The following is a 71,508-nucleotide window of genomic DNA, read 5'->3' on the forward strand; positions in this document are numbered from 1 at the left end:
TCACCATACTTATCATGTATACAGGTGCCTGGCTTGTATAAGCATTTGAGTTTGTAACGCCAGGTCTAAACTATGGCTGGACACTTGGTGTACACTAGCTGATAGTTATTTATCTTTATATTTATCATGTCTTTCAGAAAAGTTCCACATATCATACCTATTTGGGATCCCCATAATGCCTAGCACAATACCTAAACATAGAAGAATACTTAGTGTAAGGTACATGCTGATGTTGATAATGAAAACTTAGTCTGCCTTTTCTTAGCTAACCCATCACCCAACAGAACTACAGTGCAGTATGAGGAAATTAAACCACCTAAGAAAGCATTGACAGTAGAGAGGTAGTACTAGGAAGGTTGGCTTGAGAGATAGCAGCTAGATTAAGAAGTTTGAAATTTATCCGTTGTGGTTAGTAGGTATTTGTGACTCTCACCCAAAGCTTCTTGCTGGAAGAATCTGTTGGCCCCTCTTTCCTCACTCATGTAGGACAGCTGAGGCCGAAGGGCAGAAAGAAAAAGAGAAAGGATGATGGATAGTGGTAATGGACACTGAGTTGGAGTATGGACTGTCTATTTGTATGGCAGTTACTTTTTCACTCTATTTTCTAATGTGAAAAGGTACAAACTGAGGCTACTCCCAACCTGTGGGACCCACAGAGTTGACTAGAGTTTCAGGGAGAAGGATAGGTCAGGATTTGAATCCAGATCATATGACTCCACAGTCAGTCAACATGAAGAGAGGAGGATTTACCATGAAGTAAATGGAGCTTAGCCTTCAGGGCCCCTTACTTATAGAAGCCTTCTCTGATGCTCTGGGCAGGACTACAATAGTAATATGTTCATTATAAAATTTGCAAAAGTAAGGTATTTTAATAGCAAATGCTTAAAAGCCATGTGTTTTCTTGTTTGTTTTGTTTTTGTTCTTTCACACAGACTCACTCCAATAACTTCCCCTGTTGGGCATTTTTGAGATCTGGCTAAGAGAAAGATGAGTTGGGGTACAATTATTTTGGGTTCTATCTTTACGATTTACAGTCATTTTCCTTAGAGTTGCTATTGCTAGACATGCAAGTATAAACATGGCTTTCAAGAATACCCCTGTTACCTACTGGGTGGACTCATCTGGCATTATGACCCAAAGCTGTAGGGCCAGAGGTCAGGTCTTGATATAAGTGGCATGTAGATTGTGGAACTTGCTTATTAGGTCTGGTTGACATGGCAACCCCAGAGTATTATCATGTAAGGCTCTGGATCTAGGATTGTAATGTTGTGACTTCTTACTCTGGAAGAAGTTAAAAGCCCAAGTGTGAGGGGACGCAGGACCCAGTTGTGAGCTGGCTGGACTCCTTCACTGAGTTGGTATCTGGCGGAAGCAGCCCAGGAGGAAATAAAAGGTGCTGGAGTCCCGTCTGCTTTACCATCAAGTGTATCCTTCCTTAGTAGCATAACTGTGTCCTCTGGAGTTCAGTAAAATGTAGCACCTAAGCAAGTTCTGCTAAGCCTCTAACCCAGGGGGCATTTTAGGTGCCTAACTTACCAGTATAATCTGTTTAAGTATATTTTAAGACTACAAAAAAGAAAGAATATAAGCTAAATTAATGAGATTATTTCTCAGGAATGAGATTAATAGAGATCTAAACTTTCTACTCCATTTATCTGTATTATTTACATTTTTTTAAAAACACACTCATCTGTATTACTTTTATAACTGGAGGAAAAGGGTGCCAGAAGCTGGTCCATCCTTGCTGCTTGACACAGTCGCTGCAGGGAAGAAACATCTGCACAGCATATGTTTCAAGGGACCTGGCATATATGGCATACTGTTCTTAATATGTTTGCTCCCCTACTTAGTGCTTTGTTTTTTAACCAAGGTCACCTCTCTGAGAAAGGTTGTTTCCCCAGGTGGGGATTTTTCCCTGGAGTTAGGGATTAACAGGACTAAGGAAGGGAATAAATCAGTAAAACCTCTTAACTAAGTGCCAGGTGGGTAGTTAATCACTTTAACTACGAACAATCACGCTTAAACTACATAATCTTTACTTAGGATAATCTCCTTCAGTTACTTCCTTGTAGCTTAACAGAACAATAGAGTAGTGACCTTGGAATGGAGATAACAAACGCCCTAACCTTTGGAATAGAATGGATAGGATTAAATTCAAATGGTATAAATACAGATGTAACGGGACAATAAAGGGAGAACCTGAAGGCTGTCTCCGTGTCATTCCTTCTTCACTGACTCCGTCCACACCTTTGGGAACCCCTGGACCTGCTGGGGCTGGACCCCAACAAAAAGGTACAAACATTCAAATGGGAAAATACAAGCTAACGTCAATAATTGAGGAGGCCAACCAAAGCTGATGTTCTTCCTTCTCCTCCCCAAACCCTCATGAGGTTTTTAGTGACCATGAAATGTTTTTCCAATACAAGAAAAAAAAAATGTTTTTGTATTGGAAAAACCCAAAAACCTAATTTCACTTCTTGAAATAAAAATAAATGCACAAATCCTTCAACATTGTATGGGGAAAATAATTTATTTCTAGATTAGATGTCTACACAGCTGGGACTATTTACTATTCATTAAGCCAAAGTTTTTTTGGTGAGAGAAAAACTGAGCGCCTACTGTCTGGTAGACACAGCTCTCGCACCTTTCTCGCTTAGTGCCTCATTTGATTTAAAAACAAAACAAAAACCTTTAAAAAAAAAAAAAAAAAAAAAAAAAAAAAAAAAAAAGACGGTTTCAATAAATCCGTTAACTTTATAAAACGCGTTCATGGGAAAGGAATGGCCTCCTTGGCCTACCGCCTCTGCTGTCACGTGACCCCGCGGCCAGAACGCCATCTTACGTATCGCCTCATAGAGGAACTACATCTCCCAGAATCCTCGCGATTGCGTCGTGCTGGCACTTTTAACCGCCCGGTCTTAGAGCGGAGCCTGTAGCCGGGCGCCATCTTTGACGCTGGCAGTCTTGGATTTCTGCTGGTGCTGCTGCTGTGAGGACGGTGGAGGGCAGCGGCTAAGAAAGAAGAAAGACGTGGCAGCAAGCGGGAGTCGGGGAGAGTGTCCTCGGTTCGGTAAAGTTTCTGTTCTCCGGTAACTAAACCCGTTTTTTGATTCCCGGGTAGCTTGGGGCCGGGGAGGTTGGGGTGAGGGCGAGGGGAGTGGCCGCGGCCTCCCCTCGCCCCTGGGTCGCGGCCTAGTCCGGGAAGTCATAGCGGGTCCTTCGGCCCCGCCGTCACGACAGCATCCCCCTTCCCCCCCTGCGGCCGCTGCCCTCATCGGGGCGGGCGGGGAGCCCCCGGCCTCCCTCGGTTCGCTCCCAGCCCACCTCACCCCACCCCCACAGCGCCTGCTCCCTTCCCAGCCACCTCCCCCCATCCCCCACATCCGGTGTGGCGAAATTAGGAGCCTGGAGCAGCTCCTCCAAGCCCCCCTGTTCCCCGACTCCCGGAGCGAGAATTGACGTTCGATTGCTTTTTTGGGGGGGCCATAGCTTCCCTAGTTCAGCGGACCCCCACTGCTTAAGTTAACCTGAGCGCCAGGAGCTGAATTTACCTACTCTCATTCCTCTCCAGGGTCTCACTACTTTGGAGGTTTTCTCAAATTCCACATACAGAAAGCCACCGACCTTATTCCGGTATCCTACACCCCTTCCTTGTCCTAATTATACGCCCACCCCCAGCCCTCCGCATCGGAGTCAAGAGCCACAGGGACACTTCAGTTCTCCTTGTAGGATTGATGAAATCGTAATGAAGAACGCCCCCTAAACTCCCATAAGCGGTGCGGAATCCTCTGGGGGAAGGCCCGTATTATTGACATCTTACAGGCCTTGGTTCTGGACGTTGAGAAGGAGGCTGTGGACCTAGTGGTAGCGATGCTTTTTAGGGTAAATGTATGTAGGTATTGGGGGAAAGGGAGGGATCAACCGAGAAGGAATGGAAGTAGCTTAAAGCTCATTTTAGTTTTTGTTGCTCATGTAGAGTCCAACCTATGAGTTACTCATGTACAGGCCAGAAAGCTTCTGCAGTCTGAAAGTGTCTTGAAACTAAACTTGGATTAATTGAAAGTACATCTTGTGACCTTGATTTTTAATTTTACCCACAAAGCATATATATATATATATTTTTTTTGCCACCCACATTTAAAAAAATTGTATTGCTGTTCATTAGAGCTGAGAGGGGTCAACTAGCATTTGTTGTTAATGACCAGTATGTGGAGTCTGATTTAGCATTTCAGAATTGACTTTTTGGGTTGTATTGACAAATCAGTCCTAAATGATCAATGTTGAATGATGCACTATGTTTTTGTTTAAATGAAATTTCCTGAAAATAATTAATTTCAGGATTAATGGAAATTGATGTTGTTGTTGTGAAGCTTTATAAAAACACATTTCTAAAGGTGAAGGCATTTCAAGCAGATAGAGTTCTTGATGAAGCAGAAAGAACATGGGCCTGGGATTTGGAAAACCTGGCTTCTAGCTGCTACTGACCAACTTTATGACTCTGGGAAAGTGGCCTCAGTTCTTTTTTCTATAACATGAGTGGATTGGACAATTTGAATTCAGAACTCAGAAAGTCAGAAGGGATCTTAAAGCCCTCTGAGAAAGAGTTTGGGAATGTTCTCCATTGCTGTCACTTTTCCTCCAAAAATAACCTGGCTTGGAAGTCATTGGTCCAAAGGGAATTTGATTCCCCATAGAAATTGGAGAATAGGTAATGCAAGTAGAGAGGAACAGCTGTATTTCTTCTTGAGCAATAAACCCACTAACAGATTCTGGTACCAATCTTGGAGGCATAAAGAGAATGAATGTATGTACCCTAAGTGTACCAGTTTCCTCACTCGCTCCTGGTGGAAGATGCAGCACTTTTAGTAGTGCTGGAATTCTGGGATGTGTTCCTATTAATTCTAATACAGATAAAGAAGATGTGGTAGAGAGAAAGATGGTGGCAGAAGGAATGGATAAAGAGGCAAAATTGCCTGCTAAAAAGAAAAGAAAGAAGGGCTTGCGAATTAAGGGGAAAAGGCGACGAAAGAAACTGATCCTTGTGAAAAAATTTAGTAAGGATTTGGGATCTGGGAGGCCTGTTGCAGATGCCCCTGCTTTGTTAGCTTCCAGTACTCCTGAGCAGGATGAAGAAAGTCTTTTTGAGAGCAATATAGAAAAACAGATCTACCTACCTAGTACTAGAGCCAAGACCTCCATTGTATGGCACTTCTTTCATGTTGACCCCCAGTACACCTGGCGGGCTATTTGTAACCTCTGTGAAAAAAGTGTTAGTCGGGGTAAACCAGGCAGCCATCTTGGGACATCTACTCTTCAAAGACATCTGCAGGCAAGGCATTCACCTCACTGGACAAGGGCCAACAAATTTGGAGTCACTAGTGGGGAGGAGGACTTTACTTTGGATGTACCTTTATCTCCCTCTTCTGCTGGAAGCAGTGGAAGCTTTGAATATATTCCTACTGATCCATTAAACGATAATAGAATGGGTAAGAAACGGGATAAATCAGTATCTGATGCCCTGAGGGCAGAAAGGGGGAGATTTCTCATCAAAAGTAACATTGTCAAGCATGCCTTAATTCCTGGAACGAGAGCCAAGACATCTGCAGTTTGGAATTTTTTTTATACTGATCCTCAGCACATCTCAAGAGCTGTGTGTAATATATGTAAAAGAAGTGTGAGCCGTGGTAGGCCAGGTTCTCACTTAGGAACTTCAACACTTCAACGACACCTGCAGGCCACACATCCCATCCATTGGGCTGTTGCCAACAAAGACAGTGGTGCGGTTGGAAATGGATTAGATGAGGCTGAGACTGAGAGAAATCTCTTGAGTGATACTTCAAATGGAGAGAAGTCTACAGGCAGCCAAGATTTAACAGCTGAGGACCTTAGTGACTCTGATTCAGATGAACCTCCTGTGTTAGAGATTGAAAATAGGATATCTGAGAGTCCTATTCCCGTTGCAGAACAAGATACTCTGATGCTTGCGCAGGAGAGAGAAACAACATATTGTGAAAATTCAGTCTCCAGTCAAATAAGTCAGGCGATTATTCAAATGATTGTGGAAGATATGCATCCTTACAGCTACTTCTCAACCCCAGCCTTTCAGAGGTTCATGCAGATTGTGGCCCCTGATTATAGGTTACCATCTGAGACTTACTTCTTCACTAAGGCTGTACCTCAGTTATATGATTGGGTCAGAGAAAAAATTTTCTTAACTTTGGAGAATGTTCAAAGCCAAAAGATCCACCTGACTGTGGACATATGGACCCATGACCCATCCACTGACTATTTTATTGTGACTGTACACTGGGTCTCCTTGGACACTGCACCTTCTTCCAATAATGGCTGGATCCCTGATTTTAGAAAATGGGCAGTGCTTTGTGTAACAGGTTTGGCCAAAGACTGTTTGGTAACCAACATTTTACAAGAATTAAATGACCAGATTGGTCTGTGGCTTTCTCCTAATTTCCTCATTCCTAGCTTCATTGTTTCTGACAATTCCTCTAATGTGGTACATGCAATCAAAGATGGTGGTTTTACCCACGTGCCATGCTTCCTGCATTGTTTAAATATAGTCATTCAGGATTTTTTCTGTGAGCACAAAAGCATTGAGAACATGTTAGTGGCTGCTAGGAAAACCTGTCATCATTTTAGTCATTCAGTCAAGGCTCGTCAGATACTACAAGAGTTCCAAAATGATCGCCAACTTCCGTGGAAGAATTTGAAGCAGGATGAAACTGGCCATTGGATTTCTACCTTTTATATGTTAAAATGGCTCTTGGAGCATTGCTATTCAGTTCACCATAGTCTTGGTAGAGCCAGTGGAGTTGTACTCACCTCCCTTCAGTGGACCCTAATGACTTATGTTTGTGATATTCTTAAACCGTTTGAGGAGGCCATCCAGAGAGTTAGTGTGAAGACCACAGGATTGAATCAGGTGCTACCCACAGTCCATCATCTACTCCTTTCCCTGCAGAAACTCAGAGAAGATTTTCAAGTCAGAGGTATTACACAGGCCCTCAATCTGGTGGACAGTTTATCTCTGAAACTTGAAACGGACACCCTACTAAGTGCCATGCTCAAATCTAAGCCCTGTATCTTGGCTGCTTTGTTAGATCCTTGCTTTAAAAATAGTTTGGAAGACGTTTTCCCTCAAGGTGCTGATTTAGAAATGTATAAGCAGATCCTTGCAGAAGAAGTTTGTAATTATATGGAATCTTCACCAGAGGTCTGCCATATTGCAACTTCAGAAGCTTCTGGTCCCTCAGCTATAGTACAAATGGACTCATTTACTTCATCTACAAGAGAAGGCACCTCCAGTTCAGGGTCTGTTGATAGTTCAGCTGCAGATAATGTTGGCATTGGAGGCAAAAGCTTCATGTTTCCATCTGCTGTAGCAGTAGTGGATGAATATTTCAAAGAAAAGTATTCAGAAATCTCAGGAGGTGATGACCCTTTGATTTACTGGCAGAGGAAGGTGAGCGTATGGCCAGCTTTGACGCAAGTTGCCATTCAGTATCTAAGCTGCCCTATGTGTAGTTGGCAATCTGAATGTATCTTTACTGCAAATAGCCACTTTCATCCAAAGCAGACCATGAGCCTGGACTTTGACAATATAGAACAGCTAATGTTTCTGAAAATGAACTTGAAAAATGTTAAATATGATTATTCTACATTGGTTCTGAGCTGGGATCCTGAAAATGAAGTTGTTCAAAGCAATGAAAAAGAAATATTATCTTAATTTTCCTTTCTCCATTTAAAATGGGCAACTTCTTGCTTTGTACTGTATTCTAATTGCTATAGTTGTTACATATTGTTAACTAATTATTCTTTATACATGAATCTGGGGAAACCTGAAAACACAAAAAGGACTGAAAATTCCTCAGAGGTAATGTTGGCAAAGTGAAGATTAACTTTAACGATTTCACAGTACTAACTCAATGTGGCTGTCACATGAAATTTTGTTTACACAAGTTGAGAGAAAGATATTTTTTATTTAAAAAATATAGTGCAGCATTGAAAGGCCTTGTGCTATTTCTTACTGGTAAACTGAACTAGTAATTGGTTTTAAGTAAAAATCTCTCCCAACATGAAAAGTTTGATTACTTTAAAACATACTAAGCTGGTATTTCTCCCCCTCACCCCCACTTATCTATTTCTTTTAAAACTCTGAGTCGTACTTAAAGCTTGGCAAACACAAAACTTACAAAATTGTTTTATATTTGGAAATTTCTAATTGCCTCCTCATACTGGTCAGCTGAGTTTACCCTTTATAGGATTGGATCTATATATAAGGGAAACATTACAATTAGGAAAAATTACTTTTGATCTTTGAATTACCTTTTTTAACCTTTTTAAAATAGTGTAAAAACAAAGATTACATAGGTGCTTTTGCCTAATTATGGGTAAATGACATAATAAAAGTTTTACAAAATTTCAAAAGATTGAATGGGAATTAAAGTCTTAGTCCCATACATGAGCATACTTTGACAATCCTAGTATTCATTTCCCAAAGAATGTTTTTCCGATACTAAGTGATCTTAAATACTTTTTTAATATATACTGAATTCTTCATAACTACGTATTCTTAACTACGAAATTGTTTTGGCCTCAATTCTAAACTAAAAATAAGCAATCAATATTTTCATGTGTTAGGAATCATTTCCTCACTGGTAAAATGAGAATGGATCTCAGTGATTTTTAAGGTTCCTTTCCACTCTGTTTCTATGATTGATTGGGAGGCCAGAAAATGATGACTTTTAATAAAAGTCTATTAAAATTTTCAGACTGAATAACTAATGTAAGATCCCAATTTTTCCTTTTTTTCATTTTAGATTTGGGGATATTCCCTGCCCAAAAATTTCCTGGAAAATTGACTAGTATTAAGTGTGAGTAAAAGGTGTCCACTTTTTTTTTTTTAAGTTTTTATTTTAGTTTTGTCTTGGATAGTATTTGGCAAGATTTAGCCTAGAAATAATGTAGTATCTATTACATGAGAATCAAAATTGCTTTGTTACTGGGCTGGTTTCAAAATTTAAAATTCATTTCTATGTATCAAATCGTTTTTTTTGGTGGGGTTTTTTTTTTTTTTTTTTGGCCTTTTTTCTTTTAATTCTGAAATGGTAAATGTACCATTGTGGAATGAAATTTCAACTTCAAAAGTTTACCCTTTTATTAACTAGAGTAAATGGATAATTGCAACATCTTTAGTTGTAGCCATCAGTAGTAAAGAATTTGAAATTAGGCTGCATAAGCAAGCCTTTGCAGGGCCAATATTGAATTTCATGCCAGTTGACACTGGTTGCTATAAAAGAAAACAATCTTCCCTTAATAGAAGCTTTTTGTATTTTGACAGTGCCAGCTCAGTATGGCTATAGTGCTGCTCTGCCTTCTACAGCTTGGTGCACCACTCTGTAGTTACTCTATAACTATACATTTCTACCTTTTTTGGTTAAACACTCCCTGAAGATGAAAAAGATAATGATATACATGCATCCATATTGTACACATTGATATATGTGTAAAGATTCCCTTCATCTTTATTTTGCCGGCTGGGCAAAATTTTGTGTAACATACTTCATGATACTTTGGTATAAGAGTAAGTTCACTACTTTAATAATGAACCCAAATCTAAAGGCTTTTGTAGTGTATTTTAAAAGGGAAAACTTACCCAAATGTTTTATTTCTACACATTTGTGTGTATGTGTGTGTGTGTATGTGTGTATAAGCCAGTTAGTATATATGTATATTATGTACATAAAACACTTTATATTTTTACATACAAGTGTGCTTTTATTATACAGATAATAAAGATGGGGGAAGGTTTCTGTTTTTTTCTTAATAGGTGAAGAAATCTTGAAGACCAGAAATTGGATCTTATTGAATTTTGGTGTTCTTTTTATTTTTTCTCTTTCTTTTTTTCTTTTTAAATTATATTGTTCGACTATGGAAGATGGATTTTTTTAAAAAAAAAAATAATCCTTTGAATTTCAAGTTCATCTTTAAATGAACTTTTTTGTTTGTTTTTTGTTTTTGTTTTTATTTTGAGGAGATAACTAGCGATAGCTGTCTCCAGTCTGACAAAGGTTGTTCGAATGGACTTAATCTCCCAATAGTTGGGAAATGTTTTAAAAACACATCCTGTGTTTGAATTGTGGCTGAGAGGTTTCCTTGGCAATGTGAGGAGGAAATTTTTTTCTGCCTCATTATTATTAATTCATGGATTGAGTGTTGGTTCGACCTACAGGCGTGATAGATTGGAACTCAGTGAAGACACAGATGTTCCTGTTGAGAGCAACCAGCTAATGTAAGTGTGGAAATTGGTTTTTTCTCATTAAAGGGATAAACATTTTTGTAATTTAAGGCATAATTTTCCTGGATTAGTCAGAAATTAACCATCATCAAAACTTTTTTTTCTTGTAATTGTTTACAAGCTTTTGGTTAGGGAATGAAGGCACCCCCTTTCGTTTTTTTGATAATATGTGCACATTTAAAAAAGGTAAGAACATTACAGCCAAGGTGGAAACTCCCTGTAATCCATTTGTATCGGTAAATACTACTAAAATTTGGTTTTAACAATGTGATTTCATTAGAGGATTTGGAGGAGGAACTTGGAAGATTTTACCTGAAATACTTTAATTCATTGTTTCCTCATTTTAGCATTACATTTTAAAGGCGATTTCTGTGATTGAGTTGTCTTTTGGAAGATTAAATCCATTTCAAGAGGACTTGAAGCTGGTCCTCACCTTGAGGAAGCAGTGGCTTGTTTTCAAGAATCCCTTCCTGATTTCAGGACCCACCCAGCATGCCTAATCAAGGAGAAGACTGCTATTTTTTTTTCTATTCTACATGTACCAAAGTAAGAATTGAAATCTCTAAAATCAGTTCTTTCTATGATTCCCCTAATAAAATTGAAGACGTATTTTCAGTACACTAAGTTGTTTTCATGTTTTGTTTTTCTGCACTTTAATGTTTATTAATCTGCTGTCAGTTTTTTAGTAAAGGATAGCATTCCTAGGTGAATTCGTTCTTTATGTTTTCCTCTTCGTTTTATGTTCTTCATATTCTACAAAAGTGTAAAGGTTTCTTACCTATAATTAATTTGTTCAGGGTGCCTTTGGAATTAGGAGCACTTTGGCCTGTGGCTTACCACCAACTTTGATTTTGTTACCTGTGGGTTGTATTGTACTTCTAGAAACTGCTATGAGTTGAATTCACCTTCAGATTTCCTGCTGAATACTGAAGCCATCTACTAAATATGCTTTTGTAGCTTTTCTGTTTTTTATCAAAACTTCCGTGTTTTCTGTTTGGTTGTACCGCAGCTCCATTTAGATCATTCTGCTATTTTCTGTTGTTCCTTTATGACTTAATTCTATAAATGTTCATGTTTTTACAAAAACTTTTCTTTAGTCATCTTGGTGCTGTGTTTAAAATTAACAGTTTGACGAAACCGGTTTGGCTCAGTGGATAGAGCGTCGGCTTGAGGACTGAAAGGTCCCAGGTTCGATTCCGGTCAAGGGCATGTACCTTGGTTGCGGGCACATCCCCAGTGGGGAGTGTGCAGGAGGCAGCTGGTCGATGTTTCTCTCTCATCGATGTTTCTAACTCTCTATCTCTCTCCTTTCCTCTCTGTAAAAACTCAATAAAATATATTTTAAAAAAATATATAAAATAAATAAATAAATAAAATTAACAGTTTGAGCAAAGCCCTGATCTCATATAGCACTTTGCACAATAGTAGTATTTGGATAATATCATGTATAAAGTATGGAGTGAAGCATAGAATTATACTTAAATCCTTATCTATTACCTTCCTTTCTGGCCTTTTTTCAAAAACTAATCACATTAGCTGGGATGTATGAAGCAGTTGAAGATGAACAGCATAATGTGTTTTTAAAGAGTGTCTAATACTCCCGCTTGTCTTTTTTAATTCATGTCCTCTCTCAGCTTGTCTCGTTGCTGTTGTCACATAAGATGAAGCGCAGTGTCAGGAAATAGGTTGTGGGAAATTATAAATTTGTTGATCTCTGATTGTTTTTGTTGTCCCGTCTCAGGTGTCTTCTTTCTTGACTGTCTCCTTACTGTTTTCTATTTGTCTAGATGCCAGGAAACTGTTATAATGAACATTTCACTTGAGATCTGTTTCAGCTTCACATTCTTTTCTGTGTTACTCTCTTTGTTGACAGGGTGACAGCTGTCCATTCCGTCACTGTGAAGCTGCACTAGGAAATGAAACCGTTTGCACATTATGGCAAGAAGGACGCTGTTTTCGACAGGTGTGCAGGTTTCGGCACATGGAGATTGATGTAAGTTTTGAATTTGTATTATAAAAAATATAAGGGGCAGATGACGTGTTAGATGATATGTGAGTTAAATTTTTAAAAATGATCCAGTGAAATTCCTGTCATTATTATAATGCTCACTTAATATCTACATGTTTTGGAGTATGAATTGGTATAATTTTTCTGAAAGGCAGTTCGGTAAAATATCTAATGTATGAAAGTTATGTATTATATTGGGAGTATTTACATCTCTGTTTATTTTCAAACTATCTCAAACTTAAGAGAAAAATTACAATATAAAACTTTTTTTCTAAGACATTTGGGAATAAATTACTGACATTCCCTATCACTTCCAAATGTTTTCATGAGTATTTCCTACAAATAGGAAGGACATTCTCCTATATAACCATTATACAACCTTTAAAATTAGAAAATTAACATTGATATATTACCTTCACTTAATTCTCAGATCTGACTCAAGTTTTGCCATGTGCCAATAATGTTTTTTATTTCAGAAGGAGCATGTCCAGAATCAAGTATTGCATGTAGTTGTCATGACTTCGGTCACCTTCAGTCTAGAATAGTTGCTCAATCTTTGCTTGCCTTTCGTTGGCATTGACACTTTTAGTTACAGGTCAGTTATTTTGTAGACTCTCCCTCAATTAGGGTTAGTCTGATAATTCCTCATGATTAAATTCAGGGTTTGTACCTTTGGCAAGAACATCAGAGTTGATACTCTTCTCATTGTATACCATTATTAGGTGGCATACGGTGTGTTTTGTTAATCCTCACCTAAGGACAATCAAACCCACAGCCTTTCCGTGTATGGTACGATGCTCCAACCAACTGAGCCACCTGGCTCCAGGGCAGGTGGCATACAATTTTAATTATCCCATTACCAGTGATGTTAGTGATGATTTCATTAAGGTAGATCTACCAGACTGTTTTACTAAAAAAGTTTTTCTTTTTGTAATAAGCATTTTATGGAGATGTAATTTGAGAACCTGTAATAATCCCATTTCTTATCAAACTTTCCATTTTTTTCAGTGATTTATTTATGCAAATTCATGGTTTCCTATTTTATTCAATGTGTTGTACTTCATTGTTATTACATTTTATCCTCAAATAGACCTAGATTTGGCCAGTAAGAGCCCTTCAAGCTGGTTTTTGTGTCTTTTGGATGTTTCCATCATTCTTCAAATACCTCTTTGCTTTCTGGCTTAATAAGACTTTCTAGGCTCATCCTGTACTTTTCCTCCTCTAGTTTTGGAATCAACCATATCTCCAAGGAGCTTTGGTTCCTTTTAGTGAAAAGTAGTATATGGAAATGAGCTTTGAGCTGCTCCTGGAGTGTTACTGCTTCTAGGCCTACAGTGGACAGAAGGAGGAAGTACATAAATGTATATACATACACATGTTTACATCATTAGTTATTACTTCCTGCTTTTGTATGGAAAATCATGAGTTCACATAGATACCTCCAATTCACAAATAGGCTTCTACTTTTGCCTACTTGTAGCTCTCTTTTCTGAAAGTGAGAAACTTTGCTTTCATTCTCCTTAATATTACTTATTTGATCAGTCCCCTGGTTATGTAATCCAATATTGTATTCCAGTCTCTTCCTACCTCTTAGGTGTGTTAAGTCCATCTGATCCACTGTGTCCTTTAGAGTCTCTGTTTCCTTGTTAAGTTTTTGTCTGGAAGATCTATCCAGTGAAGTCAGAGGGATGTTAAAGCCCCCCAATATGACTGTAGTGTTGTCAATCTCTCCATTAAAGTCCTCTAGAAGTTTTTTTTTTTTTAATATATTTTATTGATTTTTACAGAGAGGAAGGGAGAGGGATAGAGAGTTAGAAACATCGATGAGAGAGAAACATCGACCAGCTGCCTCCTGCACACCCCCCACTGGGAATGTGCCCGCAACCAAGGTATATATGCCCTTGACTGGAATCGAACCCAGGACCCTTCAGTCCGCAGGCCGATGCCCTATCCACTGAGCCAAACTGATCAGAGCTAGAAGTTTTTTTATATATTTAGGTGCTCTTAATATTGGGTACATACATGTTTACCAGGGTTATATCTTCTTGTTGGATCGATCCATTTAGTATTATGCAGTGACCTTTGTTGTCTCTTATGATGGCCTTCATTTTAAAGTCTGTTTTGTTGTATATGAGTATTCCTATTCCAGCTTTTTTTCTTTTCCATTTGCGGGGAAAATATTTTTCCATCCCTTTACTCTCATCCTGTGTGTGTTTTTTGTTTTGAGGTGGGTCTCTTGTCGACAGCATATAGTTGGGTCATGTTTTTGTATCCATTTAGCTACCTTATGCATTTTGATTGGAGCAGTTAGTCCATTTACACAGGGTTATTATTGATAGGTACTTATTTATTGCCATTTTAATTCTGTATGGCTAGGTTTCTCTGTTTCTTCTCATTACAGCAACCCCTTTAGCATTTCTTGTAATGCTGGCTTGGTGGTGATGTACTCCTTTAGCCTTTTTTTGTCTGGGAAGCTCTTTATTTGACCATCTATTTTAAATGTTAGCCTTGCTGGATATAGTAATCTTGGTCTCAGATCCTTGCTTTCCATTACCTTGAGTACTTCATGCCATTCCCTTCTGGCCTGTAGGGTTTCTGATGAGAAATCAGGTACCAGCCCTATGGGAACTCCTTTGTAGGTAACAGTTTTCTTTTCTCTTGCTGCCTTTAAGATTCTCTCTTTGTCTTTAATTTTTGGCATTTAATTATGACGTGTATGGACATGGGTCTGTTTGGGTTCTTCTTGTTTGGGGTTCTCTGTGCCTCCTAACTTTTGTGACTTTTTCCTTTACGAGGTTGGGGAAGTTTTCTATCATTTCTTCAAACACCTTCTCTGTCCCTTTCTGCCTCTTCTGGCACACCTACTATTCTAATATTGTTACATTTCACATTGTCCCACAACTCCCTTAAGCTGTCCTCCTGTTTTTTAATTGTTTTTTCTTTTTGGTTCTCTGATTGAGTGATATTTTCAACTCTGTCTTTTAATTCACAGATTTGATCCTCAGTTTCCCCTAATCTGCTGTGTATTCCTTCCAATGTGTTCTTTATTTGTGTTATGTCATTCTTTATTTCAGACTGTTCTTTTTTCATAATTATATCTTTTTTCATGCTGTTGTGCTTTTTTTAACAGTCATTACTCTGAACTCTGTTTCAGATAAATTTCTTATCTCTGTTTTATTTATCTCTTCTTCTGGAGAATTCTCTAGTTTTTTCATTTGGGGGTTGTTTCTTTGTTTCCTCATTTTGGCTGTCTGTCTGGGTTTGTGCCTCTGTATTAGGTAGATCCTCTGTACCTCTCAATCTCTAGTGCAGGACAGTGTTAAAGTCTGTTTTTGACTAATTAGATCAGGTAAAGACTCAAAGCCTCCAGAGACTGCCTCTGCCTACAGACTGATAGGATTCGGACTTGAATTGCCCCCCACCCCCCAAGCAGTCTTCCTCAGGTGTGGTGGGTTTTTTTTCAACAGGGTGGGGCAGTTGCTTCTGCCTGGAGGCTAATTGTTATTTTTATAAGTACCCCGCGCTAACCGATTGCGCGACTGGAGCTCCGCTAATTGTTATTTTTAATCTCTCAAGTGGCTTCAGGGCAAGGTGTTTTCCAATAGGGTGTGTCAACTGTCTTCATCCCACGCAAGGCAAATGTCTGTGTGGAAAAGATGTTCCTCCACTGTGTGAGGGAATGACTCAGCACAGGAAACTGGGGGTGTCTGCCTTCTGAGCTTTAACCCCTGAGTCCCCAATCCTGGCTTCTGCTCACAAAGCTCCAGTCTACTCTGTCCTCCCTCTGCTGGAGCACAAGGTGGGTGGCTCCACAGGGATTTTTGTGCGTTGGACCTTTAAGAGGATGCCTGCGTTTTCATCTGTTACTCCCTAGCAGACAGCGCCCCCGCTGCTGTTCATAGCCAGATGGTATGTGGGCTCCTCTTTATTTTTGGTGCTTTCTGCTGGGGGACCCAGCTTGGGGATTAGATGCCAGAGTTCTCAGTGGACTCCCCCACAGCTGAGATATCAGTTGCCGTCTGTGGGTGCCCAGCCAGCCCTTTCCTGCCAGTCTCTGTGTGGTCTCCACTTTCAGTTCTTGGGTGTCAGGGTTCTCTCCTGTGAGTTTTTCGTTGATTGTTCAGGAAGTTTTTCTGTATTTCAGTTGTAATTCCAGTTTGTTCCTGGGAGCATGTCCATGCAGCATCCACTTACTCTGCCACCATTTTTAATCATCTTCAGGTGTTGACATCACACCTGAGGCTGCTTCTCCACAGGGACACCTTTCTCACCTTATGTCAATGCCAGCACCTGTACCAGGTCTCCCCCCTGCTTCACTGTGAGGACTCCTTCCTCAGCCTTTTTGGACCTCAGCATTCTATTCCATATCCTTGGGCTCTGATACTATGTTGGACAGCCCTCCCATATGAGGTGCTCACTCTCACCCTGTTTGTTCTCCAACTCTGCGCCTGGTCCCCACTCAGGAAGACCCTGCCTTTCTCCTGCTGGTTGGTCTTGGAGGCTCATTCTGGGAAGACCCTCCATAAGTACACCCTCCTTAACTTAACTACACTAGGTTCCCTTCTGCACAGAAGTCTTGCTCGCCTTCCCATGCTGCTCAGGCTCCAACACTGTGCCAGGCCATCCTCTTATGCAAATGTCATACCAACTCCTGTGGGTTCTGACATCTGTGCCAGTCCCACCTTGTCCAGTAGACTCCTCACCTCAGTCTGGCTCTAACTCCCTGCTCTGGGCCACATACCCTTCCCTTTTCAGCATGAACGCCTGCCTCTCTCAGCCTTACCTAATGACTTTGGTCTGAATTGTTTGAAGAGTGTTGTAGGAAGGAAGAGACTAAATACGCAGTTTGGATGTCTGGGCTTATGTAGCTACTCTAGTTTGGTCCCAGGTTTATAGTCTCTTAACTGTCTTCTATGCTGCCTGTCTTCCAAATAGCAGGGAATTCACTAATATTCAGAGAAAGGATACTCTCTAACTTTTGAAAAGTCATATTGTAACACTGCTGGCATAGTTTGTAAATTGGCACAACTCCTAGGAAAGATCTCTAAGTGTCAGGGTCTCTAAGAAGAACTACATTTAGAGATTCTTTAGAACAGTGGTTCTCAACCTTAGCTGCACATTAGAATCACCTGGGAATCTTTTTAAAATCCTGATTTCTGGGCCTCACCCTCCGGAAAAATCTGTTTCTTTGTTACTAATGTGGCCCCACCCCATAACAAAGAAACAGAATTTCTGGAGGATGAGGCCCAGAAATCAGGATTTTAAAAAGATTCCCAGGTGATTCTAATATGCAGCCAAGGTTGAGAACCACTGCTCTAGAAGAACTCATGGAACTCAGCATATAATTGTATTCTTGGCTAGTATTATAGTGACACAGTAAGGATATGCTGGTTGTAAGAGAAAAGGACACAGGCAGAGTCTGGAGCAAGCATGTCAAACATGCAGTCCGCCGGCCATGAGTTTGACATGCTTGGTCTGGAGGAATCCATCCATGTGTGGGCTTCTCTATGATCTCCCTCCCATCAGAGGTCACGCAGAGCGAACACTTCCTCTGGCCATAGAAATGCACCAGTATATATGTGATGTTTCTGCCTAGGGAAGCCCATGAGAGACCCAAAGTTTTTATTGGGGCAGGTTGCTTAGACACCCTCTACCACATACCAAACTCCAGACTCCCAAAAGGATGGGAGGTGTTCAGCATAAGCTGTATTTGCACAAACAGTCTCGGGCACATTCTGAGTGCCGAGTTTCCAATGCCAGCCAAGGGCCACCCTTGCAAGGCTGTCTAAGGGTAGCAGCTGTAGGGCTGCTCTGTTAACTCTTCTGCACAGAGGCTTATTTGGCTGCATCTTACAAAACTACTATTATCCCTATGGCTCCCATGTGCAAAGTGAGATGCAGATTACTTTTTGTAGCATAATTTGTATTAGTAAAATGTATGAAGCAACCTAACCTTCATTTAAAATAAAATTTTACTCTATTCATGCAGTGGTGTGCTGGGTAGCTGTAAACAAAATATTTTAAAAGGAAACTATTTAAATTGACATGGAAAGATCAGATTATATGATTAGTGAAAAGGGATCAGAATAAGGTGTGTAATATGCTACCATTTGTAAAAAAAGAGAGAGGGAAAATAATCTGTATTTATTTTTACTTGTATATGCATTTTAAAAATAGAAGTATAAAAGAGAAACTTTACAGTGGCTGTTGGGGTGGGAACAGGATTGAGAAAGGGCCATTTTACTGTAACCCCTTCTCTATGCAGTCAATTTTTATTATTCCTGGGTTTCATATTTGAAAATTTGTCTACTCGCTAAAATTTATTTGTAACCTCTGAAGTAATACTTGCTTTGATTGGCAGTGAGACATGTGCAGGTCACTAAAAATGTGAGTCTCTTGAGGCACCTCATTTCCAGCTGAGATCAAACAAAGCAATCCTCTGCTTTTCTTGTTTCAGCTCTCATAGTGTAAACAAGTGTCCTTTTTGTGGCCTATTTTAGTGCCCCCCCCCTTTTGTTGGTGATTTTCCAATTTAAAATGGCCCTAAGAATAGTGCTGCAGTATTATGTAATGTTCCTAAGCACAGGAAAGAAAGTATGTGTAATAGATAAAGCCTCATTCAACTGTGACTTACAGTGTGTTGGCCTAGAGTTCAATATTAGTGAATCAATGTGTTTTTAAAATATTTTTTTAACATTTCAGAGAGGAAGGGAGAGAAACACCAATAGTGAGAGAGAATCATTGATTGGCTGCCTCCTGCGTGCCCCACACTGGGGATCAGCCCGAACCAAGGCATGTGCCCTGTCTGGGAATCGAACCATGACCTGATTCATAGGTCGACACTCAACCACTGAGCCACGCCCGCTGGGCAACAATACATATTAAGTAAGGTGACTTTAAACACAGACACATAAAACAACATTATATATTGATCAGTTGATACAAATATTGTGACCAGAAGCTTATAGGAACCTTACTCTGTATACCTTTGGTCTATGTGCTCTATTACCTATAAAAAATTTAAAGAAATAATCATGTTGGAGAACATTACTGTGGAGAATTTGTTGCTAAATGAAAAATGTACAGGATTATATGAAATAACCTTTTTTAAAGTGTGCATCTACACATTTACATTTTTTAAGTAAAAGAATTCTATACCAAAATAAGTGATTCTCTTTAGGTAATAGTTTAACAGACATTTATTTCTATTTTCCAAGTTGTCTTTATTGTTTGTGTTTTATTTCATTTAGAAACAAAATCCAGTAAGTGTATCAAACAGATCAAATAAATGTCATGTGATTCGTGTATATGGGGGCTGCTAGTATAGAAGGCATCTAGTAATTTGAAAATTGCTTCCGGGAAAGGAGTAAAATCTTAAGCAAAGACAGACTTAGGAGCAAGGAAGATTGATTGATACTAGGTTCTGCCTTGAGGAAGGGGTTGAGTAATTATTCTTATTCTTATCTAAAACACAATGGTAGCTAATACACCTACTTTTGGATGTAACCGGAACTAAGATATTTTATCCAGAGGTAAAGGTATTCGCCGTACTTTTAGAAAATAGGGATGTTGTACATGTGGCAGTAAATTTAAGACATAAATTTTTAAAACAGTTTTTGCCAATTGCCTTTTAAAGCTATTGAGCTACTTTATATTTTCATTTTAAGTATATGGGATTGCATGATTCTTTCGCATCCCTAACAACACTGTGTTATCAGTCTGAGCAGTAGACTTTGATCTTTGCTCTTTTTTATACATGTAAGGATCTTTTTGTAATGGCCATTATTTCTATGTTTCCTTCCTCCATATTTTAAAATTTCTGAAATAATGCTGCTATTCTTTCTGGGAATTTTAAACCTTAGGCTCTTAAAATGATGAAACATCCAAAATAATCCAGGTTATTAATCAGAGGTTAGTTACTTTTCAGAATGCTTACCAGTTCCTTTTTCTTCGTTGAACTATTTGTTAAAGTATATATAGAATTTTCACAAAGTGAATATACTTACTTGACCAGCACCTAGTCCTAGATCAAGAAATAGAATATTTCCAACACTCTATCTTCCCCTTCATTGTCACTAACAAAATCCCCCAAAAACAGATAAACAAATTAATACAGGTCACACTTCATTTTTATTTGGAAACTATGTTTTTCCCTCTTGCAGAAAAAACGGAGTGAGATTCCTTGTTATTGGGAAAATCAACCAGTGGGATGTCAAAAACTAAACTGCGCTTTTCATCACAACAGAGGACGTTATGTGGATGGCCTTTTTCTACCTCCAAGCAAAAGTGAGATGTTTTTAATTTTAAAAGAATAATTACTGTATAATGAACACCTACTATGCACACTGTATAAAGTACTTTATATACTTGCCTTCTTTTCCTAGTGTGAGAGAGGTATTATTTCCACTTTACAGATGAAGGAACCCAACTTTATTAAGGTTAGGTGATTTATACAATTATAAACCAGTAAGTAGCAGAGTCACAATCCTGTTGCCAAAAGCCATGTGCCTCATAAGTGCTTGGCGTTACAGTTTAGATTACTAGAGCTTACTTCATTCCCATTTTCTTATCAGACCCATAGAGGTTTTGACTTTTTTTCTCTCTCTAGTCCTCACCCAAGGTCATGCTTAGAGAAAGAGGAGGAAGGGGGGTGGAGAGAAAAAGAGAAACATGGATGTGAGAGAGAAACAGATTGGTTGCCTCCCGCACGTGTCCTGACCAGGGAACGAACCCGAAACCCAGGTGTGTGCCCTGACTGGGAATTGGACCAACAACACCTCGTTGCTTGGGACATGCTCCAACCAACTGACCTATTATGGCTGGGCAGTGGTTTTTGAAAGAAACTTGATTCTCTCAGAGTGTTTGGCAGATCTCTTCCTCCACCTGTTTTATAAAATAAGGTTTATTGGAATGAAGCCATCCCCATTCATTTTCATATTGTCTATGGCCAAATTTTGTGCTACTGCTTTAGAGTTGAGTAGTTGAAAGAGAGAGATCTGTAGAGCCTATAATATTTGCTATCCAGCTTTTTACAGAACTACGTGCCCTGTCTGGTTTGGCTCAGTAAATAGAGTGTCAGCCCGCAGACTGAAGGGTCCCAGGTTCAATTCCAGTCAAGGGCACGTGCCCGGCTTGCGGGCCCCATCTCCAGTGGGGGTGTGTAGAAGGCAGCCAATCAATGATTCTCTTATCAGTGATGTTTCTATCTCTCTCCCTTCCTCTCTGAAATCAATAAAATATATATTTAAAAAATAATAATAAAATAAATAAAACTATGCCCTACCAAAAGCTAGTATTTATTTTCAGAGTTTCTTATAAAGTGATTTCCTAGTGGAATGATCAGCCATTTGATTTTCACCTTTATTTAAAGGAAGGAAAGTTACAATATTAAAATTACACGTCTAGAATTTATAGTCACTATGCATCAAGCCTTCTGCATAATCTATATTTTGATGCCCACTTTGAATGTACTTTCATACAGTAAAAAGCTAACTAAAAGCCAAGTTTTCCCTCCTTGGAAATTTAGAACCTAATTGGGAAAATGGAGATGTTAAATAAAAACACATTAAGTGCTCATATGGAAAATGCACCAAACTTTTGGTGAGGGTGTTCTGATGACGTGGGATTATATCTTTGGTTTTTAATTGATGACTAATTTTGCATATCTAGCTGTGTTGCCCACTGTGCCTGAGTCACCAGAGGAGGAAGTGAAGGCTTCCCAGCTCACAGTTCAACAAAACAAATTGTCTGTCCAGTCCAATCCCTCCCCTCAACTGCGAAGTGTGATGAAAGTAGAAAGTTCAGAAAATGTTCCTAGCCCCACACATCCACCAGTTGTGATCAATGCTGCAGATGATGATGAAGACGATGATGGTATGTTTTAGCTCTTTATGGCAAATAAGTGGTCAAGATCACTTAATGAATTAGAATTAAAGCTCTAGGCCTGTTTTTAACTGAAAATTTGCCTTAAATGTTAATATAGATCAGTTTTCTGAGGAAGGTGATGAAACCAAAACACCAACCCTGCAACCAACTCCTGAAGTTCATAATGGATTACGAGGGGCTTCTGCCCGGAAACCCGGGGTCAATTTAAAACAAGGTAAGAGGAGGCTGTATCGATGCTGGCTCCCACTCTTAAATCTTACAACACTATTGAATGTCCAAACTATTTTAAATACTTTTGAAATTTAATTCATGTTCTGATGAACAAAAATAGATCCAGAGACATAGAAGCATGGAACAGAATGATGAATTTAGAGGGAAGGTGGAAGTAGGGGTGAGGGGGTGGGGAGATTAACCTGAGAACTTATATGCATATATACGACAGAGACAGTAGTGTGGTGAAGGCCTGGGTGGGGTGGGTGCAGGGTAGATGGGGTCAATGGGAAAAAAAGGGAGGACATCTGTAATACTTTCAACAATAAATATAAACTTCAAACATACTTCCTCTTAGTTAGAAAACATCTGAGCACCTGCTATCTATGGATCTACAAGGCTAATATGCTGAGTGTCTGACTGTCTGACCGGTCGCTATGACGCTCACTGACCACCAGGGGCAGCCACTCAATGCAGGAGCTGCTGTGACGCACACTGGCCATTTACAGAGAAACAGCATCACAGACCTGGTGCCCACAAAGCAACACTTGGCTTCCCCCAAGTGAGACACAGGCCCTGCCACCTCCCCAGAGCAACACCCCACCAAATCGCAGCCAACACTGCCAAGACCCCCTGGCACAAAATGAGGCCCACAGTCCAGGCCAGCCCAGAAATGGTGGCTGTGGGCGCCGGGTAATGACGTCACGTAGCAACGCCCAGCTTCCTCTCCCTAGTGACTAGCCTCCTTCAGTTTCTTCAGCCCAGGAACGTGACTTGCTTTATAGCCGAGTGGAAACATTTTACACTTTAACCAAATGTTTGTGAAGCGTTTTCCTGTGCCTCATCTCATTTGATCCTCACAGACATCCTGGAGTAGATAGATAGGAGACTCAGTGGAATCCTCTTTTCATTTGCTGGAAAACGGAGATTTAGAAAGCTTAGAAACTCTTCCCGACTGAAAAGTAAGAAATGGTAGACCTTGAAGATGACTTCAGGTTTTCACACCGCACAGAATAGAGTCAAACACTGCTGCAGTTAAATATTTTACCCTTTGTTCTCACTGCGTGATCTACAATAATAATCTGCTTCGTGTTAATTATTTACTGCTGTGTTGGCTGACAGTTACCTGAAAGAGAAGTTGGGGTGCTTCACTGGGCTGGAAAAAGTTTAGCTAAATCAGAAAGCAGGTGTAATTAAGCAAGTTTATTCTATATACATAAAAGGCTAAATTGACTTGCACATGCACAATACATATAAAGCTCTTGCTGGCACCAATCGCATGCGTGTGTTTCAATCTGTCATTGTCAATTGTGAATTTGGTTGACACTTCTGTTATAGAGAAAGGGCAGACAGCGATATTAAAATATTTCCTCTAATTAATTTCCTTTCGATGTGCACAAACTTGTGCACTGGACCTCTAGTGTACAAATAAAATGCAAAGGTGAAAAAGGTGATAGGACCTCGTGTGATTTCTCTTTGCTTTTCCCAGGTGAATGTTTGAATTTTGGAATAAAAACTCTTGAGGAAATTAAGTCAAAGAAAATGAAGGAAAAGTCCAAGAAGCAAGGTGGTAAGTTACCAGTTTTGACTAGATCATTGAATGTTGCTAGAGAAGAATAATTAGGACACTTCCAGTGGTAAAGACCCTTGGCAACAGCCAAAATGAATTTGACTCTGTGGCTGGTTTGAAGTTAAAACACAGACTTACTTAAATCACTTAGTTTTAATTCATTGCAATTGTGTTTCAGTTCCTAACTATTCACAGCTAAGCACCAGAACTAAAGAGCTCAAAAGAACTTGTTTATCTTGAGAAATGAAGTGTATTAAAAGAAGAAATACTTTATTTTGTAGTTGATGAATTTTCACAAGCTGCTAGGACTTTCTTCTGGAGCTTGATTGATTTATACATTTCCAACCCTAAAAATTATTGTGTCATATTAATATTTAGAGAGAATCAAGTGGTTGGTTCTAGTACCCTTTTGGTAAAACTTTTTCTGTAGGAACCTTGGAGTTGTGTTTTGCATGTAATTGAATATAGATGAAAAAGATTGAATTGACACACCTGACAGCTAGTGTGCTTCTGAGATTAACTTTAGAATAATGTTAGCCTTGTTAGTCAATAAAAGTAGATTGAGCCCTGACTGGTTTGGCTCAGTGGATAGAGCGTCAGCCTGCGGACTGAAGGGTCCCAGGTTCGATTCTAGTCAAGGGCATGTACCTTGGTTGCAGGCACATCCCCAGTAAGGGGTGTGCAGGAGGCAGCTGATTGGTGTTTTTCTCTCATCGATGTTTCTAACTCTCTATCCTTCTCCCTTCCTCTCTGTAAAAAAATCAATAGGATATACTTTAAAAAAAAAAGTAGATTGAGTGCTTAAGTCACTCAAAACAGTTTTGTTTTATTTACATATTGTGTCCAAGGAAGATAAGAAATAGGGATTATCTCCCCTTCTCCCACCACGACCCTGTAGGCAAACAGAACAGAGAAACTGATTGGCTTGTAGTCCAGCGTTCTGTGTTGGACTTACCTGGTCACAGATCAAATTTCTTGACTTGTGATAGCTTTATTTTTCACAAATTATTTACTATTCTTTGACTTGCTTTATTCAGAAGGTTCTTCGGGAGTTTCCAGTCTTCTACTCCAGCCTCAGCCCATTCCAGGTCCTGAAAAAGAGAATGTCCGGACTGTGGTGAGGACAGTAACTCTCTCCAACAAACAAGGTGAGACATAGTTAGGCTGTAGACATAAATAACTGGGCGAGCAAAATCCTTGTGTGCATTTTATTTTACCTTTGGTGGATTTGCAGGTGGAGCTAAGAATGTTGATTGGGCCCTGGCCGGCTTGGCTCAGTGGATAGAGCATCGGCCTGCGGACTGAAGGGTCCCAGGTTGGATTCTAGCCAAGGGCACATGCCTGGGTTGCGGGCTCCATCCCCAATGTGGGGTGTGCAGGAGGCAGCCAATCAATGATTCTCTCTCATCATTGATGTTTCTATCTCTCTCCTCCTCCCTTCCCCTCTGAAATCAATAAAGAAATATATTTTTTTTTTTAAAAAAAAGAATGTTGCTTGGATAGAAGGATGAAAAGAAAAGTTAGTGCATTTGACTCTGTTATTAAAAAGATTGAAATTCTTTAGGTATATTTAACTTTTTCATTTACTGTTTATTTGTATCCATTCACCAAATTTGTTGACTGCCCGTTATGGTTAAAGAACTATTAAAAAACCCTTTAAGTTATAGAAATATTTCCCTTCATAGTTTTAAATCTAGTAGGGAATAGGACACAAGTAGTTATGGTGTGCAGATACATTTAAATGTTTGTGCCATTCAGACAACAAAGAATCAGAAGAAAGCACTCACTTCTGGAGTGATCAAAGAAGGTTATAGGAGTGGAGTATGATTTTTTTTTCTTTTTAGCTTACTAAAGTATGCAAGCAAAAGTGTAGATTTTATAATCAATTGATTAGAACACAACTTGTCATTGTATACTTGGCTACTCTTAGTAATTAGGACTGCTATTGCTTCCCTTTGGGCTGTGCATTTGACTACTTAAATTTATTATTTAACATGTTGATTTTTTTTTATTGATAGTTTTCCTAAGACTGAGATCTGATTTTCAAGAAATTAAGTGGACTTGTTAATATTGGCACATGCTTTATACCCATTAGTAGTTACTGTATACTGAAAAATTGCCTAATAGTAGAGAAATTCTGTTTTGCCATTTCAGGAGAAGAACCCTTGATAAGATTGAGTCTCACCGAGAGACTGGGGAAACGAAAATTTTCTGTAGGTGAGATAAGTTTTGTACATATCTTTTGTTTTCTTCTTGTTTGTGCATTTATATGATACCTCTTCCAACGTTCTCTTTATATAAGTGCCCTGTCATAATTGATTTGTAATCCCCTGTATTCTTGGCTGAAAGCACATTTAAAATGTTCCCATGTTTTTCACTCGTGCATTATATCTTTGATTGAAGTCAGAGAAATTTGCATTAAAATTTAATTTGATTATGGCCAGCATTTTAAAAAGCAGTAAAGTACATCTCTGTTTCTATGGACAAATTGAAATTTGGCATTTTAGAGGGAAAGAAGTGTCCAGTTAATATAAATTCATCCCTGAGTTTATTAGTGTTAGGTTATATTTAGGGAAGTATTTACCATATTACTGAATTGTTGTGTACCTACCCTAGTGTGTCTCTTTCAAAAAAATTATTTTGAAAGTCTCCTCTGACTTCATACTCTTTTAAAATGTGCTTGCAAACATGAAATCTTAACTGTTTGGAATTTTCTTTCACACCATTCTCATTGCCTGATAAATTTTAAGTAAAAAAGTACAGAAATAAGTTATTTTAACATCAGCATACATGTAAACATTGTGAAATTTTGGTCTCATGTTTAAATTATCAGTGAAAGGAGAGAGAAAATCATACTCTGCAGAGTCTTTCAAGTTTTTAATGGGACCCTGGAAAGATTGTATCTTTAGTCAAAGAATCCTAAAACAACTCATGACATTTAAACAACTTGTATTGAACAGTGTAATGTAATAAACCAGGAGTCGGAAAACTTTGTCCAGATCTTGGCTCCATCAATAATTGGTGACTTGGCTAAGATAGAGAATCTTTCATAATGTTAAATTTCTTATCTGGGATCGAAGACGGGTGCTATTTGGCCTTCAGAGTCTTTATGTCACATAAAATTTTTTAATTTTGTGATTCTTTTGCTGTCCTCCTAGTCCCTGGTGCATGAAGCCATTAATTTACTTAGAATTCAGCAGACAGGGAGTGAAATTTGTTTCTTTTTTGTACATGGAGAGTTTTTTTGTTTTTTGTGTTTTGTTTTGTTTTGTTTTTCCCATATATTCCTAATTCTGATTTTCAGTCTTAGCCAGGATTTATAATCCTCCATTTATAATTTTAGTCAGTTATTTGGTAAATGTTAATTTGTGCATTCTAATTTTTTGTTCCTTCTTTCGGAACATTTTTATTCCTTCTCTAACACTGGGTAATAAATAAGCTAGTAAATGAATACACCATATACATGCAGAAAAGTAAAGAAGTATTCTGTGTTTTCTGTTTTTGCTTGTATTTCTTGACCTTGCAGAAGGTTGACTTGAACTCTTAAACTAAATTTTCTCTCTTTGTAGGTGGTGACAGTGATCCACCGTTAAAGCGTAGCCTTGCACAGAGGCTAGGGAAGAAAGTTGATGCTTCAGAAACTGACAAAACACCAAAGAAAGGTAACTTTGTTGTAATACACTTTGTGTGTGTAATCTTGACACTTGTCTTCTGTAATGTTAACAGGTATAGTTTGTTACTCTTTTTGTGCATGTAAATTAGATTATCTTCTGGTATACATTTTATTCATTCAACGAACATTTGAGTTGCTTACTCGATTCTAGGTAGACATCATTGTATAAAATAAACACCATCACAGTCCTCAAGAGATTATAGTAGAAATACTTGTATGTATTGTGATAATTTCTGTGAGAGGGAAAGTGTACATGTTATGAAAGCACAAAATTTGCAGCCAAATTCCCTTCCTCCTTGACAGTCAATTACATTGAAGACTTCTTTTAACTAAAGTACATATTTCAAATAGATTTAGGAGGGAAAGCCTTTTGATGTCAATAAGATTTTAGAAGGTTGTATGGTAACAAAAATTATTTTACTTATTAATTCAGTAGTTTTTGCTTTTCAAATCTAAAGAAAAATATTTAAAGCTTTCCAGAGTGCTTTGGGGAGGAAAGTTTCATAGAGAGGAAAGTTTAAAACCTGAAAACATTTTTTTAAATATATTTTTAACCCTAGCCAGTTTAACTCAGTGGATAGAGCGTCGGCCTGCGGACCCAAGGGGCCTGGGTTCGATTTCGGTCAAGGTCACGTACCTTGGTTGCAGGCTCCTTCCCAGCCTGGGCCCTGGTTGGGGTGTGTGCAGGAGGCAACCAATCGATGTGTTTCTCTCACATCAATACTTCTCTCTGTCTTTTCCTCTCTCTTCCACTCTCCCTAAAAATTCAATGGAAAAATATCCTCGGGTGAGGATTAAGAAAAGAGAGTCATGCTGGCCAGTTGACCTAAAACATTTTTTAAAAGCATTTGTATTAGAAGAGAAATATAAGCCTAATTTATGACCTTTGAAAAAGATATTTGATCTCTAAAAAAATCTCTGTTCAACTTTTGGGTTTTTTGCTTTTTATTTACAGTTCAAGTTTCCAAGTCTCTAAAGGAACGATTAGGTGTGTCAGCTGGTCAAAACAATGAGGAGGCAGCAGGTATGTAAACCCTCAGACCAGCTTCTGATACTCTTTTTCTTGCCATAAAATCTTTAATTTTTCTCCTATTTATCTGTTGAGTTAGTTTAGGGCTTGTGTATTTTGTTTTTTTGTGTGTGGCTCTTCTTTGTTTAAGTAATTAGTTAAGAATTCTGTTTTTGTACTTAAAAGTGACATACTGAGTTTTCATCATTGTATTGATAATAGAAAATTAGAAACAATCTTAAGTATCCAACAAAAAGGAATTAGATTAAATTAAGGTAGTTATGTATTGTAATTGCTGTCGCTCAGCTGGTGTGACTCAGTGATTGAGGGTCATCCCATGAACCAAGAGGTCACCCATTTAATTCCCTGTCAGGGCATATGCCTGGGTTGCCAGCTTGATCCCCAGTAGGGGGCATGCAGGAGGCAGCTGATCGATGATGTTTTTCTTTCATGGATATTTCTATCTCTCTATCCCTCTACCTTCCTCTCTCTCTAAAAATCAATTTAAAAACATTTAAAATAATTGCTGTCATGAAAAGTCATGTTGTGAACAACAGTGATGGAGAAAACTTCTCTCATATTGAATGAAGAAAGGTTACAAAAGAACATACCACTTTTGATCTTTAACATTAGGGTAAAATAATCCTTTTAAAAAAATTTCTTATAATAGAAACCTATTCTCAGGAAGAAGTCCATATGTATGAGATAATTCCAATTTTGTAAAGATAAAATTGTATGCGAAAAAAACTGCAAAAAAATACATAAATATTAACATTGGTTTATCTGGGAATTGAGGTTTTAGATAATTTTAATTTTCTTTATATTCTTGTACTTTAATTTAATGTTAGTTTTAAGTTGCAAGCTCTAGCTACGTAAATGTATATGCAAACAATTTAAAGAATAATAAAATGAACATTCTGTTACTCAACCATCTAGCTTTTTTATACATTGCTGGATTCAGTTTAATGCTTTTCAATTTTTATATATTTACGAATGATATTATCCTGTGCTTTTCCTTTTTCGTTTTATCCTTATGTTATTTGGATATTAAGATTTTACCAGAATTCATAAAAAGGGAATCTGATGTGAAACATTCTTATTCTTTTTTTTTTTTTATCCTCACCTGAGCACATTTTCATTGGTTTTGTTTTTTTTTTTTTTTTTGAAAGAGAAACATTGATCTGTTGCCTCCTGCATGCTTCCCTACCAGGGCCGGGGATCGAACCTACAACCTAGGCACGTGTCCTGATTGGGAATCAAACCCACAACCTTTCTGTGCACAGGAGGACACTCCTACCAACTGAGCCACACACCAGCCAGGGCCATTCTTATTCTTTTTGAAACTTTTTTCTTTTTTTAAATATATTTTATTGATTATTTTTTAATATTTTTTTTATTGATTTTTTTACAGAGAGGAAGAGAGATGGTTAGAGAGTTAGAAACATCGATGAGAGCCCTAACCGGTTTGGCTCAGTGGATAGAGTGTCGGCCTGCAGACTGAAGGGTCCCAGGTTCGATTCCAGTCAAGGGCATGTACCTTGGTTGCGGGCACATCCCCAGTGGGGACTGTGCAGGAGGCAGCTGATCGATGTTTCTCTCTCATCAATGTTTCTAACTCTCTATCCCTCTCCCTTCCTCTCTGTAAAAAATCAATAAAATATATTTAGAAACATCGATGAGAGAGAAACATTGATCAGCTGCTTCCTGCACACCCCCTACTGGGGATGTGCCCGCAACCAAGGTTCATGCCCTTGACCGGATCGAACCTGGGACCCTTCAGTCTGCAGGCTGACACTCTATCCATTGAGCCAAACTGGCTAGGGCTATTTTATTGATTTTTTACTGATAGGAAAGGAGAGAGAGAGATAGAGAGTTAGAAACATCGATGGGAGAGAGAAATCAATCAGCTGCCTCCCGCACACCTCCTACTGGGGATGTGCCCGCAATCAAGGTACATGCCCTTGACTGGAATCAAACCTAGGATCCTTCAGTCCGCAGGCCAATGCTCTATCCACCGAGCCAAACCAGTCACGACGAAACTTTCTTTATTTTTATGGAATTTTTCTTAGAATATTTTATTGAGAAGAAGATAATTTGATCAGAAATTCTTTGTTAGTATTAATGTCAGTAGCTGTTCTGAAAATAATGTTGACATTTAATTAAAGCACTAATAATTCTTTTACTTTTTTGATAATTACCTTGCAATCTTTAAGGACCTCAAAACCTAGATTCCCGATCTTGTCTAAAATGAACAAAGTATAATATGATTCCTCCCTATTCTGCACCCTCCTCCCACAATTCATCATATAGTACAGTGAGAACAGCAGGGAATTACCTAATATTCCATGATATACAGTTCCAGAAAGGACTATTCACATTGAATCCTGGTGTTCAACATAGACTACCATACAATGTGAATTGACCCCCTTGAGTTGTGCACCGCGGCAGACGGGGACATCTCTTTCCTCCAGGGAAGTGAGCCTCAAGCTGCGTATGTTGTGATTTAGAACCAGACCCAAGTTCCTATGGGTGTCAGGCAGCTTCATGTATGCTATCTCATGCTCACAACCACTCCTGGGCTCTGGTGGAGGGACGGTGGCTTAAAGAAAATTGGAGTTATATAGGGAGAGACTGAGTTGTGTGGCTTTCAGGTGAGGGCTACTTTTCCCCATGCTCGCCCAACTGGTGCCATTGTTTCTGTGTCCTGCAATTCTTCTTTTTTAAAATACATTTTTATTGATTTCAGAGAGGAAGGGAGAGGGGAAAGAGAGAGAGAAATGTCAGTAATGAGAGAGAATCTTTGATCGGTTGCCTCCTACACAACCCCTATTTGGGGGTCAAGTCCCCAACCCAGGCATGTGCCCTTGACTAGAATCGAACCCAGGACCTTCAGTCCTCAGGCCGACACTTTATCCACTGAGCCAAACCAGCTAGGGCATGTCCTGCAATTCTTCTTAGACAGATGTTGGAGCTTTTGAACATAGTTTCCACCACATGTTTTTTAACCTTGCCTTCATATTTTCTATCTCTTTGGGGTTCTTGCTTCACTTTTTATGATCTTTGCTTGTTTTCTGTATAGGATCAGGGAGTAAATATTGTAGCTTTGCAGGTTACAAACTAGGTCACAACTACACAACTCTGCCTTTATAGTATGGAAGCAACCATATGCAATATGAAAATGGATGGTGTGGGTTGTGTTCAATGAATGTTACTTATAAAATTTAGAAACATGAATGTGAGAGACACACAAAATTGGTTGCCTCCTGCATGCATCCCTACCAGGGACTGGGGATTGAATCTGCAGCCCAGATACATTCTCTTGACCAGGAATCGAACCTGTGACCATTCACGGGCTGATGCTCTAGCCACAGAACCACACCAGCCAGGGCGATTTAGTTTACTTTCTATACACACACACACACACACACACACACACACACTAGAGGCCTGTTGCATGAAGAGATTCGTGCAATAGGCCTTCCCTTCTCTTGGCTGCGAGCACCGGTTTTCCTCCGGCACCCGGGACCCAGGCCTTTGCTCTGTCTGGAGCCGCCTTCCGTCCTCCATCTTCACTGCTCCAGCTTGCCTTCAGTCTTTGCTCCGCCACTTGGAGCCTACATATGCAAATTAACCGCCACCTTTGTTGGTGGTTAATTTGCATATCACGCTGATTAGCCTATGGGAGGAGGTGTAGTGAAGGTACGTTCAATTACCCTGTTTGTCTATTATTAGATAGGATATGTATATATATACATTTTTTATTTATTTCAAAGAGGAAGGGAGAGAGAGATAGAAATATCAATGATGAGAGAGAATCATTGATCAGCTGCCTCCTGCTTGCCCCTACTGGGGATCGAGCCCGCAACCCAGACATGTGCTCCTGGCTGGATCCGAACCCGGGACCCTTCAGTCCACTGGCCAACGCTCTATCCACTGAGCCAAACCGGTCAGGGTAGTTTACTTTTAATGTCTTTATTATTTTGATGAAATTTTGGAAGGGTGGGGAAACAGGATTACCATGGCACGATTCATATTATACTTTCTTGGAATTGTTATTTTGAGATCAGTCTACTTTTGAAATGGAAGAATTTTTACTTTAAAAACTTAAGGAAATAATTCATAAATGTTGGAGTGCTTTCTATCAGCGGGTACTAAAATAAGTAATAATAGTCACTGTTCTAATGTTAGTGCAGTTGGAAATAATCACTCATTTATGGTATTGTATGATCAGTGTAGCAAACTAGATTTGGGGGTGGTCAGGTTCTAAGATGAACTCAGTTAACACATTGTTTGTGGGTAGTTTTTATCGCATGCTAACAGGTGGTGCGGGCCATTTTTGCTAATTTTTTGCGCAGATGGCAACGTTCAGTAAAATTACGATAACTTTAGTTTACGTATTTATACGTTACCCGCATTCTACCGCTAGTCTATAAAGAACGTATTAGTACGTGTCCCGCGCTCTACTACACTGGTAGAACGTATAAATATATAAAACGTGTAAACACGTTTCCCGCATACAATGTGTTAAAACTAGGAAGAGAAATGGGGACAGTAGGGACTATTCCGTGTAGAAGCAATAGCATATTCAGAGGTTCAGAACGTGATGTGTTTAAGGTTGTAAAAGGGTAGTTTTTTTATTTTCATTCATTAAAAGCTGTATTCAGCCCAGCCAGTGTGGCTCAGTGGTTGACCATTGACCCGTGAACCAGGAGATCCGTTCAATTCCTGGTCAGGGCACATGCCCAGGTGGTGGGCTCAATCCCCAATAGCGGGCAGGAGGCAGCCGATCCATGATTCTCATAGTTGGTGTTTCTCTCTTACTCTCCTTTCCTCTCTGACCTAAATAAAAATATATATTTTAAAAGAGGCGAACTCCAAATAAAGTGACTTGTGTTCCCCTTGAAAACAGAGAGAGTTACTAACGTTGGTGAGATCCATGTGAAGACATTAGAAGAAATTCTTCTCGAAAGAGCCAGTCAGAAACGCGGAGAATTGCAAACTAAACTCAAGGCAGAAGGCTCTTCAAAAGCTGATGATCCTACTTCAGGAGCAAGAACCTCGTCCACCATTCGAATCAAAACCTTCTCTGAGGCCCTGGCTGAAAAGAAACACCGGCAGCAGGAAGCGGAGAGACAGAAAAGCAAAAAGGATGTCGCCTGCGGCAAGTTAAAGACGGATAGTGACACTAAAAAAACATCGGTTTTGCCACCAATGGTGGCCAACAAAGGACAATCAGAGGAGCATGCAGGGAGAACAAAGTCTATGCAGGAGGTGCATATCAAGACGCTGGAGGAAATTAAACTGGAGAAGGCACGGAGGGTGCAGCAGAGCTCCAAGAGCAGCCCCAGCTCCCAGCCTCAGCCCGAGACCACCGTGGGGGCGCGGCGGCTTTTCCGAATCACCAAAAAGTCAGGTAATGAGAGAGCTTGGTCTGTAGCACCACTTCCCAAGTAGTCTTTCAGAGGGCAGGGCTCCGCAGGCTGTTCCTAGGAGTTCTGTAAAGTTCTCTTTACTCAGATAACCTGTGAGAACCACTGGTTACACAAAGTGAAGCTGTTTCTGTATAGCAGCACCCATAGGCCTTTCATATTTTAAAGTTCATTTTGGAAGTTTATAAGGACTAATGGGCTTTATCTACCATTTTATTAGCCCTATGTTAGCATTATTTTCATTGAGAAAAGTTTTGTTTGACGTCATCTGTCATGAAGTTAGAGCCTAAATGAAATAACTAAATATCTGTTTAATGTGAATATAGGTATAAAAGAGGAGAAGAAACTTCAAGAAGAAAGTGAAGTTGCATTTCAGAGCAGTGTTGCTAGAATAGAGGCTAAAGAGGTGAGTTTATTTTAAATCATTTTATAATTTTGTCCATGGCAAGTGAAGGCTAGATGAATGGTGAAATGTGCTTTTTAGTTTTAGCTTATAATAAATTTCTGTTTAACACTTCAATGATATGTAAACAGTCTTTCACTGTGTGTATAATTTTCTACAGGGAAAAATTTTTTTTTCTAATGGGGGTTTTCTGTACTTCTGTGTATATCACCAGTGTCCTCTGCCCTTTGAAAGTTTTTTAATTGGCATCAGTGTTTTTAAACTGAGCTTTTTTTCTTGCCTTTGAGAGTAAGACCAATTCATTGTACTAAAGTTGGTAATTTTTAAAAGAATGAGAAACCCTGTAATTTCAGTCTACATGTACCCACCACTCATTTTGTTTTTCATGGATTTCCTTCAAGCCTTTTGTTTACATACACATATGTGAACTCATTTAATCTTTGACTCGTGTTTAGAATGTAAAGGCAGTGCTCATTTTGTAGCCTGCTTTAGCTTTTACCACATTAATAATTCTTCAAGATGTTCGTCTATATCAACCACATAGTGTTCTTTATACAAATGTAGTCTGTTTCTGGACTTTGTTTTACCTAAGATAATGAGCATCTTTGTACATTAATGCAAGTGTCTGATTATTTTAAATCATTTTTATTATTAGACTCAGGGTCATGATTAGCCTAAAGAATCTGGGATTTTATTGTTGCACATATATTTAATCTTGCCTCTCTAGCTTGGTGGGGTATGTTTTGTTGTTGCTTTTTTGTTAATCCTCACCCAAGGATATTTTTTTCCATTGTGGAGAGAGTGGAAGGAAGGAAGGAAAGGAAAAAGAGAGAGAGAAACATCGGTGTAATAAAGACACATCAACTGGTTGCCTCCGCCCCTCCTGGTGCCAGGGATTGAACTGGAAACCCAGATATGACTTGGACTCAAACCCGAAATCCTACAGTTCACAGGCTGATGCTCTAACCACTGAGAAAACCAGCCAGGGCAGCTTGGTGGATTTGTTTTTATTTTTAAATATATTTTTATTGATTTCAGAGAGGAAGGGAGAGAGAGGAGAGAGAATCATCGATTGGCTGCCTCCTGCCCGCCCCCCACTGGGGATCAAGTTCACAATCTGGGCATGTGCCCTGACCAGAAATCGAACCATGACTTCCTGGTTCATAGTTCAACACTCAACCAACTGAGCCACACCGGCTGGGTAGGTGGTTTTTATTTAATATCAAAGAGCAAAACAAGCTCTTGTGTTTTGGATTATGTGAGACACTGCTTGACTTGTAACTTATAAATAGCAATTATCATATAGGTTGTTAGAGGTACTAGATTTTTTTAAAAAGGTTTTTTAAATTGATTTTTCAAGAGAGAAACATCGATGTGAGAGCAAAACCATCGATTGGCTGCCGCAGCCCCTCCCAGGGATTGAACCCACAACCTGGGCATGTGTCCTGATTGGGAATCAAACTGGCAACCTTTTGGTGCACAGGATGACACCCAACCAGCTGAGCCATACCGGCTAGGGCTAGGGATACTAGATTTTAATTCTGTCATTTAAATTTATACACAGGCTCCAAATGAGACAACAGGAGGTGGCATTAAAATTCCAGTCAAGAAAAGTGAGACGATGCGAGAAAAGTACGTACAGAAACAGCCAGAGCGGGGAACCTCACAGAAGGAAAAACCTGTTCTGCCATCCCCCTGGGGAGCTGTAGACGCTGGCAATGCCCAGCCAGCGGACCCGCCAGTGCTCGATGCTGCGCCGAGCATCACACGGAGCCTCACAAAGCGGCTTCCCACCAAGTCATCCCAGAAGGCAGAGGTGGAAACCGCAGGGATTGGCGACTCAATATTGAATGTGAAGTGTGCAGCACAGACCGTGGAGAAAAGGGTTAAAGGTGAGTGTTCTTTCTAGAATACCTTGCTTTAGGACAGTGATGGCGAACCTTTTGAGCTCGGCGTGTCAGCATTTTGAAAAACCCTAACTTAACTCTGGTACCGTGTCACATATAGAGATTTTTTGATATTTGCAACCATAGTAAAACAAAGACTTACATTTTTTATATTTATTTTATATATTTAAATGCCGTTTAACAAAGAAAAATCAACCAAAAAAATGAATTCGCGTGTCACCTCTGACACGCATGTCAGGTTCGCCATCACTGTTTTAGGATCTCAAAATTATCAAATTTCTGTAATTCCCTGGGAGCAATTGGACTGAATTTCATTTATCTTATATCCGGGTCACACAAAAGTGAATAGTAAGGAGCAGTTCTTATAATTCTATTTAAAGAGACAAATCTAGATGAGTTTCTCTCTCAGCATTTAAAATTGCTGTTTAGAATTTTTTTTTTTTAACTTTCTGTGGTACGTTTCTCCTCTGATTTTAAAGAAGAAAAGGAGTAGAAGAGCAGTGGCAAATTCAAGAGCCACTGAAGAATCATTTGAGTGTATGTGTTCATTATGTTGGTGTGTAGTGCAGATGGCTTGTGGGTCATTTCTAGTTTTTTTGTCATCGTTTTGTTTGTATGTTGTATATTACTGTGAAGGAATTTTGATACTCTGAGTTATTCTCCATGTAAAATAGGGATATTTTAAACTACTAATCAAATATTTTCCATTCCTTGTAGCTAAACCCAAAGTGAATGTGAAGCCATCTGTGGTTAAAGTGGTCTCTTCCCCCAAATTGGCCCTGAAGCGCAAGGCAGCGGAGTCCCACCCTGCTGTGGCAGCGGTGAAGCCGCTCAGCGCCAGCGGGGACCTACAGGAGAGCCCGGCCAAGAAAGCGGCCATGGTAAGAGGCAGACCCAGCGGGGCAGTGCTTTCATCTCCATGGTAGGGAAGCAGGGACGCTGATCCCCATCTGTATCTGTGTGTGACACTTCCTGCCATTTTCTAAGCATTTTCATTGTTTAGTTGTTACTGTATTTTATGTTTACGGTCAGACATTGGTGAAGTGGCAGATTAGGATTTTTGAAAGCTAATTTTTGGGCACTTAAAATATTTTGCTTATTTGTACACCCAACCTTTGGATTATTCACTCTTGATTCCCATAATTAAAGAAAGATAGCCATGATTCCAAGAAGGTGGCAGAAGAAAGTGAATGTGCTCACATTAAAAAGCTGACTCTCCCACTTAATTACATTGCTCTTCCTTTCGTAGGCTGTTGTCCCACTCCTCTCTGAGGACAAAGCAGTCACTGTGCCTGAGACAGAGAGACCTAGAGACAGGTAATACCTTGCAGTTCTCTTAAATCAAACTTAGGCCACTAGTATTGTTTATGCTGTCTAGAGAATAAAATTGCTAAATAATTCTAAGCATGTACAATTTAGCCATATCTAAATTGTCTGCTGAACTTCAAATTAATTTCAAGAAAACATAATGCTCAGGGTTGCTATTCTCCTTAGGTGCCATTGTTTATATTTTGCCTGTATTATTTCAAGGATGTTTTGAAAGCCTGCCTGAATTCTGCTTTAAAGGGAAGATGCTTTGTCCTAATTAGTAAAATAATTCCTTTTGTGTGTCCTCAAACAACTCTTTGCTAACTCTTTGTATCACTGAGAGTAGGTAGTCCAGCTAGCCATTGAAAAAGGACAGTTTTTAATAATCTTCTGGGTGTTTTTTTCCTTACAGTCTTGTGCTGCCTCCAGCCCAATCCTCGTCAGATCCCTCTCCACCAGAAGTATCTGGCCCTTCCTCATCCCAAATGGCCACGAAAACTCGCCGACTCAGCACTGCTTCGACAGGAAAACCCCCGCTCTCTGTGGAGGATGATTTTGAGAAACTAATATGGGAGATTTCAGGAGGCAAATTAGAAGCCGAGATTGACCTGGATCCTGGGAAAGATGAAGATGACCTTCTGCTTGAGCTATCAGAAATGATTGATAGCTGAAGATGATAGTAGGACATTTCATACAAACAAAAACAAAAAAACTCACCAAAAAACTGCACTTAGTTTCATCTATTGTAACATTTACCCAAGACGATCATTTCTTTAGTCTAGAATTTGCCCCAGATCAGAAGTATACCTCTGAATTACCTGTATGTGTCCTAGATTCCTTGGGGTCAGATTTTTAAAGTCCCTTGATAAACATTTTGTCCATTTGATGCCACTGTTTAGCATCTTCAAGAAAAAGTTCTTTCTCACCCCTCTCTCCACAAAAAGACTGAGAGAGATCCAAGTGAAATGATGCAGGAGAGCTTGGTGACTCCTTGAGGTGTTGTCAGTTTTGGCTTTTCCCCCTTAGTTGTATTATTTCTTTTATGTATTGTCTTAATGTACTTACTGTTACCTGAGTTTGGAAAGGATGAAGACAGCTGCTATCATAAGGACCAAATTTCATGCTACCACTAAAAAAAAATTCAGTCTGTGTTAAATTGTATGTCTTTTTTAAAGTATTTGGAGATTCGTCTAAGCTTTGGAGCTGAGCAGCTCAGGAAGCCTGTAATCTGGACAGAACTTTTTGGACCCGATTTTCATGTTTCTACTGCTGAGTAAGCCTCTGAAGATCAATAGCTAATTTATTATTACTGTAATTTTTTTAAGGCTTTAAAGTGCCTCAGGGGTTCTCTGAAATTAATTTTCTATTTCTGGGATTCCCTGGATTCTTATTAAGAGATGGTGACATAATGATTAGAGGAATTCTCTTTTTAGTATGAAAGTTGTCCCTTCTCTTTAGTACTTGCCTCCTACTCACATTGAATTATCACAGGAATAAAAATTGGTTAATTTTATATTTCTAACTCTCCCAGCAAACTCCTCTTACCCAGTATTTATTTGGTATCCTTTAACTATCAGAGGGGGGAAATGAACTCACTCAAGCTGCCAATATTTATGTGTGGACTGTAGCAGTACAATGAATTGTACTACAGAAGGGATTATTTGAAATTTCTGGAGGTGTATTGTATACCATCCAGTTTTCTTCATTTCTGAATTGAATTTTCTTTCTTTGATGTTGGTCTCCCTCCTTCATATCACCTCAAGGTTTAGACTGTGAAGGGACAAGTATGCGGGGCTAATCCTCTTAGAAGGAGACATTGCATATGTCGGAAGGAGGAGGAAAGAAGGACTTGTCCGTTTTGATACTTTGCTGTAGGTGGCAGTTTTGTTTCTCATAGGGGAATCTGACCCACCTGTCATGTTGGCTCCTAAGGAACTGCTATTGTAAGCGGCTCATCAAGAGTTGAACTTCATGTAGCCTTGTTGAGAATACGGAAAAGGAAGAAAGCCACAGGACTGCCCATTCAGTCTTGGGAAGATCTGGATGATTCTGCACAAGCAAAAATGACTTGAAATTTATGTATAGACACTCCTCTGTCGATCCATCTTCAGCTGACTGAATGTTGTGTCATAGCCCTTCTCCAAAGCAGGGGTGGAATGTTTGGTTTCACCACAGATTTTCTACTCATTTCATTTCTGGAATCAGCTTAGATTCCAGGTCCGTTTTGTATATAACCTTTATTTGCTTTTTAAAAAATAATTTTGTTTCATATTTAAAGCCCTTGTATTAGTCAATGATTCATGTTCAGCATTGTTTGAACCATTTGCCATTCATTACACAAAGAGAAATACTTATTTGTGTTTTAAATAAAACTGGTGTAGGAAAGTCTTGACATTGTGAGTTAACTGGTCATACCTCATGTCAGCCTAGGATCTGCCTCAATAGAGGCCCCAATCAAAATGGTGTTGGCCTTTTGTGTAAGTGCTCCAATTTCACAGGTATTATTTGGCTTTGGAAATCTTTTCAAGGACGTACTGCCAAACTCACCACAAGCTTGTTCAATTTTAGTTATATACACTTTAGGTAAGAATGCAAATTATATGTGAGGATTCTTTTCTGGCACTGACCTAACCATTATCATTGTAACTCAAGTAATGCCATTAAATTTCTTAAAAGAGAGAATGTTTATAAGTGATCTTAGATGGCGTCAACAATTTAGAATTTTCAAGCATGAAGGCAATTAAAAATTTTAATTCCAGAAAGTCCCGTTTTTTTCAGTAGTGTGCCAATATTTTGTTATGGGGTTACCATATAAATTTGTTAGACACCAAAAAACTTAGATTTTTTTTCTTTGTCAAATAGTACCAACAAGTTGAATCAGCTTTTCACAAAAAGCCAAACAGATTTATATTTAGTTTTGAGTGATGATGGTTTTCAATTTTAAATAGGGAAAAGGCCCAGATAGTACAGTTTGGCTAGAGCCAAAAATTTCAAAATAGTTTGCAATTCATATATTTGTCTCAAGATCAATGATTTCTAAAATTGTGACCTTAACCTCAAATTCCAATGGGTCCTCTCTCATAGGGCCAGAACAGAGTTTTGGGTTTTTTTTAAATACATTTGTGATGGGGTTTTATTTAATATTTTTTTTTATTGATTTCAGAGAGGAAGGAAGAAGGGGAGAGAGAGAGAAACATCCATGATGAGAGAGAATTATTGATCAGCCGCCTCCTGCAAGTCCCCCACTGGGGTTCAAGCCCACAACCCGGGCATGTGCCCTTGACTGGAATTGAACCTGGGACCTTACAGTTCGTAGGCCAACGCTCTATCCACTGAGCCAAAACCGGCTCGGGCCAGAGTTTCTTTTCATCTTAACCAGTCTTTGAAACTAGAAATCAGACTGAAGTTTAGTATAGTTTCAGAAATAAAACTTACTCTATATTGGCCAAAGTTTTATGATCCTTTTCTAAAACTGGCTTCATGTTACTGGGATATTTTTGCAATCCTTAAAAATATTTGCTTTGAGCCGAAACCGGTTTGGCTCGGTGGATAGAGCGTCGGCCTGCGGACTGAGGGGTCCCGGGTTCGATTCCGGTCAAGGGCATGTACCTGGGTTGCGGGCACATCCCCAGTGGGAGATGTGCAGGAGGCAGCTGATCGATGTTTCTATCTCATCGATGTTTCTAGCTCTCTGTCTCTCTCCCTTCCTCTCTGTAAAAAATCAATAAAATATATATTTAAAAAAAAAAAAATATTTGCTTTGAATTTGTCAGTTTAGCAACAGGAACTGTGGTCACCAGTTGCTAACTCTTTAATAGGTAACATTTTAAAACTGGCTAACATTTACTGAGTACTTAGTGTGTACCTCTTATTTTACATAACCATTTTGATACTAAATCTTACACTGCATTGAAGATCACTGCTTTTGTCTTCACTGTAGTGTCAAAGTCAGTGTAATCAGATTTAACAAGAAAGTACAGGCATATTCTTATGTGCATTTGGGTTCAATTCATTTCAAGAGCTCTTTTTTCTTAAATCATCTTTGAAAGCTGCTCAATAATCGGTGCAAGTTTCCACAACCCACACATCCGACTGCATTAGTAATTTTTTTCAGATTCCATTTGAAATTTCAAAATGATGTCAGTTAAGGGCATGAGCACAAGGAAAATACTTGACCATTTTCCTAGCACGGTAAAATAAAACGGGCAAAGAATAAGCAGTGACTGAGTGGGCCTATGAAAGTATTTAGATTTTGGTTGGATTTAACTATGTTGTTACTGTCTTAGTCTATGGCAGGAGTGGGGAACCTTTTTTCTGCCAAGGGCCATTGGATATAACATGGGCCATATAAAATTATCAACTTAAAAATTAGCCTGCTATGTTTGGTCAAATATTTAATTAACTACTAATGCCTTGACAGGACCAGACCACATTATTTCACGGGCCTTATACAGCCCGCTGCCGGATGTTCCCCACCCAGTCAATGGTAATGCGCAAAACACAGTGTATTAAAACTTGGTATTGGCCTGTCCCTGGGTGTTTTGGTGTTTGACTCTGGTTTGTCCTCAGGAGTAAAGCAAAAATCTAGAGTTAAGAGTAAGGGTAAACAGCTCAGCCAAGTGGATTGAGCACCATCCTATGCACCAAGAGGTCACTGGTTCAATTCCTGGTCAGGGCAATAAAATCATTTTTATTTTTTAAAGAGGAAGGGTAAAGAGCCAAGATTCAGACTAAAGGCAGAGAATGAAAAATGCTCAAATATAAGACAATTGCTTATTGAACAAGTGAATATATATATATATAGATAGTGGGGCAATGCTTCATCTATTTGAAAACCATTTGTATTTCCTTTGCTGTAAACTGATCACTTCCATTGCCAATTTTTATTTTGGGTCTTTGTATTAGATTAAATCTAACTGCAAATTCTCTCACATACTTCCTGTGAAGAGGTGGGCTCTATTTTCCAGCTCTGAATCTGGCCTGGGGCATGAATACCAGGCCTTTATAGGTAACTTCATCCTTGGTTTATTAGAGCCCTGCACTCCCTCATATAAAAAAGCATACTAGCCCTGGCTGGTCTGGCTCAGTGGAAGAGTGTCACCCTGCAGACTGAAGGGTCCTGGGTTCAATTCCGGTCAAGGGCACATGCCCGGGTTGTGGGCTCAACCCCCAGTGGGGGGCATGCAGAAGGCAGCCAATCAGTGATTCTCTCTCATCATTGATATTTCTATCTCCCTCTCCCTCTCCCTTCCTCTCTGAAATCAATAAAAATACTTTTTTTAAAAAATCACTTTTAAGAACGAGATGAAATATCTATGATTAAACTAGATAAACCAGAAAGAAAAAACTCATGAAAAAAACTCAGACTCAGGAAAATTTGAACAAACAAAAAGACATCAGGTATTTAGATTAAAAAATAATTCTAAGTTCTAGAATTTAATGTAATCACAGTGAAAATACTAAAAGGATTTTTTCTTTAATTTTGAGAAGCTAATTCTAAAGTTTGTGGGAAAAATAACCAAGAATAGCTAGGGAACATTTACTCCTTTTAGTCCTAACAAATAACAAAACATTACAAAGCTCTAATATTTTCAACAGTGCTATTGGTCCATAAATAGATACAAAGATCAAATGAACAACACTATATACATATACACATATACTTGGTATATTTATAAATGTATTTTAAGTTTAATGGGGAACAATGAGTTATTTTTTTTTGTAAAGATGGTGGAAAACTGGGCAGCCATCTAGAAAGTATAAAGCTGTTATCAATTCCAGGATACACTGGGATAAATTCTAGATTAAATCTCATTCAAAGATTTAAATGTAAAATAGCAAAATCATTTTTTAAAGCAAACCACTTCTGATGAGTTGTATATAATCAGTCAAATGATCGCTTATAGGGATCAATCCCTAAAAGTTTAGGAATCTTGACTTCAAGGAACAGGAAAATGCAAAACAAGTAAGTAAGCATCTCTGGTGGAATAGCTATACCAGTGTGCTCTACCCATGCTGTCTCTGAATTCAGCAAATCTACCTCATTTCCTCTGTGCACATGACCCTCTATTGAGTTTGAGGCAGGAAAATTTCTTAACAGAAATAATATCATGCATTTTCTAGCTCCCTACAGTTTAAAAATCACTTTCATCTCCTTTGATCTCAACACTTTTATGAGGTCGGCATTAGTATTTATCCTCCTTAAACAGAAGACTTCAGTTAAGCAGGTTATGTTTCTGCCACTTGTCCCTTTAGACAAGTGCTTTCAACTCTGAGCTTCAGTTTCCTCATCTATAAAATGGGTATTCCAATTAAATGAAATTCCTGTCAGGCCACAAACCCATGACATAACTTAATAAATTCCAGCTCTTCTGTGTTACCCAGGAAACAATTATGTTAGAACACTGAGGCCTTTATATATACACACATACTTAGTATATACACATATACTACTACCCTAAAACTTCAGTCCCATGAGGAGGGAACGTTTGTATCTTCATTTTGGTAACAACTAAGCCAAGATGTAGCAAAGCTAAAGAATTGATCCTTGGTCATACACGTGAGCTGGATTTGAGCCCTGCAATCAGGTTTCAGGGCTTTCACGCTAAATTGAAATTTAGCTAAATTGCTCTGTCGCCTCCTTACAAATAACTCCCACAAAGATAAGAGTTGAATCAGTAATGGAGCAAACCACTACCGGCTGGCTTTTGAACCAGATTGTCTGTGGCTGAGAGTGCTAGGTGGATTTGGCTTCTTACCGCCCTGTTCTCTTCACCACAACACTGCCATCAAACCTAAATTTCAATGAAATAGGCTTTAGAAAAAGCACTAAATCTTGGGTTTCAGCAACATAAATAAATAAATAAAGGAAAAGTACTAAACCAACCCATTTTACTAAGAGAGGTAAGCACCATGGAATACTATGCAGCAATAAAAAAGAAGGATTTCTTACCCTTTGAGACAGCATGGAGGAAGAGAATATTATGCTAAGTGAAAGAAACCAGTCAGAGAAAGACAAGTATTACATGATCTCGCTCATATTGGAATCTAATGAACAAAATAAAACAAACTGAACAAAATAGATCCAGAGACATAGAATCCATAGAACAGACTGCGGAATCTCAGAGGGATGGCGGGGAGGGTAGGTGGGTAGGAAGAGATCAACCAAAGAACTTGGATGCATACTGTATGTGCATAACCCATGGACACAGACAATAGGGTGGTGAAAGCCTAGGAGGGAGAGAGAGAAGTCGAATAGAAGACGTCAGTGGGGGGCGGGGGGAAAGGGGACATGTGTAATACTTTCAACAATAAAGAATTAATTTTTTTTAAAGCCGCAGTGGCTGGTGTGGCTCAATGGATAGAGCGTCAACCTGTGGACTGAAGGGTCCCGGGTTCAATTCTGATCAAGGGCACATGCCTGGGTTGCGGGCTCGATGCCCAGTGGGGGTTGTGCAGGAGGCAGCTGGTCCATGATTCTCTCTCATCATTGCTGTTTCTATCCCTTCCTCTCTGAAAACAATAAAAATATATTGGCGGTGGGGGAAGCCAACTCGGAAAATGGAGACACAAACAGGCCGGTATCGCCCCCGTCTCCCTCCAGGTGGAGCTGTAGGGCCCACGCCTGTTCCAAAACGCGGTTGCCTCCATTTGGCCTCCCCCGGAGGCTACGGAGCACCGAGAAAAGCTAGAGAAGCCCTTCCCAGGAACTGCGCAGGCCACTATGCCAGCCCCGCACACTTCCGCTTCCGGTTCTTTCTTCCAGAAGTGGCTCCGAGAGAGCGTGCGGCTTAGTGTGGTCTTTGTCAGCTTCCACCATGGCGTACCGCGGCCAGGGCCAAAAGGTGCAGAAGGTGATGGTGCAGCCCATCGTATCCTACGCGGAGTGTCAGGACCGGGAGGTTCGGGCCAGAAAGCGGGGCGGAAAGGCAGACGGCGGGCTCGGAGGAGCGGTGTGCGCCTTCCACATCCCGTGAGCCCCCGCGGCGGCCGAGGCCCCGAAGGCGCGGGGCTTGGAGGGAGTGGGGTGGGCGGGGGGCGGCGGGGGCAGACCCTCCCGGGGGCCGCGGGAGGGCGGGGGGGAGCCGAGGGGCGCAGCCTTAGTTAGTTACTGCGAGCCAACGGAAGGTGTGGGCTTGGGGGAGGAGGGGGAGGAAAATGGCGCCAAAGGAAACTCCCAGAGAGAGAGAGAGAGAGAGAGAGAGAGAGAGAGAGAGAGAGAAGGTTCCGCCGAGTACTTAGGGACCCTAATGAGCGCCTGGTTGGGCGCTTTCCGCGGCGTGGACACCAGACCGCGTTCCGGAAACCTTCGAGGGGGGTAGTGACCAGTTCTCGGGGCCAGAGAGAGTTCCGTGCGTGTGTTTTTCCTTTAACCGTTGGTGCAGAACCTCATCTTCAGATACTTGCAAAATGTACGTAAGTTGTTTGTTGTTAAGTTGTTTGGTCGCCCTGTCTGATCACTGTGTTCTACAATTAAAATGATGACATGCGGGGGGGGGGGGGGGTACCCCGGGGGAGGGGTGCCGGGAAAGCCGAATGTAATAGAACGGTGTGGAGCCATGCTCACTGCGGGCGTGTAGAGAATTGTGTTCATACTTTGCAAGACCAAAAGTCCTAATCTCAACAAGTAATTATTGGCGGACATGTCAGTGGTGGTGGGTATCGGTGACTTGTGTTGGAGTGATTATGGCCGGAACATTGGCCCTTCCCCCTTGGATGAAACATTGGGGGGAAATCCAGTTAGCCTTAAACCGTGTAATAAAGTAGTGGTTTTAATACCTCGAGGGAAACGGGTGTAGAAATGACACTAGGAAAGGAAGAGGGGAGGTTAGGGACAAGGACAGCCTGCTTTCCTTTGGGGGAACATTTAGCCGCAGAGTCCGCCTTGGCAAACAGAGTGTGTACATGATCCCTGAAGGGAAACGTAGCTCCGTTTGCTCTGACAGGTTTTAGCGTGTGACAGCGCAGTTGAAAAACAGATTAATTTCAAGCCATTGGAATTTTTAACCACCAGCATCGAGGGCTTCTCTCCTGGTTATTAGATGCGAGGCCTTGGTCTTTAGGATTTACCGCCTCCTGCTTTACTGACACCAATTTTCACTCTCAATGTGTTGAAACGAGAAGCAGCAAGAAGTAGGATTGAGTCCCAAGTCACAGGAAGATTGAGGTGTCTGGCTGGGGACTGTCTGGTCCCAGTTTATTACATGAGAATTTATTACGGGAGAATGTTTCTTGTCAAGTAACTAGTCTTGGTTACCAATTCTGATAGGAGTCAGATGGTTAAAACTCTTGGTTTTTATTTATTTTATTTTAGGGTGGGTTTTTTTTTTTAGGAGCCATATTTCTCTAATGTTTGAGCACAGTGCTTGGATTTTGTGTACTTTTTAACATTTCCATTTTTTTTGATTATTTCAGAGATCTCGGATTCAGGTGTGGCTTTATGAGCAAGTGAATATGCGGATAGAAGGCTGTATCATTGTGAGTACCCGGGATATTTGATCTCAGAGCAGTTTGTTATAGGAAAAGATCGCACCAAAAAAGAAAACGATTTCACATAAAATGGCCAGCCAGAGCAGTGTACAAAAAAGTCAAAGACACAACCCAAGGAAAGTGTTTCGGGATCCACTGCCCTTGACTTTTTGTTTTGCTTGATAGAGATTGAGTAATTCATAAAATAGAAGGAAAATTAATTTTTAAAAATAATCTAAACTTAACGTTTTGAAGGGGGGGGATAAAAAATAAAATTAGAGGGAATTGAGGATTGATGGAGTGTAATTCTGGGTTAGGCCACATCTGATGGAGCTGAGTCGGATTAGTTAAATAAGATTCTCGGTGACAGAATACCTTAAATAGTGTTTTTTGGGGTTTTTTTTGTTTTTTTTTTTAAATCCTCACCCAAGGATATTAGATGGATGTGAAAGAGAAACATCTGTCGGTTGCCTCCTATGTGCACCCCTACCAGGGACTGAACCTACAACCTAAGTATGTGCCCTGACCGGAATCTAAACCGTAACCTTTTTGCTGTATGGGGATGACACCCCAACCAACTGAGCCACACGGCTGGGGCTTAAATAATGTTTTTTTGTGTGTTTTTTAATATATATTTTTATTGATATTAGAGAGGAAGGGAGAGAGAAATAGAAACATCCGTGATGAGAATCATTGATCCACTGCCTCCTGCACACCCCCTACTGGGGATTGAGCTTGCAACCTGGACATGTGCCCTGTCCAAATCAAACTGTGACCTCCTGTCCTGTTTGATTCATAGGTTCACACTCAACCACTGAGCCACACCAGCCTGAGTTAAATGATGTTTTAAAGAAAGATGAAATATGACTGAAAATTTGCCCTTTAGGCATCGTAGATTTCTTCAGTAATCTCACTTTCCCTGTTTATTAGTTGAAAAACAGAGTGGTGGTTAGTGGTGATAGTGTTTTATGGGGAACATGGGGGAAGCAGTGGCAGAGGGTAATTCATACATGTACACACATACTGTATATTGAGTAGGTTATAAAAGATCGGGTGAGTGGCTCTTTGGCATAGCTAATGAATTCTTTTTTTTTTTTTGCTAATGAATTCTTTTTTTTTTTTTTTAATTTTTTTTTTTTTGCTAATGAATTCTTAAGGCCAAAAGGTTCCAGATCTAATGGAGTGTGTTCTGGCTTTCTTTGTTATTTAAAAAGGCTTAGAGTGGAAGGCGGTTCTTCATCTGAAAGATCAGTGAAGGGATGAATTTCTGAAATTAGTTGGCCTTTCTGTATCTAAGTAGGTATATTTATTTAGAATGGTTTGAATGTGATCTTACTTGAAGGTGACAGTTAATGGCTTGTTTTTCTAGGGTTTTGATGAGTATATGAACCTTGTATTAGATGATGCAGAAGAGATTCATTCTAAAACAAAGTCAAGAAAACAACTTGGTAAGAACATAGATGGTCTTACAGAATTTTAGAAATTTTTGTTCACTTGCCGAATTGAGTGATTTGCATCTTACTGCATGTTTACATTTAGTTTGCACTAGGAAAGTTATATTTGGTGGGGGGAGAGGTTACATTTGAAATCATCCTCTGTCATTTACTCTACTCTGCACCATTTCTACTTCTGCCTCTTCACCAACTAGTTCTCACCGATGTTACGAAGACTAATGGAGTTAAATCTAATGGTCATTATCAGTCTTAATTTTACTGTCGTCTGAACAGCATTTGGCCATTCCTTTTTTAAAATATTGTTCCTTTGGCTCTGGGATACTATACACAGGTTTTCATTTTTCATTTATAGTTAATACTCCTTTTCACACTTCTGTATACTCATCTTTGGGACCCAGTCATTAAATGTTTAAATTGCTCAAAGCTTGGTTGTAGTCCTTCCTGTTACTGTATTTTCTTAGGCACTCAAGCCTACACCTTCAGTTACCATCTCTATAGTCATGTGCCTCATCACAACATTTTGGTTAATGATGGACCGCATATACCATAGAGCATAGTGTGTAAATGCACTCTATGTTTGCACAACTATGAAATCACCTAATGACTACATTGACTCTTAAATTTACCTCTCAGAGCCTGTTAAACATTTCTACTTGAATTGAATGTCTCAAAGCTCCTCAAAGTTAGCATATCAAAAATCAAACTCAGTTCCTACCCCTCACACTTTTAGAGCTGTTTTAGTGTTCCCTGCCTTAATGATAGCACCAATTTCTATTCAGTTTACTAATTGATTTCTCTGCAACTACCTCAGCCCTCTCCAGTTTGCTCTAATCTTTTAGAAACACCAATCTGACCTTGTCGTTCCTTTGCTTGACGTCCTTCCTTCAATGGCTTCCTGCTGCTTGTAGGATAAGCAAATGTTTAATGTATTCTGCAAGGTGCTTTATGGTCTGTGCTGATCTCATCTGCTCTTGCTTCATTTTCTGAGCTTCATCCACATTTGTCTTTATTTTTTTTTTCAGTTCTTTGAATCTGCACATTTATCCCACCATAAGTCTTTGTATATCCTGTTCCTTGTGTCTTCAGGACTCACATGAAATGTCACCTCCTCCCCGGGTTTGGTTTGGTTTTGCTTGGGGTGGGAATTGGGTGGATCTTATTACCAAGATCCGAATGTGAGGGTGCACGACAGGGTGTGCTGTGCTCTCTGAGTTTGTAGTAAAGCATTAATTAATAGGTATTATTTTATTAATTTCTCCCCCACTGGACCAGATGCTCCGTAAGTGCGTGCATGAGTCCCATCTTTTTTGCTCCCTAATATGCTCAGTGCCTAACTCAGTGCCTGGCATGTAGTAAAAACTGAAAAATATTTGACCAATGAGCACAATTTCTTAACCCAATTAACAGAAGGTCTTTAGGGTTCACGGTTTCATCAAGAATAACTGAATCATTTTTATTAAAATCCCATTAACTTAGGTTTATGTAGGCATTTTGTGTTTTTAGTTGCTTAATGCCCAGTTCATAGCTCACTAGGATTTGTCTCAGTGGGGAGCTGCAGGTGTCTCTTTTCTCCGGACCCTGAGGATTCTCTTGAGCCTACACTGGGTATGTGGAGAGTAGTTTCTGAAAGTGTTATATTTTGCTCTGCTTCTTCCTGCTTAGGCTATTCTTGTGAAAGCCTAGATTTTAAAATTTAAACATGTATCAGGAAAGGCAAGTTATAATATTGACATCCTATCTAATAAAAGAGAAACATGGTAATTGGCATACGACTGCTACCCTTCCCATTGGCTAATCAGGGTGATATGCAAATTAACTGACAGCCAAGATGGCGGCCGGCAGCCAGGCAGCTTGAAACTAACATGAGGCTTGCTTGCTTCACTGACGGAGGACTCCAACGTTCCCCGCCTGCGGCTGCAGGCCTCTGAGCTGCAACTCTAAGCAACTATGTAACAAATATAGAAGCTAAACAAAACCCCAGAAACCAGCTTTAGTCCGCTGGGCTTCAGCCAGCAGGATCGCAACATTGTAAGCAAAGGCCAGAAACCTACTTTCAGCAGCGGAGGCCTAAGAGCTGGAGCCAAGCCTCAAAGCTAAAGCTGGCCCAGAATAAAAAAAAAAAAAAAGAAAAAGAAAAAAAGGAGCGGTTGGGAGCTTTAGTCACCCCCAGCCTGAAAACAGCACTCAGCCCCTCACCCAGACTGGCCAGGCACCCCAGTGGGGACCCCCACCCTGATCCAGGACACCCTTCAGGGCAAACCAGCCGGCACCCACCCGTGCACCAGGCCTCTACCCTATATAGTAAAAGGGTAATATGCCTCCCAGCACTGGGATCAGCGGAGCCGCGAGGCCTCCAGGCACCGGGATCAGCGTGACGGGGCAGCGCCCAAACCCCCTGATCAGCCCTGCTCTGTGCCTGATAAGGGGGAGCTCCCCAACCCCCTGATCGCCCTGCGGCTCTGTGTGTGACAGGGGGCAGCGCCCCAACCCCCTGATCAGCCCTGCTCGGCCCTGCTCTGTGTGTGACAGGGTGCGGCGCCCCAACCCCCCACCCCCACCCCCCCCACGGGCCCTGCTCTGTGTGTGATGGGGTAGAGCCATAACCTCCCCATTGGCTCTGCCCTGAGTGTGACAGTGGCGGCGCCCCAACCCCCTGATCGGCCCTGCTCTGTGGGTGATAGAGGGTGGCTCCCCAACCCCCTGATGGGCCCTGCTCTGTGCGTGACGGGGCAGCGCCCCAACCCCCTGATTGGCCCTGCTCTGTGCGTGACAGGGTACAGAGCCCCAACCCCCCTGATGGGCCTTGCTCTGTGAGTGACAGGGGACAGTCCCCCAACCCCCTGATTGGCCCTGCTCTGTGCGTGACGGGGTGGCGCCGCAACCTCCCCATCGACCCTGCCTTGAGTGTGACAGGGGGCGGTGCCCCAACCCCCTAATCGGCCCTATCCTGAGCGTGACTGAGAGTGGCATCACAGCCTCCCGATCGCCCTGCTCTGTGCATGACAGGGGGCGGCACCCCAACTCCCCAATCGGCCCTGCTCTGAGCCTGACCAGGGGCTGCACCTAGGGATTGGGCCTGCCCTCTGCCACCCAGGAGCAGGCCTAAGCCAGCAGGTCGTTATCTCCCGAGGGGTCCCAGACTGCGAGAGGACACAGACCGGGCTGAGGGACCCCCCCCCCCCCCCCCCAGTGCACAAATTTTTGTGCACCGGGCCTCTAGTATTATTTATAATTTATGTAATGTTGGATTCCAATAATAGTATCTTATAAATGTAGAAAATAGCATTACTTGTAGTGGAAGCCTGGAAAAGGGAAATAGTTTGATCACTACTGGGGTTGATTTGCATTTTTATTTATTTATTTTTTTAATTAATTAATTTTAAAATTTTTTTTTAATATATTTTATTGATTTTTTGCAGAGAGGAAGGGAGAGAGATAGTTAGAAACATCGATGAGAGAGAAACATCGATCAGCTGCCTCCTGCACATCTCCCACTGGGGATGTGCCCACAACCAAGGTACATGCCCTTGACCGGAATCGAACCTGGGACCCTTCAGTCCGCAGGCCAACGCTCTATCCACTGAGCCAAACCAGTTTCGGCGATTTGCATTTTTAAACTGTTTTACTGAACACCAGTGTTCCTGAAGATATTTATAGATATTTTTCAGGAAAAAAAAGTATACTTTGCTCAAATAGGTTTAAGAAATGTTGGGTGAAACTTAAACAGGTATGTTTATTGAAGGATGAAATCTTCAACATACTAAGAGCTCTAAGAATGAGGTTATAGTATGCTGCATTTTCTAAACTTGACATACAACTCATTTCCCAACTTCCACAAACTGAGCATTGGGAAATGCTGAGTTATTTGTCTACAGAAACTGTACTTTACATAAAATAACACTTCTCTGTCTTCATTAAGTAATAGCTAAAAAGTGCGTATGCTCTAACTTATGCACTTTTAATTTTGTGTTGCAGGCCGGATCATGCTGAAAGGAGATAATATTACTCTGCTCCAAAGTGTCTCCACCTAGAAATGACTTAATGAAGTGAGGAATTACTGAGAAGCAATACAGTTTGTGGTTTTTTGTGTCCTTTGTTGGGAGAATATTTCTTACCCATTTAGTCATACAATGCCCTTGAGTTCTACAAGATGACAATAAATGAGGTTGAATTGTTTTTGTTAAAAAAGTTTACATTGTTTCTTTCTAGCCAGTGGTAGAGACTTTTTACAGTTACAGTGGCACCATTAGCTGTTGGTATGTTAGTTTTCTGAAGGGTGGCTCTTGGCCCTGGCACTTGCTTTTCACAGAGCCAGATCTCTAGATTCTTAAGGCAAAGAGTAGGAATTCTATTTGACAGGTAAGCTTCTGATATTGGGTGGAAGAGAACAGGAGGGTTCACAAAAATAAAGGCAGGTATACTAATATATGACTTTATCATCAGTTCTAATTGTGGATGCTGGAACTATAGCTTCTAACCCCAATATTTTGGGGATATAACAGCTGCAGTATTTAAAAATAGAGTCATTGGATAAGGTCTTTGTTATTTTATTACCAAGATCTGAATGTGAGAAGTATTTGCGTAAAAGCAAAGAATGAAATACCTTAAAGATACATTTAAAATGAGCTCTGTTAAGAGTTAACAAGAGGGACACTGGGATTGGTAACCTGAATAAAGACCATAAGCAGCACTGGTAAGTTAAGTGGAATAATAAATCATGTTGGAAAAACACCTGTCTCTTCTCTAAGAATTTTGGTTCCTCCCCCAGTAATTGCTTATTTTCTAATTGAATTGTGTGGACAAATCCCATTCCCCAGGATCTCAGGGTGGTTCTAGTTAGAATTCTGTTAAATAGCTATGGAGCATCTGCTGTTAGATAGACACAAAGGTAAATAAATACAATGAAACAGACTGGCAAACAAATAGCTTCAATACCAGGCATTAAGTGCTATTTAAATTGGATCTTGAAAGATGAGGTAGGCCTACCTTAAAGTTCTGGTAATGGGCAGTATTATTAAGTATAGGTGAGGAAGGACCAAGCAGTCCATTTCCTGCTTTTCCAGAACTTTTCTTTAAACTGAGTAAAAGAAACCCTTTGTGAGGAAGATTTGTAGGGGAGTGCAGAGACCTAGCTTACAACTTGGCATGTTAGCTGTTCCACTACTATTTGAACTTGTGCTTTCTTGGTAATATTTTGAAATAAAGGGCTGTTTCAGCTCTTCACGTTTAAGCTCTTCATTGAACCTGCTGCAGCATGCAAAGGAAACAGCAGGCAGCAGAGGGAGCTGCAGCCCTGAGACTGCGTCAGCCTTGCCGGTGGAAAGCTTTTTAAGAGCAGAGAGCAAAGGCTGCAGCTTTCTTGGCACCAAAATAGCTGGGAAGAAGGATAAAAGCTGGAGCGATGTAATCCCTAAGAAAACACGCTGGCTGTTGCTTCCATTTCCTTGTGTGACCCTTCTGCCCTGGCTGCCCTGTGTAAGCAAAACTGCCTGCTGTGGCTTATTCTGAATGATCAAGGTGTGCAAGGTTCTGTTTTTGACAGCAAATGATAGAAATAAGGATTCTGACATTTATCCCACCGTAAGTCTTTATATCCTGTTCGAACTCCTACAGTCGAACTCTTACAATTGAGTTCTGTATTTAGAGACCTGCTTGCTTTTGTGCTCTACCATAACCTGTGGTGTTTGCTTTTTAAGTTGTACTTTTCCACAGTCTTGGTTTTTTTCCCTTCCAACTAAATGTATTATGGGAGGCATTGGGTTCTCCTTCATTAAGGTTGTTAAAGCATGCTGTGAGAAGCTGCTCTTGTTGGCAGCCCTTGGTTAAGTGAGCAGTCATTTTTCTGGAATGGCTGTTGGTTTCCAAGGGGCTCTTCTAACCACCCACTAACTCTTGTAACATTGTTTAAGAGGGGAGAAGTAGACTGGGCTTGGTGTTCCTTCAGTACAGGGGTGGGGAACCTTTTTTCTGCCAAGGACCATTATAACATTCAAGGGCCATACAGAATTATCACCTTAAAAATTAGCCTACTGTATTTGGTCAAACATTTAATTAACTCACCCCTAATACTTTGGCAGGGCCAGACCAAATGATTTCTCAGGTCTTATATGGCCCACGGGCTAGACGTTCCCCTCCCCTGCTTTAGTAGGTGGGGAGAACGAGGGATAAAAATGGTTTGAATTCCCTCGGATTTTGTGTTTGCAGGCACCAGTACTGTATCACATTTGTCAGTTTCAGGATTAGAGAGTGGGTCTCTAATTTGGATAAGGCATTACTGGCCAGGAAGTGTCATGGGCAGTACCTGGAATAAGCCTAATAACAGCATCTCATGCTAACTGACACAGGAGCTTTTTAAAAATTATTCCTTCTAGAAGTAACCATAACCACCTACTTATGGTATGCTTTTGGGAGGAAATGAGATGTTTGGTAAAACTTCTTAAGGTGGCATAAGAATTTAAGTCTGTCAGTACCTAGAGTTTAATTTTTTTGTTATTCCTCACTCAAGGATATTTTCCCATCTGGTTTCCCCCCGCCTCCCCCCCCCCCCCTTTATTTTAGAGAGAAGGTGGAAGGGAGGGAGGAAAGATGTGAGATAAAACAATTGTTTGCCTCTCACACATGCTCCAATCGGGCCAGGGATCGAGCTTGCAACTGAGGTATGTGCCCTTGGACAGAGTCAAACCTGAAACCCTTCAGTCTGTGGGCCAATGCTCTAACCACTACGAAACCAGCTAGGACTAGAGCTTAATTTTATTTTAAAATATATCCAATGGAATTTTTTAAAAGTGAATTTAAAAATACTAGTTTAGTACATGTTTATGATAAAAATGCAAACAGTACAGAAAGATACAAAGTAGAAAACCCTCCTTTCCCCATCAGTATTTTCCATTGATAACCACCCAAGAATTAGATGGTTATTTCTTTTTAAAAAATTTTTTAAGTTTGGTAAAATACACATGCTATTTATTATCTTAACCATATTTAAGTGTACAGTTCAGTAGTGTTAAGTTTACTCATTATTGTACAGCCAGTCTAGAACTTTTTCATTTTACAAAACTGAAACTACCAATTAACTCACCATTTCTCCCTCCTCCAGCCCATGGCAACCACCATTCTACTTTCTGTTTCTGAGTTTGACTACTTTAGATACTCGTATACTTGCCACAGTTTGTTTACACATTCAGTTGTCAATAGATACTTGGTTGCTTCCACCTTTTGATTATTGTGAAGAATGCTGCTATGAGCCTGGGTGTACAGATACCTCTGGGAGACTCTGCTTTCAGTTCTTTTGAGGACATCCCCAGAAGTGTTTTTGAGGAACAGCTGCTGCAACATCTTACATTCTTACCAGCAATGCTCAGGGGTTCCAGTTTCTCCACATCCTCGGCAAAACTTCGGTCTGTTTTTGATAGCAACCATCCTAATGGTTATGAAGTGGTAATCTCATTGTGTTTTGATCTTTCCCATAACAGTGATGTTGACTATCTTTTCATATGTTTGTTGGTTATTTGTATATCCTCTTTGGAGAAATGTCTTAAAGTTTGCTGCCCATTTTTAAACAGATTATTTTGTTGAGTTAAAAGTTTTTTTTACATATTTTCTCCCATTTTGTGGGTTGCATTTTCACTCTGTCTTTCGATGCACAGTCTTTTTTAATTTTAATGTGATTCAGTTAATCCATTTTTACTTTTGTTGCAAATGCTTTTGGTGTCATAGGTATTTTTGTTTATTTGTGAAGTGTGAAAGCCGCAACCTGCTCAGCTAGGGTTCAGGATCTGGAGAAGGGCCGCGCACAAATGAATACACTAGACAAGAAATATGAATTTGGAACTCACAGGGGGCCAGGCGGAATGCCTTTCTCTAGTGGAAAGGCTTCACTGGGGCCCAGGCCCTCTTAGCTTTTATTCAATTTTAGATACACACTTTGCCCTTAGGCAGGCAATCCGGTAGCAGACAGACTATCTTAAAGGTCAGTAAATATTAGTAAAGATTTACTTTGAGACTATTAGGTCAGGAAATTGCTTGAGCCACTATTGTCTCAACAGAACAGTCGGTGCATAGCTTTAGCCCTGGCCAAAGCTCAAGGTCCATCAGCCTTCTGGGGTCCCTGTTTGCACTTTCATGATAGTGTAGACAACAGATAGCTTCCAGCAGTGAAGACATACTTCTGCAGTTTGATTCTTATCAACAAAACTTAGACATATTTCCCTGTTAAACAGCTGAGATGTATTCCGTTGTATGAGTCTCTTAATATAAGTAGTCACCCACCCCCTATTGATGGATATTTTAGGCTGTTTCCAATTTTTTGCTGTTGAAAGTTTTGTAATAACATCTCTATACCAGTTTTTCTCTCACTTAAATTTTCTGTGAGATGAATTTTTAGAAGTGTAATTGCTAGATCAAAGGATATACACATTTTAAAATTCTATCAATATTCAAAATTGCCTTTGAGAGTACAAATTGGAAAATTATTTTCCTCATACAAGCCGACCATTAGGCAGCAGTTTTTTTGTTTTCGTGTTTTTGTTTTGTTTTGTTTTTGTTAATACTCATCCAAGGATATTTTTCTATTGATTTTTAGAGAGAGTGGAAGGGATAGGGAGAGAGGGAAACATTGATGTGAGAAAGACATGGATTGGTTGCCTCCTGCACACCAGGGATGGAACCTGCAGCTGAGGTAGGTGCCCTTGACTGGAATAGAAACAGTGGCCTCTCAGTCCACAGGCTGACGCTCTACCCACTGAGCCAAACATGGTAAGGTTAGGCAGCAGTTTTAATGAAATGCATAGGCTTACTGTGAAGCAACTATGAAATAATAACTGCCAGTATCATAAGGACTCCAGAGTAGAAAAATGGGAAGAAACTTGGTTTTTGATTCCTTGAACGGCTGAATCAACTCTGGAACTTCCTACCACCGAACTTGTTATGTGAGAAAAATTTCCTGGTTGAATTTTTTTTTTATAACTAAAGCATTGTAACTGAGAACAATATCAGAACAGGGGTGTCTGTCTTTAGTACCTCTTACGCTTGGGAGGGGATTAGATTAGTTCAGTGAAGAATTGTTAAATGCCAAGGTTGAGAAAGTTGGCAATTGAGGTGAAAATTTTAGGCTGTATGGGGGAATACAGATAAGTGATATGACTGGTTTGTTTGTTTTTTCAATGAAACAGTAAACTTCTTCCTTCCTTAAAGTAATTCCAGAGAAAGGTGATCTTGAGTCATCATTCCGTGTCCACAGAAGCTGCTGTCTCTGGAGTGTTAGCAGATTAGCCTGGCCCCCAGGGCCATCCTGGGTTAGAGATGTTTGCTGGGCTGGAAAATTGCAGCGTGGAACTGGAGAGAATAAACTAATAAATGCCTCTTTCTGGTGGACTGTTACTAAACTAGAGAGAAGGTGGATGGTGGGAGAAGAGTGGAGAAGGGAGTATTTTTCCCAGAAAAGTAGCCTTATTTTTTAAAATAATTTTTTATTTTTCAATTACAGTTGACATACAATATAATAGTTTCAGGTGTGCACCCCAGTGATGAGACATTATAAAACTTACTAAGTGATTATCCCCCAAAATCTCATACCCATCTGAGACCATACCTACTTATTAGAAGATTATTGACTATATTCCCTATGCTGTACTTTCCACCCCATGACTATACTGTAACTACTAATGTGTGCTTCTAAATCCCTTCATCTTTTCACCCATTCCCCCAATCCCTCTCCCATCTGGCAGCCATCAAAATGTTCTCTGTATCTATGAGTTTTCATTTTGTTCATTTATTTTGATTTTTAGATTCAATTATTGATGGGTATGTATTTATTGCCATTTTCTTGATCCTGTTCTTGATCTTTTTTCTTAAAAAAGACCCTTTAACATTTCTTGTAATACTGGTTTGGAGGTGATAAACTCCTTTACCTTTCTTTTGTCCGGGAAGCTCTTTATCTGACCAATTCTAGATGGTAGCTCTGCCGGGTAGAGTAATCTTGGTTGTAAGTCCTTGCTATTCACACTGACTATTTCTTGCCATGCCCTTCTGGCCTGCAAAGTTTCTGTTGAGAAATCAGCTGAGATTCTCATGGGAGTTCCCTTGTAGGTAACTAAGTGCTTTTCTCTTGCGGCAGGATTCTCTTTGTCTTTTTAACCTTTGGCATTTTAATTATGATTTGTCTTGGTGTAGGCCTCTTTGGGATCATCTTATTTGGAACCCTCTAGGCTTCCTGGACTTGTATATTTTTTTCACCAGGTAAGGGAAGTTTTTGTCATTTTTTCAAATAGGTTTTCAATTTCTTGCTCTCTTTTCTCTTTACGGCACCCCCATGAGGTGAACGTTGGTACCCTTGAAGTTGTCCCAGATTCTTTTTTCTTTTTGCTGTTCTGGTTGGGTGTTTTTTCCTTCCTTATATTCCAAATTCTTGATTTGATTCTCAGTGTCCTCTACTCTGCTGTTGATTCCCTGTAACTATTCTTTTTTTAAAAAAAATATATTTTATTGATTTTTTACAGAGAGGAAGGGAGAGGGATAGAGAGTTAGAAACAGTGAGAGAGAAACATCGATCAGCTGCCTCCTGCACACTCCCTACTGGGTATGTGCCCGCAACCGAAGTATATGCCCTTGACCGGAATCGAACCTGGGACCCCTGAGTCTGCAGGCCAATGCTATATCCACTGAGCCAAACCGGCAAGGGCTCCCTGTAACTATTCTTTATTTCAGTTAGTGTATCCTTCATTTCTAACTGGTCCTTTTTTTATGTTGTTGATATTCTCACTAAGTTCCTTGAAGTTCTCAATAAGTTCCTTGAGCATATTTATAACCATTGTTTTGTATCTGGTAGTTTACTTGCTTTCATTTCATTTAGTTCTTTTTCTGGAGATTCTCCTGTACTTTCCTATGTCTCTAACCAAGATTCAGCCCACCCTTAGACTCCATCCCTGCCCATATACAGTCTGCTATCGATCTAATAGTCTAGGACAAGAAACTACGTGGGAGGGCCACCCAGGTACCCCCTGTACAAACTAAACTAAGAGAAATGGTTGGATCCCACCATAAATGGCAGGACCCTCTAAGACCAGAGGCCTATAGGGGACTAAAACCCCTTATTCACAAGTTCTTTCAGCACAGAGTTACAGTTCTTTGTCAGTCTCCTTATAACACCTCCTATACTGCCGGGGGGAAAAACCAAAAACAAATGGAGAGTATCGTATGGTTAAGACTTACAAACTGTTGTTGAAGCTGTGATTCTCATTCACCACATTGTACCCAATCTATATACTCTCTTATCCCAAGTTCCCCAGGAGGCCGAATGGTTGACAGTGCTAGATTTCAAGGATGCATTGTTTTGCATCCTACTTTGCCCAGATAGCCTCCGTTTGCCTTAGAATTGATGGGTGGGACACCCACGTAACAGCTCAATAGACTCAGACTGTCCTTCCTTACTCAGGGGTTCCGTATAGTCTGCGTATTTTTGGACAAGCACTTGGAAAATCTGCAGGAACTAGAGCTCCTGCATGGGATCATAAGATGTGGATGATAGTCTAATTTTTTAGCCCCACCAAACAGAACTTTGACCATAACACTACTTTAGTCCTTAATTTCCTGGGGGAAAAGGGATACCCAGTGTCTCCCAGTAAGGTTCAGATTTCCTCCTCAACTGCACATATTTAGGCTACACCTAACCCAGGGTTCTTGAACAAAAAGGCTATTCTAAATCTTGCAGTCTCCCAGACAAAGAAAAAATTGAGAACCTTTTTAGGAATGGCGGGTTTCTGCCAAATCTGGATCCCTGGTTTGGGCTGATAGCTAAGTCCCTTCATGAGGCAATCAAAGGACCAGATTCTGAGCCATTAGGATGGAACCAAGGCTTAACCAGTTAACTGCCACGCATCCAGAACGGAAACCATCCCGCATGCCACCATATTTTGAATTGAATTGCGTCTATAGATGCTTATGATGTACAAAGGGTTAAACTGAGTCTTCAAGGCCCTCAAATCAGCCCTAAGAGGCCCTGGCCCTGGGCCTCCCTGACCTAGGAATGCCTATATTCTATATGTAGCAGAAAAAAACAAGGGATCACCATAGGATTCCTAGCCCTAAAGCTAGCCACTGTCCCTAGCCAGTAGCTTACTTTTCAAAGCTATTAGACTGGCAATGTAATGGCAGAGCTGCCCATGGGCAGTAGCGGCAACTGCTCTGTTAACTGAAGAAGCCACTGAGCTGACACTAGGCCAACTTTTACAAGTCCAAACTCCACATCAGGTTCAATTTGTCCTTGTGGCACAAGCACACCATCGGCTAAAGGGAGGAAGACTTTTTTTTTACTAAATATCAGGCCCTTCTCTTAGATTCCCCTGAGCTCACTCTGCAAGTGGTATGTCAAACCCTAAGTCTGGCTACCTTAATTGACATCTTACATCCCTGTGTTGAAACTATTGAACAGGTATTCTCCAGTAGACCTGGCTTAAAGGACATAGATAGCCCTTGGCAGTCCCCAGGTAGAATGGTTCACAGATGGAAACACTGCTGTCAACCAGGGAAGGGGACAGGCTATGCAATCCTAAGCCCTCAGGAGACCCCAGAAGCCAAGCCGCACTCCTTGGGAATTTTGGCCCAAAAGGCTGGACTCAGCTTTGACCCAAGCTCTTTAGGAAAAAACAAAAGAGGCAGCATTTACACCGACTCCAAATATGCCTGCCTTGTTTTACATGCTCATGTTGCCATCTGGGGAAAGGGAACCAGTAACAGCAAAAAACCACAACAAGCTATTAAAATGGCCCAGAGGTTCTAAGGCTACTAGAGGTGATAAACCCCCCCAAAAGTAGCCCTGCTCCACTGTAAGGGACATCAAAGGGACCTCACTGAAATATCTAAAGGAAACTCCCTTACCAGCAGGATTGCAGAGGAGGCTGCCAGGTCAGATACCCCTGTTATGGCCCTAATTCCATATACTCTTCCTCTGCGCTATGCCCCTGATTAAAATGCCTGGGTGGAAAGGCAAGGTTTTCCCATAAACAATGAAGGACTGGAGATCACAGGCTGCTGCTTCCACCTAAGGATCAATGGAAGATCATAAAATCCTCTCACGACTCCATCTAGGTAAAGATGTCACCTATTTTTTAATGTCAAAACAATATTTATTAGGAGAGACCTATTTTGAGCCATAAAAGAAGTCACTCAGGCCTATACCCTCAGTTCAGTTAATGAGCTAGGGAGAAAAACCCTTCGCAAGCTGTTTACCTTCCCAGAAGATTGGCAAATAGATGTTACCCAAGTGCCCCCTCCCAGGGTCTCCACTAAATCCTGATATTTATAGGCACTTACTGGATGTGTAGAGGCCTTTCCTACCAGAACTGAAAAGGAGATCATTCCGAGATTGGGACTGCCTCGAAGCCTCCAAAGGGACAATGGTTCTTCCTGTGTGGCCAAAATGACCAAACAGCACAGGCCCTATTTACGTTGTTCATGGGCCTCAGTCTTCAGTGGGTAGAGGATAATCATACCTTAAAGAACATCTTGCCGAAACCGGTTTGGCTCAGTGGATAGAGCGTCGGCCTGCAGACTGGGGGGCCCCGGGTTCGATTCCGGTCAAGGGCATGTACCTTGGTTGCAGGCACATCCCCAGTGGGAGATGTGCAGGAGGCAGCTGATCGATGTTTCTCTCTCATCTGTTTCTGACTATCTCTCTCCCTTCCTCTCTGTGAAAAATCAATAAAATATATTTAAAAAAAAAAAAAAAAAAGAACATCTTAGCAAAATTATGCCAGGAGACCTTGGCGACATGGCTTTGGCTCCTGCCCATAGTCCTAAGATACAGAGGGCTCCCAAATCAAACTTAGAACTGAGCCTTTTTCAGATGTTATAAGGGGGGCCCTTCTTCCCTCTGACATACATTTTGACCAGAGATCCAGGAAGAACTTCAATCATTGGTGTAGGACAGTGCAACAGACCGAAGTTCTGTCCATTGAGTCCTTCCATCCTCGAGCAGATCCTCTTCCAGGCCCAGCACATCTCCCAGGACTGGGTCCTTGCTGGCCACTCCCACACGGGTCAAGCTATCAGGTATACAATCCCGGGTAGATTTATCTGGAATAAAACCCCTTCTCCCGAGCCTCTGCAGGAACGTCAGGAGGACAACCCACCTGTGAACCCCTGGAAGACAAAGTTACTCTTTCAGAAACAACTCAAAGAAGACTTCTCGACCAATATGTAAATGACCCACCAGCTGGCCACTGAGATTTCAGGTCTTTTTCTTTGCTTAGGGTTTCTTGTAGCTCTCGTTTTTCTCTTCACTTGAGCACTGCCTGGCAGCCACGTAACACATGTCTCCCTTGCTCCTAAAATGCTAATTCTAGCCCTAAATGCTTTAATTTTCCCCATTACCCACGGGGATTAGAGAACTGTCCCGTCAACCTTTCCGAATATCATCGCTTTAGGAAACTATCTCCTGCATCTGCCACCCTCCCACCTCAGCTCAGCACTATACGCCTTAGTATCTCTCTGTAAGGAAAAGCCCAGACCCAGGTCTCCTCTCCTCCCCAAAATACCTTCAAAAGTCTCGCCCTCTGGAGGTTCATTATCAAAGACTCCCTTTGGCTGTGTTCACCTCACTCCACCCTATAATCACACCCAAAACAAACGGCCATACACTTTTATTTGTTCTTCCCTCACCCTTACTTGTGCCCCAACCTTATACAAATAAGCCTGCACCAAATTGAACATTTACTGGGTGACTCACCACCTCTACTATCTTTCCCAAGACCTTTGGCACCTTACAATTCTGTCATCCTAACATTACGCATTAGTGTCCTGCCTCTCACAAAGTTGTTTTTTAAATATATTTTTATTGATTTCAGAGAGGAAGGGAGAGATAGATAGAAACATCAATGATGAGAGAAAATCATTGATCAGCTGCCTCCTGCAGCCCCCTCCTGGGTATGGATCCCGAAATCTGGGCATGTGCCCTGACCTGGGTCAAACCATGACCTCCTGATTTATAGATCGAAGCTCAACCACTGAGCCACATGGCCAGGCTCTCACAAAGTTTTTTTTTTTTTTTAATATATTTTACTGATTTTTTTTTTTTTTTTACAGAGAGGAAGGGAGAGGGACAGAGAGCCAGAAACATCGATGAAATAGAAACATCGATCAGCTGCCTCCTGCACACCTCCTACTGGGGATGTGTCCGCAACCAAGGTACATGCCCTTGACCGGAATCGAACCTGGGACCCTTCAGTCCGCAGGCCACCGCTCTATCCACTGAGCCAAACCGGTCAGGGCTCTCACAAAGTTTTTGATGGAAAGGAAAAGCAATCTGCCTCTGGAAGATGCACTTATTGGGCGGGATTTAAATCCCAGGCCTGGAGACTAATTTATCACACTCCTCAAGCTTGCGTGGCCCCAATGGGTCCCGGAGGTGCCAAGTTAACAGGAGGGCCACTTTGGCCGTGAAGCGGTACCCCTATGTGAGTCCCAACTACTAACTGGCTAAACCACATATCACCTAGGGGAGCTTGTGCACCCCCAGGATGTCTTCCTTTGTGGACCCTTTGAACACCAACTCCATGACAGACGCCTCCTGGAACTTCTACTTCTCCACTCCGGGCCTTGGCCTGTCCCTGCACAGACAACTCCCAGTTCAAGGGACAGGCCCACAGAAGTGGGAATAAGTTCCACAAAATAACTTCCTCTACAAGAGCCAAAGAGCCATAGGCCTAATCCTAGCAGGTATAGGTGTAACCCTTTGGGTAGCATTCACCTATCATGAGGCAACCTTACCCAGTCTAACTCAAGCCATAGATTACCTTGTTCCCAATACAGGGGAGGCCCCACAGGGAATTCAAGAATTCCTATATTCTTTACCTAATGTAGTTCTAGACCAGGGATAGGCAAACTTTTTGACTCGAGGGCCACAATGGGTTCTTAAACTGGACCGGAGGGCCGGAACAAAAGCATGGATGGAGTGTTTGTGTGAACTAATATAAATTCAAAGTAAACATCATTACATAAAAGGATACGGTCTTTTTTTTCAATAGTTTTATTCATTTCAAACGGGCCCACGGCTGTTCTAGACAATAGACTTGCCCTAGACTACCACCTAGCTAAACAGGGAGGTGTCGGTGCAGCCATTGACAAAACCTGTGTCACATGTAAGGTCAGGCCAGATTAAACTTAATCTTAAAAAAAAAAAATCTATGCCCTAACCGGTTTGGCTCAGTGGATAGAGTGTCGGCCTGTGGACTTAAGGGTCCCAGGTTCAATTCCGGTCAAGGGCATGTACCTTGGTTGCAGGCACATCCCCAGTGGGGAGTGTGCAGGAGGCAGCTGATCGGTGTTTCTCTCATCGATGTTTCTAACTCTCTATCCCTCTCCCTTCCTCTCTGTAAAAAATAAATAAAAAATATATTTTTAAAAATCTATGAACAGGTGACCTGGCTTCGTAGATATAACCAAGAAACAGAGTCCATGGTCATCTGGAATGTGATTTAAAAGGCTCTCCCTTCTTTCACCTGCTCTGTCCACTCCTTGGCCCATTAATAACTATTCTCCTCTTATTATTTGTAACATGCCTCCTTAATCTGCTCAGTAAATTTATATGTTCTAGGTGACGACAGTGTCATGTAAAGATGATGACACTGCAAGGATTCCAGCCCAGACCTCGACATCCAGGGGATATGGAGCTCGGACCCTTAGTTCAGGCATAAAGAGATTTTGATCCCAGGCTAGGCAGGGATCGTCCAGTCTCAGCCTGAAGCAACTACAGACTGACCAGCAACCCTCATCTTCCCAAATGACTGTGGGATTGAAATCTCACAAGGGGGTTTATGAAGCAGGAAAGTTAGGAAGGGAGTAAAGGCCTCAATCTCTACCCCTCCCCTTTTCCATCCTTGCTGGACATCGCAGACCTGACTTACTGACCACCTGTTCCCTGCTCCTTCTCCCCAATTTCCTGTAGTTGAGACAAAAACCAGTCTCCATCAGATTTGGCAGCCATATTGACCTAAGTGTGTAACAGGGCCTTATATCTTTATAATACATTTGTGTGCAATTTCAGAACACACCCGCCTGCCCCCAATCACCATGGCAATTCCGGGAGGACCAAACAGAAATCACTATCTGGAGAAGAGGGTTCAAGTTGGCAGTCACCCCACCAGCATCAGAAGCGAAGGACCACACTATCCTCCTTCCCCTTTGCCTACATTTAATAAAAGCCTTCCGCCCAGCCCAGCCAGTGTTGCTCAGTGGGTGAGTGTTGACCTTTGAACCAGGAGGTCATGGTTCGATCCCCCATCAGGGCACATGCCTGGGTTGCAGACTTGATCCCCAGAAGGGGGTGTGTAGGAGGCAGCTGATTGATGATTCTCTCTCATCATTGATGTTTCTATCTCTCCCTCCCTCCCTGAAATCGACAAAAAATATTTTTAAAAAAGACAAACTTGCCGAAACCGGTTTGGCTCGGTGGATAGAGCGTCGGCCTGCGGACTGAGAGGTCCCAGGTTCGATTCCAGTCGGGGGCATGTACCTGGGTTGCGGGCACATCCCCAGTAGGAGATGTGCAGGAGGCAGCTGATCATTGTTTCTCTCTCATCGATGTTTCTAACTCTCTCTCTCTCTCCCTTCCTCTCTGTAAAAAATCAATAATATATAAAAAAAAAAAAAGACAAACTTACTAAAGCTTACTCAAGAAGAAATAGGGTGCACATTAACTTCATTTATTGTGGTGACCATTTTTGCGATATATACAAATATTGAATCATTATGTTGTACACCTGAAACTAATACAATATATGTAAATTATCTAAATTTTTAAAAGATGAAAAAAAATAGGTAACCTGTTAGCTATATAGCTATGAAAGAATTTGGGTTGGTAGTTTGAAATCTCACAAGCACTAGGCTCAGATGGTGTTACTAGTGAATTCTACCGTCCATTTAAAGAAGGGAAGAACCCCAACAAAACCAGTTCCTCACAAAGTCTTCCAGAAAGCTAAAGAGGGCAGAGTATTTCCTTGTTCTAGGAAGCCAATTTGTGTATTTCTCCACACGAGGAGACTATTTTTTTACTTTTGATCTTTACATTTATGTAAGTAAATTTATTATTCAGGAGAGCGCCCAGATTATTTTTTAAAATATATTTTTATTGATTTCAGAGCGGGAGAGAGAGAAACATCAATGATGAGAGAGAATCATTGATCGTCTGCCTCCTGCACACGCCCCACTGGGGATCGAACCCACAACCTGGGCATGTGCCCTTGACCAGAATCGAACCCGGGACCCTTCAGTCTGCAGTCTGATGCCCTATCCACTGAGCCAAACTGGCTAGATCCCCAGACTATTGTTCAAAAGGCAAGATCTTGCCCTGGCTGGGCAGTTCAGTTAGTTGGAGCACCCTCCTGTATACCAACAGGTTGCAGGTTCGATCCTTGGTCAGTGTGCATACAGGAGGCAACTGATTGATGTTTCTCTCTCTCTAAGAATCAAATAAAAACATATCCTCGCGTGAGGATTAAAAAAATATATAGGCAAGATCTTCTCAACATTTGCACACAGAAGCATTGACAAAATACAACATTTCTGATAAACTCTCAGCAAATTAGGAAGTAATTTATGTAAAACCTACATGAACATCATGTTTTATGTTGAAAGATTGAACGCTTTCCCTGTACAATCAGGAAGAAGGCAATGATGTTCACCATTGTACTGAATGTTCTAACCAGTGCAATGAGGCAAGAAAAAAAATAGCAAGCCAAGAGAGTAATAGGAAATGGATTTACCCTCCTGCCTGTGACAACTGAAAAACTACACTAAATAAATGAAACAATGGTTTTCAAGACATTGGACATAGGGCAACTAAGTGTAGCAATGATTGATGAATGGAAAACAAACACATACATCCTGTCTGAAAATAGATTCCAGGATGAAGGGAGGTGGAACCAAGGTATAGTCCAGACCAGACATCTCTGAATTAAAGAGGGAACTGGGTTAACTGGGCGGCCAAGGCAGCCAGAGTTCTCAGGACAAAGTATCAAATAGGAGAGAGATGCAGAGTACTCTGGGACAGCACTTTTCCAGTTTTCAGCTGAGCACATGCAGCTAGAGAAGAGGAGAGAAATCAAACACTTGGAAATAAGCAAAAGGAAGTGTAGCCTGTCTTTTCAGTGTCTAATGGACTTTGTCAGGAAGACTGTATCTGGGTCTGACTTGACTGTGTACCATCTGTAAAGCCCAAACTCTGTTAACCTGTAAACTTGCCAATTTCCATCCAGTAGGAAAGATAACCCCCAGTGTTGTAGCTGATTGTTCTGAAGCTCATTTACCAGTGTGTATCTAAACTAGCAATCTTAACCTCGCATTACTTTTTAAAAATAATATATTATTTTTGTAGATATTTTAAATATCTATAAATACACAGTTCTACATGTAAACACACAGTTCCTTCAATACTCTTGGAACCAGCTTTATCGTCATTCTGTGTCCATCAGTAATGAGTTAATAAATTTTTGGCATGGCCAAATTTCATTCTGTTACTTGGGTCAGAGCCATATTTTACACTTTGTATTTTTGTTTATTTTTTATTTCTTTTTAACATTTTTATTGATTTCAGAGAGGAAGGGAGAGGGAGAGAGAGAGAGAAACATCAATGATGAGAGAGCATCGTTGATCAGCTGCCTCCTGCACACCCCCCACTGGGGATGGAGCCCACAACCCGAGCATGTGCCCTTGACCAGAATCGAACCTGGGACCTTCCAGTCCGCAGTCCAACGCTCTATCCACTGAGCCAAACCAGCTAGGGCCATATTTTACACTTTTTAAATATTTTGCTTTGATATGATTCCACTGAGATGCCTACGCAGGCATTTCTACCAGAGCCAACTAATGAGTACTAGAAGCGCACCTCATGGGATATTTAAGCCCATCGGTACCTTTTTTATTTTTATTTTATTTTATTTTTTTGCCCCAGAGCAAATCCGAAGAGGAAGTCTAACTTTACTCTTGATTCTCTATTCCTGATCCCATGCTTTTATTTTTGTTTCTGGTTCTTGACCAGACTTGGTTCTAGTTCTGATTTGCACATTGTTGATAAGCTGTTCTCAATTGGTAAAAGCAACAACTGGGGATCTGATTTTATGGCCTGAACATTTATTTGGTTATCAATATCAGCATGATGGGGATTTATACTCTGTTAGCTAATAGATAACAGATTATGGTTTGTTATTCTTTCTTCTTTCTGAATGTTTTCCTATTAGGTCAAATCAATTAAGAAGATGTTCTGTGTACACTGAAAAGGAAAATCCCTTTGAGATTGGGACTGATCAGATTTTGTGTCCTGTGTTTACTTTGACCCATAGCTGCCGTTGTAGAACTAAAGCTGCAAGCTTTCTGTGAGTCTTTGTGTCTGTATGTTTGCCTCTTATTATATGAAATTGCAACATTTACTTATCTCTGAGTACATTCATAAATTACACTCTTTGTTGACACAATACAAAGCCACGTACGCAATAACCCCTTTTTACCTTGTCACCTCTTGATCCGTATGTAGCTCTAGACCAGTGATGGCAAACCTATGACACATGTGTCAGAGCTGACACAAGAACTCATTTTTTTGGTTGATTTGTCTTTGTTAAATGGCATTTAAATATATAAAATAAATATCAAAAATATAAGTCTTTGTTTTACTATGGTTGCAAATATCAAAAAATTTCTATATGTGACACGGCACCAGAGTTAAGTTAGGGTTTTTCAAAATGCTGACACGCCGAGCTCAAAAGGTTCGCCATCACTGCACTATACGAATACGTTGTGTGCGTTTCTCCAGCATTTTGAATTGTTTTCAGTGGGAGAGGGAATGGGACTGCCAAATAAAATACAAGACACCAGTTGAACTTGGATTTCAGATGGACAATAAATTTTTTAGTATAAATATGTTTGAAATTCAAATTTAACTGGACACCTTGTATTTTTGTTTGCTAAATTTGGCAACACTGTTTGGAGTAGGAGTCAATCCAAATAACCTAGACTACCACTACTGGAAACAAACATCTTTTTCTTTCAAATTCTCGATCTTTGGCTAGAAAGTTCAGACATTTAGATTAATAATTTTTTAAAAAGATCATTCTTATTTGTTTTTCTGGTTTTGAAGAGAGTATCTCTTTTTAGTTTATACTCCTAGTCTTTGAGGTTTATATAAAGTTAGCTTTTGCTGTACAACAATCTCTCTCTCCTCTCCAAAAACAAACAAAAAGCAAAAACAACTCAGTGGCTGAAAACAATAACTATTCCTGGGCCATCTGGACCGTGCGACTTGTCTACATTAGCTCAGTGGATCTCTGCATCTGTGGCCATTTGGCAGATTGGTTAGCAGTTGATGATCTAAGATGACCTCACTAGCATGTCTGGTGATTGGCAGGCTGTTGACCAGAGTAATAGGGGTGACTACTGACAGGGCTACATGTCTCTTGTTACCCATCCAGTGAACTCCAACACACAAACACTTTTCATTACTTTGTTTTTTATATGCTAAAGCTGAAGGAAATCGCACAGCCAACCCAGATTTAAGGAGTAGAGAAATAGACCTCACCTCTTTTTGGCATGGGAAGAATTTGTGACCATTTTGCAATCTATCACAAGTATATACTATCCATTCTTTTTTTTTTTTTTTTAATATATTTTATTGATTTTTTACAGAGAGGAAGGGAGAGAGATAGAGAGTTAGAAACATCGATGAGCGAGAAACATCGATCAGCTGCCTCCTGCACACCCCCCACTGGGAGATGTGCCCGCAACCCAGGTACATGCCCTTGACCGGAATCGAACCTAGGACCTTTTAGTCCGCAGGCCGACGCTCTATCCACTGAGCCAAACTGGTTTTGGCGCATTCTTATGTTTTTAGAAATTACCCCCAAAATTTTAATACCCATGCCTAATTTTTCATAGTCTAAAGTAATCATGATCTGGCCATGGCAGAGCAAGCAGTACTGAATGTGCCCCTTCCCTACACATACTACAAACCACTAGAAAACTGGAAAAAAAACATGAAATAACTTTTCCAACATTGATCAATAGGCAGCAAAGGATTACGACCCCTGAAAGAACAGAAACAAACAAGCTGAGTCCTGTGATCATCCTGGCTTTCGAGAGGCACTTTCTGGACCAGGGTACCGGGAGGGAGAACCCAGTCAGAGTGCAGTGAATTTCTTGAGGGGACAGAGGTTAGGATTTGGAGAAGCTGGGGTGGTTGGAATTCATGTAGCAGAATAGCAGAGAAGAGGTAGCTACATAGAGAAAGACTTCTAGAAATCTGCACTGGGTTTGTTTTTACTGAATACCAGTCTGTGCATTTATAGGGTAAAGCTCCTTGAAGCTGGGCTAAGAACTACAGAGGGTCCAGGGCACACATAGAGTTGGGAGACATTTGAATTCCAACCAGCCAAAAAGGAGAGAACTTCTAAAGAGCTGGGACCTTCACTAGAGACTGCGGAAAGGTCAAGCCTTATTAGTAGGACCAAACCAGTCCTTGAGTAATGGCCACTGTAGACCAACTCTAACAATGCTTACAAGCAATCTTGAAAGAATCCTCAAGGAATTTAACTGCCACTTAAAGAAAACTCAACACTCTTTAAAAGAAGGGAATAGCCCAGCTCAGCGGTTCTCAACCTGTGGGTCGCGACTCCTTTGGGGGTCAAACGACCCTTTCACAGGGGTCGCCTAAGACCATTGGAAAACACATATATAATTACATATTGTTTTTGTGATTAATCACTATGCTTTAATTATGTTCAATTTGTAACAATGAAATTGGGGGTCACCACAACATGAGGAACTGTATTAAAGGGTCACGGCATTAGGAAGGTTGAGAACCACTGGCCCAGCTGGTGTGGCTTCGTGGTTGAG

The 71,508-nt window shown here is 40.6% G+C and overlaps 2 protein-coding genes and 1 long non-coding RNA gene across 19 annotated transcripts; all 3 read left to right on the top strand.

The window, feature by feature from the left end:
• The first annotated feature begins 2,797 nt into the window (after positions 1-2,797).
• On the top strand, positions 2,798-40,393 carry LOC118673795 (zinc finger BED domain-containing protein 6). Of its 17 annotated transcripts, none has more exons than XM_036345001.1 (20): positions 2,931-3,089; positions 3,572-3,776; positions 8,835-8,899; positions 10,247-10,306; positions 10,660-10,858; positions 12,186-12,305; positions 20,483-20,606; positions 21,990-22,193; positions 22,303-22,419; positions 23,905-23,985; positions 25,023-25,133; positions 26,140-26,202; positions 27,555-27,647; positions 28,614-28,682; positions 33,577-34,080; positions 34,423-34,502; positions 36,064-36,391; positions 37,124-37,287; positions 37,656-37,723; positions 38,127-40,393. In XM_036345001.1, exons 5-20 carry the CDS (start codon positions 10,805-10,807, stop codon positions 38,383-38,385), a joined length of 2,439 nt encoding a protein of 812 aa, XP_036200894.1. In that variant the 5' UTR covers positions 2,931-3,089; positions 3,572-3,776; positions 8,835-8,899; positions 10,247-10,306; positions 10,660-10,804; the 3' UTR covers positions 38,386-40,393. The 17 variants fall into 17 exon arrangements, with proteins under 17 accessions (XP_036200886.1, XP_036200889.1, XP_036200888.1 ...); XM_036345003.1 differs by having other exon boundaries at positions 3,572-3,633; positions 8,835-8,888; XM_036344997.1 differs by having other exon boundaries at positions 3,572-3,882; positions 8,835-10,306.
• A 5,039-nt stretch (positions 40,394-45,432) lies between these two features.
• Positions 45,433-52,824, top strand: SNRPE (small nuclear ribonucleoprotein polypeptide E). Its single transcript, XM_036344181.1, has 5 exons — positions 45,433-45,585; positions 46,099-46,125; positions 47,129-47,191; positions 48,552-48,630; positions 52,612-52,824. Exons 1-5 carry the CDS (start codon positions 45,532-45,534, stop codon positions 52,665-52,667), a joined length of 279 nt encoding a protein of 92 aa, XP_036200074.1. The 5' UTR covers positions 45,433-45,531; the 3' UTR covers positions 52,668-52,824.
• Positions 52,825-64,955: 12,131 nt separating this feature from the next.
• LOC118672659 lies at positions 64,956-69,000 on the top strand. The gene is made up of 2 exons (XR_004973167.1): positions 64,956-65,865; positions 68,865-69,000. It is a non-coding gene; the product is annotated as an uncharacterized LOC118672659 (long non-coding RNA).
• Positions 69,001-71,508: the final 2,508 nt, after the last annotated feature.

The sequence above is a fragment of the Myotis myotis genome, unplaced genomic scaffold (genome assembly GCF_014108235.1).
Source record: "Myotis myotis isolate mMyoMyo1 unplaced genomic scaffold, mMyoMyo1.p scaffold_m19_p_18, whole genome shotgun sequence".
Taxonomy (NCBI): Eukaryota; Metazoa; Chordata; class Mammalia; order Chiroptera; family Vespertilionidae; genus Myotis; species Myotis myotis.

Excerpts from the sequence above, each read along its gene's own strand:
- LOC118673795 (XM_036344993.1), top strand. The coding sequence starts at position 4,799 with ATGAATGTATGTACCCTAAGTGTACCAGTTTCCTCACTCGCTCCTGGT.
- SNRPE (XM_036344181.1), top strand. The coding sequence starts at position 45,532 with ATGGCGTACCGCGGCCAGGGCCAAAAGGTGCAGAAGGTGATGGTGCAG. Across the intron at positions 46,126-47,128 it reads TCTTCAGATACTTGCAAAAT|AGATCTCGGATTCAGGTGTG; the intron begins GTACGTAAGTTG and ends TGATTATTTCAG. Across the intron at positions 48,631-52,611 it reads AAAGTCAAGAAAACAACTTG|GCCGGATCATGCTGAAAGGA; the intron begins GTAAGAACATAG and ends TTTGTGTTGCAG.